Consider the following 59290-nt stretch of genomic DNA (forward strand, 5'->3'; position numbering starts at 1 on the left):
AAGTGAAAGACCCTCCACCCCGGCCCAGGGGCCTGTGTCCGGCTAACATATGGAACTGGTCAAACCCTGGACTGAAATGCTCAGTGAGGATGGCTGGCTGGCTTTGACGGTAGAGCATGTGACTCCTGATCACAGGGTCCTGCGTTCGAGCCCCATGATGGGTACAGAGTTCACTTGAAAAAAAAAAAAAATAGACAGTGGGCACGGGAGCTCTGTTAGGAGCAGAGTCCATCCTGGCGAGGAGCCTGGAGCCCTGCTCTTGGGCACGTGCAGTACCTGGGCTTGAGCCTGGCAAGGTGCAGGGCCTCCTGAGTTCGTCTTCCCCAAACCTCTACGGAGATTCCTGACCAGGGGCCGATGCCGCTCAGGTGAGAAGCTGTATAGAGATGGCGTTTGGGCCCTTGAAACAGTGGCGCTTCGCTTCCGGGACTCATCATGTTCTCAGGGCACAATCTATCGGGCAACACCCAAAAGAACTGTCCCAGGAAGCCCAGATCCCCGGCCCAGTAAGGAGGAGGAGGGAGAGGAGGCTGATGGAACCGCTGGTATTCCTGGAGGCGGGGGTCCTACCGCCACGTCATAGGCCTGTTCCTCTGGGGGGGGGGGGCGGCCCCCCATCTCAGACGGAGCTCTTCCCTTCCAGCCCCCTGGCTCCCCTGGGGATGCAGGGGCAGTAACCCCGTTGTGAGGGGGGAGGGAGGGAGCCTGGCCTCTGGGGCTAGCACGTGGAACACGGGTGGATAAGAGGAAAGTCAGGCTCAGGGGACCAGGGCTGGGAGCCGAGGTGCCTGCCCCCAGACCCCCACCTCTGGACATGGGCCCTGCTGCAACTCCTCAGCCAGCCGCTCTTCGGTCCAGGCCTCCGGCCCCACCCAGAACCCCTCCAGAACATTCTGACCTGGGCTGCCCAGCCCCAGGGAAACTCCTCTGGCCCCACATCCTCAACACAAGTCCACACGTGGCCAGAGCGTCCACCCCCCGAACCCCGGGTACACCCTCCCTCCGCGTGGGCGTCTGCAGGAGGCACCCTTGGGGCGGGCGGTCCCCGGAAGAGGCGTGACCGGAGCTCCTCGCGCCCCAAGCGGCCCTCTCTCTTTGGCTTGGGCCTCCAGGGCTCTCGGGGCCGCTCGCTGGGCTTTGGGGCCCCAAGCGGGCCCAGCTTGGCTCGGGGGCTGAGAGAGGAAGTGGCCTTGTTGTGCTAGGACATCGTCTAGATTCTTAAACTCGCCTTTCCCACCCTGCTCCTCTTGGCAGGAGAGGGCTCAGCTGGAGAGGCGGCCCCCCAGTGTCCCTGCTCGCATCAACCATCTCCGCCTCCCCAGAGCGAGGAATGTGGCTCCAGGACACTGTGGGGCTTGTTCCCAATCGCCTTCTAGCTCATTTCACTCAGGCTTTTATAGACTCGCCTTCATCCCAGGGGCTGTTGTCTGGTTCTGGCCCTGGAGGCGCAGACAGAGGTCTCCCCTCCCCCCACCCCCATTCCTCACGCTTCATTTTGTCCCAACACCATCTGAGGAGGCTGCGCCACGGGGGGCTATGGACCCCTGGTGTGGGAGGTGGTGGGGGGCAGGGTCCCCCTTCCTCCCCGTCCCTCTCGCCTCTCAGGCAGGCTCCGCGGTAGCTGGACCAACGGGACGCGGTGGCCGCCTGCCATCCATCCTGCACCCGCCCTTCTGTCCACGCCCCGCGAGCCTAGATTATTGGTGGAATTAGCACCGGGCTTCTTGTTGGCAGTTGCTAATTAAGACCATTAATAAACGCGATTATTGATGTTGCGGCAGGCTACAGCCGCCAGCGTCTACCCCCCGCACCCCTGGCAAGGCGCTGGTTGCGGGAGGCTTCTGGCCGCCTCTGTCTTGGGCCGCTCGGCTTCGCGGTCGCCCTGCCTGGCCCCAGGCCCTTCCAGGCAAGTGTCAGTGGGCACAGAGGCTGGGGGTGGGGGGGGGCGGGTAGCTTCCTGAGAAGTGGAGGGAGCCCCAGAACTGGAACCAGGGAAGCCGCTGTGTGTATCGGGGGAGGGAGCTGTGGGAGCCACGTGAGGCCTGTATCTTTCTTCTCTGGAACATTCTGGGGGGGGCGGGAATGGCTTGGGTTGGAGGCAGAAAGACTCTAGCGAGCTTGGGTGTCCACCTGACGCGTGCCTCCTCGCCCCAGCAGCCCTTAGGCCTCAGCGTCCCCGTTTGCCTTAAGCCAGGTGGTGTGGGATTTGAATTCCTCCTCCTGTGGCCGGGGGGACACAGGGACCCTTTCAGGGAGACAGTGACGCACGGTGAAAGCGGATGATGTGTTCGAGTAGAACACCTACCTCGCAATGACCGAATGCCCATAAATAAATACAGCCACCTTTCCAGGGGATTGTCCCTGACCCCTCCAGACTGCACGGGGTCTGCCTCCTCTGCAGACCCCCTGCCCCCCTTTACATCTCAGTCCCCCTCACAGCGTGCTGTAAGGAGCCATCTGCTGGCCCCAACTGGATCCTGGGCCGCCCAAGGAAAGCGCTGCGTGGTGCTTACAGCCCGATCTTCCTGCCTCACTGTCTCCCCCTGGGCCTCCAGCCTCAGGCCACCAGAGCAGGACGGACCCAGTGGGGGGCAGGGGGGCCTGCTGAACCCTCAGCCAGCACTCGGGGCAGGTGGAAGGTGGCCCACAGGCAGGGCTGGGCGCTCCTCCATGGGGGGTGGTGCCGAGAGGCAGACCAGCAAACATGACCTCAGCACCCCCTCCCCTACCACTCAGGCCCCGAGAAGGGGCCCAAGGCGGCCCAGGAGAGCTTGGGGAGGACCCTTCCCCAGACACCTGCCTCCCCCATTCTTCCCCACCGGGGGACTTCAATGTCTTGACTTTTTCCTATAGCTTTTGAAGGAAGGATCCACCAAGACTTCAGTCTGCCCCAACTCAGAAGAAAAGAGGAAAAAGAAAGTCCTGAAAACAAAACCCCTACAACAACCTTAAAGTAGGAGAGATTGGCTGCAAGGCTTTTAATCCCTTAATCCCTCTCAGATGGGCCTTGAGACGCTAATGATTTTCCTAATTATTCCCTCCCATTTTCCCATCACTCTGTAAGGGCTTTCGAGAGCAGTGAAATTCCGAGTGGGGGGGGTGTGATGAATGGCAGGCCCACCTCCCCCAAATCGAGCCCAGAGTCCAGGCGGCTGGAGAGGTGGGGGAAGGGCCAGGATCGCTCCAGCTGGGGACTCGGGCTCCCCCTGCCACTGACGCCCATGTGTGCGTGCGAGGCAGCCTGGGACAATGGGGCGGTCGAGTAGGGCTGCCCGAGAGGGCCAGGTGTGGGGCTGGGGTCCCCTCTGAGTGAATGGCCCATTATCCTGCCTAACTGATGGGAGTTGAGGGTCTCTTTATGTCCCCTAGGAAAGGCCCCTCTGGGTGATAATCACCCTGGGAGGGAGGTGGAGGTGGTGATAAGGGTCTTTAAAGGGGACGAAGCCTCTTCAGAGAACAGTGGCCATTCAGGCCTTCTGGCCCTCCTTGTCTCCAGCAGCCTGGAATCCTGTGGCCCATCCATGGGGGGTGGGGCTGAAAGGCAGACCAGCACACATGGCCAAGCTTGGGCTCAGCCCCCTCCCCTTCACTCACGGAGGCCTGCTGAACTGAGTTCCCTTCAGGGGTAACCTCCTGCAGGAGACTTCCCAGCCCCCACCTGGTCTTGGGTACCCTGGGGCCTTGTCTCACCTCCAAGTCACTGAGTCTCTCTGGGGCCAGACCCTGGCTCTGCCGTGTCGCTGTACTTTTATGAAACACACACAGGGATACTCATTCCCCTCCTACAAACTCCCTGTGGGATAAAGGATCAGCCTCATTTCACAGGCGGCAAGCCTGAGGTTCAGAGCAGTTAGGAGACTCGTGAAATGTCACACGGCCGGTTACAAAGATGAGACTGGAGGCCACCCGTCCACATACCGTAGCAGTCTGTCTGCCTGGGAGCCCGCCTCCCAAGTGACCAAGTGCTGCCTTGCCCGTCTGTCCCTCTGTCCCCGCTCAGACCGCACCCTCTGCCAAAGGAGAGGTGTGGGATTTGCTGAAAACAACTCTGGGCCTACCAAGGGAGGCAGGTGGCGGGGAGGGAGTAGGGGAGGCTGTGGCCAGGAGCCTCCAGGAGCCATGGAGGCCGGGGCTCGCTCTACTGTCCTGACCGGTGTTGTGTCTATTTACAATTTTTCACAAGAAGCCGTTGAACAAAATCTGGCTGTCCCTAAGCACCTTATGTGATACTGCAACTCACTTTTTTTTTTTAAATTTTTTTAACATTTATTTATTTTTGAGAGACAGAGTGTGAGCGGGGGTGGGGGGGATGGGGGGAGCAGAGAGAGAGGGAGACACAGACTGCGAAGCGGGCTCCAGGCTCCGAGCTGTCGGCACAGAGCCCGACGCGGGGCTCGAACTCATGAACCGTGAAGATCGTGACCTGAGCCGAAGTCAGACGCTCCACCGACTGAGCCACCCAGGCGCCCCTGCAACTCACCTTCTGACCCCTGCCCTTCCTGTCCCCTTTTCCTGTTCTATTTCTCTCCGGATCACTCGTGACCAGCTGACATCAGGTGCATTTCACTTATTCGTTTGGGTTCTTGTCGGTCTCCCAGGCTAGCCTCGAGAGGTCAGGGGTGCTGGGGTGCACACCCCGCTCAGCCAAGGCCCCGATGGTGAGCTGACCTGGGTCAGAGAAGGGGCGGCCTGTCGGCAGGGTCTCTGGCCTGCGGGGTTCTTCGGCACCTGGAGCTGCAGCCAGAGGGTCCTTCCCGACGCCCCCCAGCCCTGGGCGGAGCCCCCAAGGGTCCCATTAGGCATTCACTTCCCACTTTGTTGGGCCTTTTGTCCGGGGGCCTGGGAGTGTGAGGGGCCATTACCACAGGCCTCATTACCCCCAGCCAGAGCAGTAATGAGGAGCCCTTGCCGCAGGCTCGGGCCGTTTGCGGGGCCCTCCCATTTAATAACTGTAAGAACAGCTACCATTTATGAGCCCCCGCTTCACGCCCGTGGGGTGCCAAGCACCCCACAGACGTCATCGCAGCTGATCCCCCCGCAGCTCCGGCAAATCGTTACCGTTTGTAGCCCCATGTCCCAGGTGAGATGCGAAGACCCCACCGCCAGACCTCCTTTATACAGCGCGGCCGTGCAGGGGGAGGACGGGCAGGGAGGCACCCGTGGCCCGATGCACAGAGAGGGCAAGTGGGCACACAGCAGGTTGGCAGACCCACGCGGGCCGGGCAGCAAGAGTCCCTTGGGCACATGCCCTCAGTAGGGGAGCGACCAGGCCACCACTGGCCCCTCACAGGGGCGGCAGCGGGCCCGCGCGCGGAGATGCTGCTTCTGCTCCGGGCCGGTCTCAAAAGGCCTGGGCAGAGCGTGGGGCACAAGGGCCAGACCCAGATGGCCTGGGTGGGGAAGCAAGGGCGGGCCAAAGGAAGGAAGAGGGGGACAGGAGGAACTGAAATCCCAGTCTTTCTTCCCAAATGAGGAGTCTTGAGGTTTGCTCTTGCCCTGGCCTTTGGGGTAAAAGACGCCAAAACGTTTTTCCCCAGCCTTGAAAAACGATGCAACAGTCGGGGTGCCTGGTGGCTCAGTTGGCTAAGGGTCTGGCTCCTGAGTGTGGCTCGGATCATGATCTCGAGGTTCCGTGAGTTCGAGCCCCGCGTCGGGCTCCACACTGATGGCGAGGCGTGTGCTTGGGATCCTGTCTCTCCTCCTCTCTGCCCCTCCCCTCTTGTGCTCTCTCTCTGTCTCAAAATAAATAAACCTTTTTTTTTTAATTTTTTTTTAATGTTTATTTATTTATTTATTTTTTTTTTTTTTTAATTTTTTTTTTCAACGTTTATTTATTTTTGGGACAGAGAGAGACAGAGCATGAACGGGGGAGGGGCAGAGAGAGAGGGAGACACAGAATCGGAAACAGGCTCCAGGCTCTGAGCCATCAGCCCAGAGCCCGACGCGGGGCTCGAACTCACAGACCGCGAGATCGTGACCTGGCTGAAGTCGGACGCTTAACCGACTGCGCCACCCAGGCGCCCCTAATGTTTATTTATTTTTGAGACAGAGAGAGACAGAGCATGAATGGGGGAGGGGCAGAGAGAGAGGGAGACACAGGATCTGAAGCAGGCTCCAGGCTCTGAGCTGTCAGCACAGAGCCCGACGCGGGGCTTGAACTCACGGACCGCGAGATCATGACCTGAGCCGAAGTCAGACGCTCAACCGACTGAGCCGCCCAGGCGCCCCATAAATAAACCTTTTAAAAAGCTGCAATCATTACTATTTTAAATTAAATGTAATTGTTTCTGAATAAGTAATCTCTTCACCACACTCGGGAGCCACGGCGCACAGTAGGCAGTCCCCCTCGTGCCTCAGGGTCCACCCCCAGGTCCCTTCCAGAGACAGTTCACATCCCGGTTGCTTGGGGATCCCCCCAGAGCTGCTCTCCATCAGGGCCTTTAGTGTCTAAACCTGAAGGGCCGCCGGCCTGCAGGCCACTCATGTAATTCCTAAATGTGTGCTAGGCACCCCCTCGCCAGAGATAACCCTCCAGAGCGGGGAGCCCCCGGATGGCGGGGAGCGGAAGACTTCTCCGAGGGGCAGGACAGGAGCGGAAGGGGTGGCCCTCGCAGAAGCGGGAACAGGCTGTGCAAAGGCTTAGCTGTGTGAGGCCCGCTGCCCGTCCAGGTGTCCAGCGTGGTTTTCGTAGGAGAGAGGCTGGGCCCTCGCGGAACCGGGCGTGCTTGCACCCTCAGCCTGGGGCCTTTCCGAGTCTAGGGAGGGTTTGTCCATCTGTCCCTTCCTGGCAAGGGTGGGTGTGAAGGGAGCCGCCCCTGGTCAGCGGGACCCCCGCAGAGGCGCAGACAGGCTCTGCTGTGGTCGCGGGGCTTACCTACGTTATAGAGTATTTAGCACAGTGCTTGACAAGAGTCCGCCCTAACCATCCCCCGTGTTCACGGCGCCTCTGGTCGGGAGCTCAGCACCCTCTTTGCTCATTTCTGGCCCGAACACCCTTGTCCAGCCCGGGAAGCCCCGTCAGGCTGCTTCCTCTTGAGTCCTCAGGGAGGGCCGCAGGGGAGCCTGTGGGCGTGACCCCCCGCGAGCCGAGGTGTGTTCGAGGTGAGGCCCCACCCCCCAGGCCCCGCCCCCTCCCCGAAAAGCCCACCCCCACTCATTAGAGCCCAGGCACAGCAATTGGGCAATTAGATCGCTAGCACAGCCCCAACCCACCTGCTCGTCTGCAAACGCCTTTTAATTGTAATCCCTTAATCTCCCTCAGATGGCTAGCGGGGCGGCTCTAGGGGCGTTTGCCCCAGCAGCCCTTCCCTCCCCCTCGTCCCCCAATTAAGGGGTCCCGTAGGCAGAGAGAGCGCCTTTCCCAGGCCTCGGAGAGCAACACCACGCCCTACCTCCCTCTCTGTGACAAGTGGCCCCAGATGGCCCTAGGCCCACCTGAAGTTCCCATGGATGCGGCTGCGCCCCCTTGGGCTGCGTGCCTCCTGCTTCAGCCTCCTCTTGGTGTCTCTGTGCTCAGGGAAGATCCCCCCCACCCCCGCCTTTTCACAATGACGTCCACTTTCCTGTCAACCCACCCATGTCACCCTGTCCAGGCAGGTGGACCCTGACAGGACGCCTCCCTGCGGCAGCCCTCGAGTGACCTCCAGCTGCCCTCCAGCCTCCTGCCCGCTTGGGCTCTGGCACCCTCGGCCGCAGAGGGGCGGCCTCTCTCCCTGAGCTTCGAGCAGGGCAGAGACAGGAGGAGGGACAAGATGACCCAGCATGTGGCCCTGTCTGAAGCTGAGCCTGGACAGAAACTCTTTCCTGGGAAAGTTCTGTCACTAATTGACTTGCAAATGCCTTGTTTGTCCCCAGATTCATAATTAGTGCGAAGGATTTCTAGGGCCCGTCCTGAAGGGGCTGTTTGGGGCAGCCTGCCTGCCGCTCTGCTCTCCCCTCTCCGAGGTCGGCTGGGCTGGGGGTGGGCAGAGCTGGGCACCGGTGCCCAGCTGCCGCCCGGCGTTCCCACGGCTCTGGTGCCAGCGTGTGAAAGGGGAGACGCGGGAGGCACTGGGGCCGGGGCACCCGCCATCCTTCAGCCGGGCCCGGGGCCAAAGCCCTGAGGCTCCAGGAAACGGCAGGGCTGGGGAGCGGGCCGTGGCAGCGGGCGGGGGGCGGCTGGCACCCCCAGGAAGGAGAGCCCAGCCGGTGCCGGGGGGCTGGCATCGGCGGAACCTCCGGCGAGATGAAGGGCCGACAAGGGGCCTCTCTTCCCTGCCGCTTCCCCACAAAGGCCTTGGCTACCCCATTGGGTGGGGGTGGAGGGGCCGGGGGCCGCCGGAGGAAGAGGAGAGGCCGTTCTCAAAGACACCCCCACTCTGGGCCTCTGCACCCCCAGGAAGGGGCCCTGGGTCCAGGCCCAGCTCCGGCCTGGATCTGCTCAGTGAGGACGGCAACCCTCCCCATCTCTCTGGCCTCAGTTTCCCCCAGTGGGTTATCCCTGGCATCTTTCCTCAACCTGCTGTCCCCTTCCTGGTATCTGCCCTCAGCTACCCCCTCCAGCCCCCCACAGGCCCTCCCTGGGCCCGAGACCCAGCCAGCGCCCCTGGGCTGGGCCGGGCACAGCCCCCTAACCCTGAGCCCTGTCCCCTTCCCCCGGGGCAGAGGGAACCGTCCGAGTGCCTGCCTGCCCCCCCCCCGGAAGGAGTAGGAGGGTTCCAGGCTGTGGCTGCCCGCCACGGAGCTGGTCGGGCCAGGGCCCTGCCATTGCAAACTGTGTCCTAGACGCGTCCGTCAGCCTGTCGGGGCCTCTCTGTCTGTGAAAGGCTCACAGGAGCATCGCCAGGACCCCAGGAGACCCAGCGGACCTGGCTGGAGTGGAAGATCAGCCCAGGGTCCTTCCTTCCTGTCCTGCTCGCAGCCGTCTGCCGGGTTCTGTCATGGCTGGCCCCATCATCTCGGCCCGGCTCTCCCAGCCGTCCCTCTTGCATTCTCAGTTCTATCACCAGTTCCTTCCCCAGAACAGCCCATTTGCCTTGGGTCAGTCCTTCCCGAAGTCTAACCTACCACAGGTTGTCTCTCCCCAGCCTGGCCTCTTCCCAGGCTGCCCTGCAGCTGGGGCCCGGAGGGCCGGGGGGTGGGCTGGGCTCTATGGTAACCCTGAGAAGAGAATGCCCTTTCTCCTCATCTGCATACAGACGGTCTCATCTGCATACAGACAGGCCTCATCTGCATAGCTCGTGGGACTCTGAGAGCACATTCCGAAGTGTCCCGCCTGGACCCTCCCACCCCAGTGCTGGCATCCCTGTCGAAGGAGAGCCCCCACCCGCTCTGCCCCTGTCTGGGTCTGGGTCTTTCTGTTTCCAAAAGGCAGCCTACCCGGTCTGTCCCAGCGCCTTGCCTTCACCGGGAACCTCCTTTGCGAGCCGGGAGGCCACTGGCTGCCTCTCCCCGCACAGGGTCCCCAATACCCAGAGGAGAAGGAGGCTGTGAAGACTGGTGCTCAGGCCGGAACTGGGCACATCATGCTGACCCCAGGCCAGACTCTGTCCCTGTTCACCCCTCCTCCCCAGAGACTGACCCGGTGCGGGGTGGGGGGCTGCAGGGGGTCCTTGCAAGGCTGGACAGCATGGAGGGTCTCAAAGGGAGGGTTGGGAGCCTCAGAAGCACTAGCCAGGCCTGGGGGGCCCAAGCTCAGTCTCTTAAATAAGCCACATTTGTGATACAAATGGAAATGCCTCTTCCTGGCTGCATCCTGGGCCTGAGTCAGCCCTCGGAGACCCTGTCCTGGCAGGAGACCCTGGGGCTCTTTGGTGCCCAGGTGCAGGGAGCCTGGCATTCTTCCGACGGGCCCCCACCATGCTGAGGACCCTGGACGCAGCCCTTCTCCTCCCCGACGTCAGTTTCCTCTGTAAAATGGAGAGCTGGACTAGAGCAGTGGCTTTAATGTGTCCCTTCTTCCGAGAAACAGGGTACAGGTGCCTAGCCAGCATTCTGCATGCAATTTCAGCAGATGCCAGCCTCCTCTGAGGTTCACCTTGACCTCAGGCTAGGAGTCCTGGCCTAGGGGGCTAAAAATGCTGTGGTCAGTGTTTAAATGAAAGCGGTGGGGGAGGTTGTAGACATCTGTGCTTAGATGCATGTGGACTGTCTCCGGGAGGGCCCGGGGACCAGTGGTTGCTTCTCAGGACAGGAGGTGGGTGGCCGGGGACGGGGGTGGGAAGGAGACATACTTTCCCTTTTGTGCTGTTGAAAGTGTGCCATGCACACGATCTTAAGCCTTTTTATTTAGAAAAATTCCAGGTTTGGGGGCGCCTGCCTGGCTCAGCCGGTTAAGCATTCAACTCTTGATTCTGGCTCAGATCACGATCTTACGGTTTGTGAATTCGGGCCCCACGTAGGACTCCGCTCACAGCACGGAGCCCGCTTGGGATTCTCTCTCTGTCCCTCCCTCCCAAAAAAATAAATAAATAAGCTTTTTTTAAAAAAAAATCCAGGTTTCAAACTACAATTTGGGGAACTGCTGGGAGCATCTGCCCAGCACTCTGAGCTGGGACTGACCAGAGCCTTGATGGCATTACCAGGAGCCCTGGGACAGCTGAGAGAGGTGGAAGGAGCTGAGGAGGTCTTCACTCCCCCCCCCCCCCCGCCCACAGCGGGGAGTTCTGTCTTAGTGAGGCTCCCCTCCCCCTTCTGCTGCAACAGGGGCTCCCCCAGCAAGGGTCTCTCCGAGGGAGCCCTCCCCTCCCAACCCTGCCCAGGTACATCACCACCACCCGGACTGGTTCAACATTCAGGAGTCTTTATTAGATCTGAGACGGGACCGCCATCTCAGAGGACTCTCAGCTCGGACGCCACAGGAACTGGGATGGACCAGGGTGGACAGCGGTGGCCACGGGAGCAAGGGTGGGACGAAGTCCTCTCCCGGGTAGCTCCGAGTGTAACGGGCAGCCCAGGCTGGAGCTGGGGTCTTGCCACTTCGATCAATCCAGGAGGGCTTCTCAGAGGGAACCCATGCCAGCTGGGTGCAATAAGTCCTTCTTTTCGGTCTGAAAAGAAAAAAATGGCAAGAGTGAAAAAGGTTCTCTTTGGATGGAGACCTTGGCAGGAAGCAGAGGACAGAGTTCCAGCGAGAGTGTCCAGCGGCCCTCGGGGCTCCCCTCCACCAGAAAGGCAGGGGGCTGGGGAGGGCTGAGATTGGGCATGTCTTCCAGGAGCTCTGCCCAAGGCCATGGCAGGGTGAGGGACTCAGGTCCCCAGCAGGGGAGAGGTAAAGGCCCAAGGGACTCGGCACCAGGTGGGGAACATGCTTCCGTTGGCCAAGGACAAACCTGGGAAGGTTTGGGTGACTTCTGCAGCAACCGTGGCCTCTTCTCCAGCCCCGTCTTCACCCCCAAAGACGGCCGCCGTAGCATCCTGCGGCTGCCCACCCGCCGCGGGCTCCCTGCCCACGGGCTCCGCCCCGCAGTCACTCGGTGTGTTAGGAGGTGTTCTACTGGAGCCACGGGGAGGGGCGCAGCCTGTGCGGGGGACCCACCAGGCCCCATCTGAAGCCCAACTTACCAGCCCCGCGACGCGGGGTGACCCACACATCCTTCGTGGGGCCCTGACTGCAGCTTTGCCAAGTGGGGGACAGAAGCACTCCAGGCCCGGCAGCAGATTGACAGAGAAGACGGCTGCGGGAGGGCTCGCGTGAGCAAGTGGGTGTGGAGCCGAGGTCAGCCCCTTCCTTCCTGGGGTGGGGGAGACCGAGGAGCCTCAGCACCTAGGAATGAACAGGACGAGCAGGGGCCACACAGAAATCTGCGTTAGGGGCACAACCGTGGCCACGGCCTCCCTCCCCTGCCCCGGCCGGAGTCAGGAGCCAGCAGCTTCGGGAGCCCCTGAGGTTCAACCCATCTGACTTCTCCAAGGGCTTTAAAATCTGAAAAGAGAATCTCTGGAAGAGGAGGGGGGTCCGAGCCCCCGCGCTGCCCAGCTCCGCTCAGACCAGAAGGCCCAGCCTTACGTCCCTGCCCGCCCTCCCTCCATTCTCGCTCCCACCCCTGCCCCTAAACACGGTCTTTACAGGCCCCCGACCTTGACTGGGGCGGTACCGTGGAGGGGTGTGGATGGGGTCTGTCTCACCCATTGTACTGGTAGCTCCCCAAAGGGAAAGACTTGTCTCCCTCGAACTTGGGCTCCTCGAGGCCTCCCACTTCCCCTGGCGCTCGTCCTGACCCGGGCTGGCTCCCAGAGGCCCTGACGGGAGCCCCACGAGCCCCACGAGCCCCAGGCTGGCTAGATTTGGGGGACAACAGAAGAGAAGGTGCGTGTGGGGGCCTGGGGAGGGGTGGTGGGTGAAGCTCAGAGCAGGCCCTCCCCCGCAGCGGGGGAGGAGGAGTCCAGACGGAGCAGGGTCTGTCGGCTCCGCCCTCCCAGCCCAGACGCGGACAGCCAGCATCTCCTAGCAACAGTACAGTAGCAGGGGGCTGGGAAGGGGGGCTGGGAAAGCGGGGCGGGGAAACAATGATATCATAAATTATCCCCAGCCCCTCCCTGCCAGCCCACCCTGCCTCAGTTGAGAATGGCCTCCTTTCTCTCCCCACCTGCCCCTCATTGGAGATTCCCTCAGCAAAGCTGGCCCCTGCTCAGTTGCCCCTTCGAGATGCCCCTCTAGGTCAAGGTGACCATTCTCTGCCTTGTGCTGGAGCTCCAGAGGGAGGGAATTCTCACCATCTCAGGATCTCTCAGGGACCCTGTTGGAACCTCCCCAGTGGCAGGAGCAGGGAGCCTGCCTTCCTAGGGGACTCCCCCCTGCTGAGGGCCTGAGAGACTAGCCCTTTCCGATGGCCTCTGGTTCTGGCTTCTCTCTTTGGGTGGGGATGGGGGCAAGGAAGAGAAATTTCAAAGCGTTTTGTGACACTGACTCCCCTTCTCTCAACAAGATTTTATTCATTCATTAATTATTAGTATCATTGTTTTATTGTAAGTAGCCTCCACACCCAATGTGGGGCTTGAACTCATGACCCTGAGATCAAGAGTCGCATGCTCTACTGACTGGGCCAGCCAGGTGCCCCTCTGAACAAAAGATTGCAGACTTGTGTCCCCAAGTCCTTAAGGGGCACTCAGACCTCACCAAGGTACCCATGTGTGTTTCCCTAGGCCATCAGTTGGAGTCCACGAAGCCCAATAAAGTGACTAAAGCAGGTGACAGTCCGTTCCTTACCTCTCAAATTAGCCATGTCAAGCCCAGGGTCAGAGAACTGGTACTTCAGCAGAACAGGTCTCAGTTAGACACTGGGAAGGACCTTGCAAGACAGAATAAGCAAGATCGTGGTGTTTCCTGGTTGGAGAGAGGAAAGGTCTGTCATAGAAACAAGAAACTGGGAACCTTTGAAATTGATCACATGGATGCTTTCTCTGCCGTATTAAATAAATAACACATGGGGAGTACTTAGCATAGAGCCTGACATGTCGTTGTCCCCCATCGTGGCCATTCTTATTGGATGGCTATCAGGAGGAAGGGATACATCGCTGGAGACCTACGTCCCATCCTCCAGGAACCCCATGGGAAAATCCAGATAGGAGATAGTGCCCTGAGTACAAGATGGCAGCCAGTTGCTATGGCAACAGAAGCAGAAGGAGTCCGGTTGGCTGTGGGGGCAGCGCTGGAAAGCCAGCTGGTGCCAGATGGACAAACCCGGCAGAAGGTAGCCCTGGCCGGGTGAGGCTCATGCCCCTGTGCCCAGGGCTCTCCCTCCATATGCCAGCCTCAGCCTGGTCCTTCCCTGCAGGCCTACAGGCTCCACTGCTATCAGTGGGGGATGATGCCCAAACCATCCTTCCTCCCAGCTCTTGCTTGTACAACAAGGAATGACCGCTTTGAGACAAAAGCCCCTGTTGCTCAAAGTCTCCCTGGCCCATAGGCTGAGGGACCTCAGTAAGTCTGAATTCAGCTCACTCCTGACAATGCTGAGGAGCATAAGATCATCGGGGACTTGAGAGAGTCCTGGGCTGGGCGACAGGGCTTGGGGGGACCCCTTTGGGCTCATTCGCTGGAGCATCACGATGTCCGGCTAGCGCTCCCTCTGGAGAACGACGAGATGCGGGCTGCGGGAAGCAAGCAGGGTTAGGACACTGTGGGGGACCCTCACCCCACCCTCACTCTTCCCGGGGCTGCTAGACGGTGTCTACACCGGCCCTAAGGGGAAGCTCTTCCTGAGGAGGATGGCCACCAAGACACCTGCCTGCTTGAGCCCACGAGAGCTCTGGGCAGCGCCCGGAGCCCAGCCCCACCTTCAGACAGGCCTTCATCACGGACTGAGAGTCCCTCCTGGCCCCCTCCTCCCCAGCGATCCGTGCCCTCATTTCCAAGCCACGGAAGCCCTTCCAGACTGTCCCCACCTCAGTGGCCCCTCTAACTCTGTGTCCCTCTAGAATTAGCACTGTCCACCTGTACATGGCCTCACCCTCATTCACACCGACCCAACTGATCCCTCGGAGTAACCGTGGAAGGAAGTTAGGGTCCAAAGACAGTAAGTGACTTGCCTAAGGTCACCTAGCTAGCAAGGGAGGGAAGCCAGGGTCTCCTGACCGGCCTGTCTGATTCAGAGTCGACAACCAAAACCTCCTTCTGTTGTCCGTCCTGTGGATGGAGCCCTGCTATCCAATCTGTGAGCAGCCTGCAGCCCGACGAGGTGCCCGCTGCCATTCTGCTGCTCCCGGGGCCCAAAGCCACACACTTATTACAAGGAACAGTGTGCGCAACAAGGCGTTGGGGGTGGGGCAGGGGTCTATCCACACGCTGGTTGACAGCAGGCGGCACTCAGGTCAGGCAACGAGAGAAACCTTCCCGGGGGAGGAAGAGACTGGGTGTGGAGTCCAAGGCAGCCTCGCGCCTCTTTTTGGGCCCTGGCTTCTTTCTACCTTCCCAACACAGCCCTCCCCGAGCGAGCGAGCAAGCGAGCGGGGAGCCCCCGTGCAGGAGCTGGGGAGCCCCCGTGCAGGAGCTGGGGAGCCCCGTGAAAGGGCGGAAGGGAGGCTAGAGGGGCCGGGGTGGAGGGAGTCACAGCAAGGAAGAAGGCGGGCAGCAGGACCCTGCTGCTGGGGGCCCTCGGGGCCTGACAGGACCGTGGAGAGGAGCCTGTCCTGGGAAGGTTGGGACAGGGCCTCACTGTGAGGCTCTGGCTAGGTGTCAGCTTCTCCATTTCCTTCCCAGATCTGGTGAAAGCCTGAGGCGACCCCTCAGCCCTCCCCTCCTCCAATCCCCTTCCACCCACCCCTTCGCCCCGGGAGCTAAGCCCCCTCACCTGACAAGGCCACTTCCGTGGCCACTCACAGAGAAGCCTTTGTGCAAAGGCTGGGCCTGGGGGAGGGGCGGGGGCCGGCCCCCCCCCCACTTCCCTCTCCCCCTCCCCCGGTGGCCACAGCAGCTCCTCAGATGCCTCTCCAGCCTTCCGCCACCTTCTCCAGGAAGGATCTCCCCGCCTGATAGCCCGCACCCCTTCCCGCGCACCCGTCTCCCAGGGACTTTCCAGGGCTGAGCCCCCTCTCTGCTCTTCGGTCCCCAGCGGCCCATCTCCTGTGCTGCCCCCGGGGCACCCGTGCTTCTCCCACGGAGCCCCCACTGGCCTACCCACTGTGTAAGCGGGGGCACGCATGTGGACGGTGGGGTGAGCCTGGGGGAGGGGCAGAGACTCTTCCTGGGGGGCTCCCAGGCCTCTGCTCCCTCATTTGCAGAACTAAGCAGGAGCCAGTGAAACGTCCGGCTGGGCACTGGGCTAAGCAGGCAGCTGGATGCGGTGTCCTTGTCCCTCCTGGGAGGGGCTGTGTGTGTGCTGCTCGCCGTCCAACCCCCCCTCCCCCATACACGGCATCTCTGAGGCTGTCAGCTAAGTCCAGCCCCCCTGCTGGGGCACATGAGGCTCTCTCGGTAACCAACTTCAGCCTCCGTGCCCCATCTCCTCCCAGCCCAGAGTCCCTGTGACAACAGCCCCGTCCCCTAGCCCGGCCTGCTCTTTCCTCCCTCCCCTCAGAGATCAGCTGGCCCCGCACCACCGCCCACTCCCTCACACCTTGGACTTGACCACCTCCTGCTCACCTGTCACCACTTCCATCCGACTGCCCCTTGGCCCCTCCAGGAGGCCCTCCCTGCCTGCCCGGCCCCATGCTCCCCGGAGCCCGGCTCAGGTCTTCAGGACAACGGTCCTCCCGGTGTCCCGTGGTGCCTGTCCGCCCTCCCTGCCAGACTGCTGGTTCCGCAGAGCAGCCCCGAACCCCACCTCCGCCTTCACCCAGAGGCACTCGGCACACGCCTGTTGGCGGAACAAGCCACGGAGGCAGGGGCCAAGCGAAAGGCAGGTGTGGGTGCGAGAGGCGCTGCCCGGGAGGAAGGGATGGTGCTCACGTGGCTGATGTGGAGGGGGAGGGACCCGAGGGCCTAGCAGTTTGGTGACACGGCAGGTGGAGGGGGGAGGCGGGAGCCCATGCTGAGCCAGCGAGCACCGGGACCCCGTACCGCGTCTGGGGAGTGGCCACCTTGCGGTTCGGGAGGGAGGCTGGCTTCTTCGCCACCAGGGAAGCCAAAAGCACAGGAGTGCTCCCAGCCCTCCTTGCTGCTCGGGCCTGGGTGGAACCCGAGCAGGGGCACCTCTCCAGCCTCTGCCCCAGGAGCTAAGGGCAGGAGCACACACAGAGCAGCGAGGGGACAGATCTGGAGTTCAGAGAAGCCAGAACCTGCGAAGCGGGCAGGTGTCTAGAAGTCTAGAGCCCACGATGGCTGACGCGAGAAACGTAGCAGGACCGTGGAGCCCTGGGGAGCACTCACAAATGAAGACCTGGGAGACTGAAGGAGCAGAAGTCAGGACGCATGAGCGAGGATGGAACAGGAGGGCCAAAGGCCACAGGAGGAGGCGGGACCGGGGCCAGCGGGGACTGCTCTGCAGAGGTCTCCTGGCCTGAGGTGGGGGTGGGCGGTGGGCCCTTGGCGGGGCCGTGGGTGGTCTCCAGGGTGTAGCTTCACAGGGGCCGTGGCGAGGGAAGCCAGACCGCCAGGCTGAGCAGGAAAAACCTGGAGTCCACCTCGAGGACACGACAGCCCTTCAAGGCCCCAGAGAGACCCTCGAACTGGCAGGCGGTCCTGCCTGCCCACACCTTCCCCTCCCCCCAGTTCTCACCCCACCCCCCCCCCCCAGTCTTTGCGCATCACCCGGTCCATAAGGTCCATAAGATCCTCCGTCAAGTCCTCTGACCACCGGGTGCTCATGGGGTCTGTGAGTGAACGGGAGGCCGCCCCATCAGCCCTGCTCCTGTGCCAGCCTCGCTCTCCTCTGGGGCTGCCACGCCTCATCCCTCCCGTCCGCTCTCCCCAGTTCGACTAGCAAGGAGACTCAGCCATGTTCCCGGCCAGCCAGCAAGTCCTTCCCGGGTTCCCGGGGCCTCGGCTCCCGCCACGTCCATCCACCTGCCAGAGGCCGCCATCTTAGGGGTGCCAGCTGCCTAACATGGCGGCCTCACTCGCCCTCCGCTTCCGTTCCCACAGCATTGCCTCCTACCCCTGCCTCTCTCTCTCTCTCTCTCTCTGAAGCCCGAGCCCAACAAGGTGGGGGGCCAGGCTGGGGAGCCAAGGCCGGAGGAAGCAAGACAAAAAAGGACAGAAAAGCCGGCCCCTTGGCATCTCTCTTTGGCATCTGAGTCCAGCTCAGGGAGGGACGGCAGAAGGGAAGAAAGAAAGTAGTGTGAGTTTTTATTTCTGTCCTCTTCCTGCCACCTCCCCCCCCACACACACTTTGATGAAAACAAAATCTCTCCCCTTTTCTCTCTTCTCCAACCCCCTCCCCTTTTTTTCTGGCTCCTACCATGAGCCTCCTGGAATGCAAATGAGTTGTATTATGCAAATGTATGCAAATCAGGCTTAACGAGCGGAAGGAGGGGGCAGAATGCCTAATGAGTAATGGCGGAGGGTGGCAGGAATGACCCCCCTCCTCTTCTCCCGTTCCCACAGCCTGGAGGCTGGCTGGGGGGTAGCAGGGTGTCCCTCGCTTCTGGGAAAGAGCAGAAGGTCAAGGCCCCATCACCTTAGAAGGCTGAGGATGGCCTCGGCTGTAGGTGAGGGACAGGAGAGCTTGAGGGTGGAGAGGGTTAAGTACAGGGGACTCCGGCTCCCTCGCACAACCTTCCCAGAGTCTCTGGATGCACCAGCCTCCCTGCCTGTGCGGCTCCAGTGCTGAAAGGAGGCTGATGCTCATGCATGCCAAGGCTTGTGATTCAGAAAGGAGGATTCCCAAGGGAAGATTCCCAACCAGACCCAGGTTCTTCCTGGGGGTGGGGGTGAAAGCTGTCTCTCTTTGTGCTTTGGAAGGTGGGGGCTGGGGCGGTTGCCACGGCAACATAGCATGGAACACCCACCTCCCCAACATCCAGCCCCAGAGGACCTAAGAGTTGGGGGGGGGGCATAATAGACTGACACCCCCTGATGCCCCCACCACCTGGCACTGCCAGCCGGAGATGGCGGCATCACATCCTAGCGAGAATAGCCCCTTTGTTTCTGGGCTCCCGGTGTCGGAGGAGCAGGCCTGGGCACACAGAAGGGCCTTTCCCAGGCCCCGTTCCAGTTTGCGTGGCTCTTGCTGGCCTCTGGAGACTCCTTGTGGCCATCCGCTGGCCTCTGTGCCCTGGCAGATGGCTGCCCCTTTCCCCGTGGGCTTGCCAGCCACTGCTAGGTATGCCTTCCCCTGTGCTTCTCTCTGAGGCCTCCCCTGCAAACCTCTGACAGAGAGAGCAGTTGGGCCCACCTCTTCCCGGCCTGTGTGGACACCTCACACGCCCAGACACGTGCTCTGTCCCTTTCCGTGCAAGGACAACCTGTGACCCTCCCGACCAGCATTAGGCCTGCGCACGCACGCGAGTCAGGCAGGGAGGTTCCTACAGGACACATCAGACACAGTGGGCAGGGCCGGGCTGGACTTGAGGAGGCTGCCTCTTGGCATTTCCACCACCCAGCTGAGTGACCTTGGGCATGACTCTTCCACTCTCTTGGGATCTGTAAAACGAGGGATGTAGGGCGGAGGCTCATCCTGGCTCTGCCTGACCTTACATGAGTTTAGGGTACACACTTCCCGCATCCACCTCTCATCCTTCCCACCGCTGCAACAGCACCCCACCCCCACACCGTTCAGTTCCCACTCCCCGAAGAGGACAGACCCAACTTCCTGGAGATGGAATGCCAACTGCCCTCAGCTTTTCCCTCTTCCTGAGACCCCGCAGCTGCCTGCAAACAGTCCCCACAGATTACAAAATCTAGAGACCGGGAGAAGACCCCCTCGGAAGCCTCCCAAAGGGGGCCTGCAGGCCGGCTACTCACCGCCCGGGAGCTGTCCGTGGTGCTGGACGCGGCTCTGGCCCAGGAGTGGAGGAAAGCGGGCGGGAGGGTGACGAGCACCCACCCGCCCCAGGTGAGAAGCTAAAAGGGAGAGAAGAAGCGGAAACATTGGGAAACAGTAAGCCAGGGCACAGACACCCCCGAGGAAAGTCTCTCCTCTGGGAAGATGTCCAAATTGCCAGTGCTACTTGGGGGGAGGAGGAGCCCAAGGGTCCCTGCAACTCTGAACCTCACACCCCTTCATCCCTAACGACTTAAGGGTCATAGGTTAACTCAGTCTCCATCTGGATCCTATTTGGAAATCCACAGGGAGATACAGTCATGGTTCCTGCTCTTGGGGAAGAGCTCGGGTTGAGGCAGTTGACAGGGTACCGACCTCTAAATTCCATCCTAAATTCTAAGGTTCCTACAAGGAGTTTAGAAATAAGGTTGGGAAAGACACCTTATTGTGTAGTTGAAGATACACAATCTGCTCAGTTGTATTATAACCATCAAGAGCTCGAGAGGAAAGGCAGGGAAATAGGAAAGGGCATGTGTGTGCCTGTGTATGTGTGCACAGGTGTGTGTGTGTGTGTGTGTGTGTATGTGTGTGTGTATGTGTGTGTGTGTCCCAGGGCAGAGAGGTAAGCCTACATCAGTGGTTCTTAACCCTAGCTGCACGTTAGAAACACGGAGAGAACTTTTAAATGATACCAATGTCTAGGCCTCAGTCCCAGATACTCTGATTTCATTGGCCTGGGGCTGGACCCCAACATCAGTTTTTTTTCCTAACGCTCCCCAGGTGGTTTTAGTGCATAACCAAGTTGAGAATCACTGGCTTGGAAGAAAGCACATAAGAAAAAGTACAGGGGTTAAGCCTGATGAGCTGGAAGGAGAGGGAAAGCCAGGGCCCCTGAAGAGGAAGGGAATAAGCAGGAAGGAAAGCATCTCCTGGGACCTCCTGATGGCCCCAGGCCTGATCTGGATTGGAGACCGACTAAGGCATCGAGCTTGTCTCTTTGGTGCTGTGGAAGCTCAAACCGTCCCAATGAGATGAGGCAGGGAGACGAACTGTGTCCCCATCCCAGGCCCTTGTGCAGAGACAGGGCATGGGTGCAATGACCCTGGGGGCATGCTGCTCCCCTTCACCCAGAAGGTCCCCAGGGAGGCAGTTGTAGAAGGTAAACAGCAACAATGGTCTCTTTCAGTGTCCAGATTCCAACCCTTCAGTCCAATTAGCAGACACAGCAAACAGCAATTCAGCTGCCTTCAGCCGCTGTCATAACAAACTCAGAGCAGCCTTAATGGGGGGATTAGGGCAGGAGGAGGGGGGTGTCACTCGGAGCCTTGGGAGAGCCTGGGTGGCAATGAAGGGCTCCCCTGTTTCTCCCAGCTCTCTCCCACCTGAATATGCAGCTACTCACCTTTCCCTTCTACAACCCTGCTTCTCATTTTCTTCAAAGCTCCAAGAATCGTTTTCATACTTTTGTCTACTCTTTCCCTCCAATGATTTTTAAAACATTAACCTAAATTCATCTATCCTGCAGGGAAGTTGGCACACCTGCCCCTGGATGAGCCAGCGCCATAACCCCCCATGATCTCTGAGGTCTTGATAGCAAAGGAAGGAAGGCGGAAAGGTCAATCTGTCCCCAGAGCATTAGGGTGGGAAGGTGGGGAAGAAATAAATACCAGAATATTCCAATCCCCAAACCTTGGGAATTGCAGACTTCAAGAAGGACTTCCAGACCCAGAAGAACGCAGAGGGGCCTATGCTTCTCTGGTGGGTTACTAGCCTTGGGAATTGACTTGGGGGTTGGGGTAGGGGTGGCGGCTGGGAGGCAAGAGGAGAGAAAACACCTCTTCTTAAAGTTGCTCAGTCTGTATGCTGGTAGGCAGGTCTCTATTTGGTTGGTTAATTCTACCCACTACCTAACCGGTCCTTAAATTTAACACCTGTGTTTTTTGTCACTCTGGAAACTTAATGGAATACACTTGGAGTTACAATTTACCCATGCCACATTCTCTATCTCCATAACTCAGTTTACCAGTTGTAAGTTCTCTACCAGTAGGTGGTAAGATCCGTAAAGAACAGAAAACACAATGGCCCTTCTGCCCTTGTGGACTCTAGCCTCTTAACAGGCTTCTCGAAGGCTGTTCCTTCTCCCCACGCTTCCGACACTGCCTACCCAGGTCCCCAAGAGTCCCTCCTCAACTCCGAAGCTGGAAAAGGAGGAACTTCCTCAAGTTTAAATGTCGTGAGATCCTCAGTCAAGAACATACTGAAAAGCTACCCTGTTTGCATTCTGAGATCAACCGTATGCTTTCAAATCCTTGTTCCAAACTGTGGCCTTTAACCCTTCTGTACCCTGAGAATTACTCTCTGCGCATGGATACCATAACATATTACAAGATCTCTTACATACAATTCCTTGTCTGCTCCAGGTAACAATCCTGAGCGCACATCTCCTTCTCCCCCTTATGTGAACATCCCACTGAAGCTCAGCGATATCGTAGCTGGTGAATGACACACAAAGCACAGACCCCCATTCAGTCACACAGGCTGTTTCCATTTCTGTCCCTCCCCAGGCTTGCTGATGGTGATGATGCTTACGACTGGAGAGAGACCTTGCCATGCCTCGAATTGGGGAAAAACTGACCCAGGTGAGGGTGTGAGTGATGATGTAAAACTTGAGTCAGATACTGAGGAGAAAATTGCCTTTGAACTCTGGGACTCAGAATTCAATAGGAGGGCGCTGGAATGAGGGCAGGGGACCGAAATGGGTAAAGAAACCAGCCTAGAACTTGGTTCCCAGTAGGAATGGGTGGATGTTGCAAGATCTGAAGAATAGAACTAAAAACTCGTGGACACAGACAGAAGTGGGTTGATCGCCAGAAAGAAATTTTCTAACCAGTAACCGGTGAGGCCCTTGTGAACCCCTTTCAAGCGAGGCCCCTGCACCCCCACTCCACCAGTGCTCCTAGCGGGTTCAGCTGCCATAAAGGTTGGGGGAGGCAGGCAGCAGGACTCAGTGGTGTCACGGCGACGTCTGCATGTCGAGGAGCCTCCCGGATCCCAGAGTGTCTGTTCCTCCGGTGGACTTAAACCTAGGTGCAGCCAGGCATCCGTGATCCGACAGCCCAGCCTCCTGCCCACGGGGGTCGCACACACCCAGCCTCACAGCAGTTACTGAATTTGTCACCCTCATGAGCAGACACAGCCCCCGGCACAGCCGCCCACCCCTCTCCCGAAGCCCTGCCCACACACCCACGCGCACCACCACATGTACGAGTAAGGCGGGCAGCACGCGCTCACCCCCACGTCCCTCCCGGCCTCCGTCCCCTCTCCCCGGAGATCCTGGTTCTGCAGGGTGTAAGCCCTCCACCCGCCAGCTTCCTCAGGCCTCCCGTCCTCGTCCTCCTTCGGAGACCCTGTGGTCAGACGGGCTAATGAGGCCCCACGATAACAATATAAACCCACTGTGGTTAGAAGTTGGAAGTCTTGTGCGCATGAGTCTCAGCAGATCCAAATACGCATTTCCAACCAGCTGCAAGAAGTGTTTAAAAAAAAAAAAAGCACCTGTCTTTCTCGTGCTTCACCTTCCTCCTCTTCCTCCTTCCCCTCCTCCCCCGTCACCACCAGGCCCGAGGCTCTCTCCTTTCTCCTCTCTCCCGGGCCTTCCCTTTCCCTGCCGCGCTAATCCCCTCTCTTCTGATACATCCCCACCTTACCTTCCAGTCCTTCCCCTGGGGTTTGAAACTACGGAGCGACATTAGCAATGCACGGGGGTCTATGGTTCCTCATCTGTAAAATGGGGTTAGTGACAGCTACCTTACGGGCATCTGAGGATCCAAGAGAGGCTCGTAGACGGAGGCTGTTACCGGGAGGTGTGGTGTGGTGTTAGGGACTCCCGGTCCCTGCCTGAACCCGCTCTCTTCTCCCTAATCCTGTCTCCACTGCCCCCCTCCGAAAACACCAAATTCCAAACAGCTGAAAAAGGGAGAGGCGAGAGGCGGTTCATCTCTCCTTCCTCCAGATCTCTGAAGGGAGGAAACGGGTGCCCCAGGCTCTCTGAAGCCTGACTGTTTCCGTTCGGATTCCCCAATATTTCTCCCACATAATATGTAATTGAATCATAATCTCCTAGCTGTAAAATCGTTTCCTGGAGGAAGCTGTAAATCTACACCAGCAACTGGACAGTACAAGGTCATTTTGTCCAGTTGTCCCGCGTTCTGGAAGGCCAGGTGGTGGGGGGTGGAACGGGGAGATAAAAGCAGCAAGGCCACTTCTAGTTTTGTTTCGTTCACTTTTGTTCTACCAAGTCACTCTGGACCACTCTCCTCTCGGCTGCACCCAAACACTTTTGCTTAAAATATTTAGGTCAGGCCAGATAAATGGATCCTTTTAGGAAAGGCCCTGATTAATCTCTCTAATTCTTTGCTTTCTCTGGGCAGCATAAATACTAAGCTACAAATTCCTTTGTGTTCGAGCTCCTCCAGGCTATGTACTCTTGGAGATGATTTCTAAGAGCCAGGATGGCGTGGGAAGCTGGGGTGTCCTGAAAGACCCCAACTCAAGCCATTTGGTCAGTGAAGACAATGCTGGCACGAGAAGCTTTTCAAGACACCAGACTCAGGTCCTGGGTGGGAAGGAGTAACGAATACGGAAGCGAGGAGGCTGAGACACAGCGAGCACCCCACCGGCCCAGAACCCAGGCTGTACCTCCCGTTCAACCTCCCCTGGTCTCCACCTCGCCATTCTCAGCTCCCAGCCCAGCTGGGTAGACCTATGTGGCTTCAAGGAACCGATTTAAAGAAAGACCCTGCTCTTTCCTTTTCTCCTTGGGGGGGGGGGCGCTCCCCCAAAGCTCCCACCCCAGCAAGAGCTGTGGATAAGCCAGCGCCCCCGGGACAGGCCCGGGCCCGGAGCCTGAGGCACTGTCCCAAATAACCCTGCAACCAGATTTCAACAGATCCCTCCCTTGGAGCGGCTTCCCCCCTCCCCTCACCACCCCCCCCCCCACCCCGCACTGACCCACTCCGCAGACGGCTGGCCGGGGGTGGGGGGGGGGACGCCCCATCCTGAGTAACCACCCCGCCCCTTTCTCGCCTCCCCCCCCCCCTCCCAGAGCACCCGGCTAACGTGAGATCGCGCGGCGCCTCTGCGCCGCCCGGGGTTGGGGTGCGGTCTTGAGGCCCGCGGGCCACCGGTTCCTCCTCTCGCCCGCGCGGCCCGGGGGTCCTCGCGCCCCCAGCCCCTCGTTTAGCCCGCCCCCCGCCCGTCCGTGCGGCCAGCTTTCCCGGGGCCCTCTGCGCAGTGTATGGGGTTATTTTTACTTTCGGTTATCTAGCTTTATGAAGACTCCACACCACTCATACAGCTAGATAACCAAAGATAACAACCAACCCCGCCTCCTGGCTGCTGCCGCTGCCTCTTCCACGCAGCCTCCCGGCCGCCGCCGCCGCCGCCCCCGCCCCCGGACGCCCGCCGGTGGAGGTGGGAGAGGGCACAGGGTTGGACGAGGGGGCGGAGAGAGAAACGGAGCCCAAGACGGAAAGGGACCCGGAGTACAGGACACAGGCACCACGGACACCGAAAAGGGCGTGGGAAGGACGCGGCGCCGGCGGCGTGGAGGCCCAGGGATCGCCCCCGGACCCGAGATGCTTCGAACGCCCGGTTTCCCCAGCCGAGCCAGAAGCGCGAGTTCGGCGGGTCCTTCCGCACGAAGAGGGACTCGCGGGCTTTCGCGCCACCCGGGAAGACCGCAGGGACCGCGGCGGAGGCCTCGGCCAGCCCACGGGGTCCCCGCCGCCCTCCCTTGGAGGCTGCGGGGCGCGCCCCACAGCCCAAGCCTCTGCGTGGGAGCCGCGGGGACCCCCAGCTCGCCAAGGGCTGGAACCCCGCTGCCCGCTGAAACGAGGGGGGGGGGCGAGCAGCGAATCATGGGGGAAGCCCCGGCAGCGTCCCGGCAGGGAACAGGAAATCCCGGCAACCGGGAGGGAGGCAGGCTGGTGCGGGGTGAGCGCCCCCAGAGCCTCCCAAGCGCGCCTCGGGGAGAGAAGAAAAGGGCAGAGACCCCACCCGGGAGGGGTTCCGGGAGAGCACCCACGAGATGGGGCAGGCGGTGCAGGTGAGCGAGCCCCAGGCCCCACCGCACCCTCCCCCCCCCCCCCCGAGAAATGGCTTTGTACAAAGAGGTCCACAAAGCCCCCAAGGCTGTGAAAATGGCCGGGGGCCCGAGGCGGGAGGTGCCCCTGGGGCTTGGCGGGGATTCCGATCGAGAACGGGAATCGTCACGGAGGTCCCGGCGGGCAGCCCGGAGGAGGGTGTGGGGCTCGGCCGGCCCCTCGGGGCGGGCGCGCCGGCACGCTGGACGCTGGCGCTCGCCCACCTGCGGCCCCGAGCCGGCCAGGCCACTTACATGGAGCCCAGGGCGCCCATCGAGCTCTCCCGCGCCGTCCTCCCGGCGCGTTCCCGCCACGGAGACCCGCGGCCCGGGTCCGGGGCGCCAGGGCTCATCGGGCGCGGGGTGCAGGCTCCCGCGGGTCTCAGCCTCCGCCGAGCCGCGGCCAGCGCGGCCGGGCGGGCCTCGCCTCCCCAGCTCCCGCCTCCTCGGCGGCCGCTGCTCTGGCCCGGGCGCGCTCCGGCTCCGGACTTTTCATTCATCCTTTCACGCTCCCTCCCCAGGCCAGCCTCCGATTGGCTCCGCCACGTCTGACGTCACCACCTCGTCTCCCCGCCGGCCCCGCCCCTCCCCTGCCTTGGAAGAGCTGGAGCGCGCAATTGGGGCGCCCCTCCCCCCCAGAACGGGGTTGGGGAGGAACTACTACCTCTGTGTGCGGATTCCCAGCCTCCTGCGGCCTCACCCACCCCGAGACCCGCCTGCCATCTCCCATCCGCTGCCATTTGGGGTTTTGATCTCAATCCTCCCTCTTTCTGGAGGTCCTACATTTTCCACTTGGGCCCCAGACACGTTGCACCAGGTCTGGGGGTGGGGGTGGGGGCAGAGACGGGAAAAGAGATCGTCGAAATATCAAAAAAACCCAGATAACTGGACATTCTACCCCCACCTGCCGCCTCCGCTCAGGATATCCTTTGTGCTTGTGTTCTGATCCCTTCCAGACTGGGATCCTAACCTTTCAGGACGGGCGGAAACCTGTCTTGTTGGTTCTCAACCCCAAACAGGGAGGGAGAGATTCTGGAAGTCAGTCTGAGCGAGACAGGGCCTCCCTCTTTGCTGTGCGGGGACGGGCATCTCTCGGAACCTGCTCGCTGCACCAAGGTTCCAGGTGGAGGAGGCTGGAGGGTCCCAGCTGGCATTAACCCGGGCAGCATCCACAGATCTGACCCAGCCACGGAGGCCCTTGCCACCGCCTTCTCTCCCTTGCCCTTCCTGGTGCGCCTCCAACGCGAGCCCTGCGCCCCCACCTCCGCTCCAGCTCCGGGTGTCTGGAGAGCTGGGGTTTGAAGTTCCGGGCTTCCCTGACCCGGCTCCCCATCTGGCCCAGAGAATCAGAAAACGCAGCGTCCCAACCCGGGGCAGCTCGCGTCTCCCCGCAGGGGGAGTCCGGATTCTCCCTGCCTGGCGGAGCTCTCTGGGAGAGCTGCGGGGCCCTAGCTGAGTCGCGTTGGTCCTCGGCTCTGCGAACTCCCTTCTGGAGTTGTCACGCCCCTCAACCACGTTACTCTCGGTCCCTTTGCTAAAAACTCCTACGATTTACATACCTAGAGCCTGTGTGTGTCTGCTTGGTAAGGGCCGATCCCTATCACCTGCCGTCCTTGAACGCTATGCCAACAGAGGAGTGCTCCAGGGGACCTGGGGTCTCCCCAGCAGGCCCAGCCAGACTGTTTTATCCACTCCAGGGCCTCGCCTGTCTGCACAGTCTAGGACAAAGCCGAGCCTGAACACTATTCGCCTTGGTTAGATGCAAGCCAGTGGCCAATGGGTTTCATTTTATGCACCCCTCAAAGGTTGGAGAATGTCTGAATAACCACTACATTATTGTGAGGTGGGGGACATTTCGAAATAGGATAAAGGCCAGGGGCCTGAGTTTCCCTACCCAAGCGGCAGTATGGGGCTGAAGCAGACAGCCTGATTTCCCCAGGTCTCGGGACTGTGCTTGGCACAGCTTTTTTTTTCCCCCTCTGTCAGCCTCCAGAGGGTCTCAGGACCCTTACCTAAGGGAAAGGCTTTCTAGAAGCTTCCACAGCATCAATTCTTTACCCTCTCAGAACTGGGAGCACAGCAGCCAACAGTGGGGAAAGAAGAAAAGAGATCAAGTGCCCACTGCCTGCTTTCTTTCTGCCTGCCCCTCCCAGGTGCCCCTCGAACTCAAAATGGAGCATGGGGGGGGGCGTGCACTGGGGTGTCTGTTGCCCCAGTTCAGTTGCAGAAAAGTGGAACCTTCCCCAAACACTCACAGATAAACCTACCCTGCTGGCGTGCTGCTAGATGCACTCCTTAAACGCACCCTCCAAAACAGGCCCCAGAGAAACTATAGGCCCCTCCAGCCTTCCAGCTTCCCACCTACAGACCTCCCCCAATATTTCTAGGTACACGACCTCACACCCCCTTATAAGATACCCAATACCCTCCAGACGTTCCAGTAACCCTAAATAGGGCCTACACTTCGCACACGCACACCAGCTTCCCTTACAGATATTTCCGCATTTGCCCCCACCCTCCCCGCAAGGTCCCTTAAAAGCACCTTAGGCGAACTTTCTCGGCCTCCCAGCCCCCTCGCCCAGTGCCTGCGAGGCCGAGGCCGGGCGGCAGGTGGGAAAGAGCTGGCTCTCCCGCTAGCCAACAGGCTCTGCTCCGTTCTCTTCTGTCACCAATGCCAGCGGGGCCCCTCCCCTCCGTGGGCCCAGGCTTAGCCCCACCCCCACCCCCTTACCCCAGAGCCACCCAGCAGCGCTGTGAGCTCGGAGTGGGGATCGCATGAACCTTCCTTCTCTTTCAGCCACTGCTATAATTTTGTGGGGGTAGGGGAGGTAGACACAGAAAGGTTTCTTTGCCCCATGGAGAGCCCCCACCCCCACCCCTATTGGCCAACATCAGACTCAGCTGGGCCTTCTGAAAAACAGGTCTGGGAAGAAATGGGTGCATTTCCCAATCTCCCCCAAATAGCTAGATAAAGAGCTAGGTCCTCTGCCTCTTGCCGTGGGTTCTACAGAAGCACCTCAACCCCGACAGCGTCCACATTTAAGGAGTCCCCCACAAAAGAAAATGGAGACTAGTTTAAGTCGGAATCACCCTATCTGTCCAGATTCCGGATGGAGCAACGTTCTGTTCGGTTTTGTGTGGGCAGACTCGAACTCCCAGGGCTCCCCTCAGGGGTGGCCGCGAGTGGGGTCCCCTCGGGGCTCATTCCCAGGGGCACGGGGCTGTAAGCCTTGAGGGAAGCAGAGACACCCCCCCCACACACCTCCACTGGCACCTTAGCCGGGCTTGGTTTGCACAACCAGCGCCCGCATTCCAGCATTCCAAGAAAGGAAACTACTTGAAGGGGAGCAGAGGAGACCGCCCTCTGGGACAGAGGCGACGTCACAGCCATTCATTGGGGTCTCGGGGGGGGGGGGGGTCTGACACCGGGTGGGCGCCCAGGAGTGACAGCCTGCACCTGTGGGTGCGCCTGCCAGTCCGGGTTTGCTCTCACGCGCTGTGGGTGGAGAGGGAGGGTGTTGCCAAAATGCGTGTCCCGAGTGGGATCCGCGTGGGAGGGGAGGGGTGGGGCCACCTCGCCGCCTGTGTCGGCTCCTCTGGCCGCAGGGGACCCTTCCGCCATCTCCGACCGGAGGCAGCAGGCCTGAGGGGGGCGGCCGCTAGAGCAAGAGGGGGCCTGAGGTCCCCTGTCGCTTGGCCTGTCAGCCTCAGTGTCCCCAAAAAGGCCTCCACCCGAGCCCACAGCACTCTCCACTGCAGTCGCTGTTCTAGAGGCATGGCCTGCAGACCCCACCCCCGTCCTTCCAGGGAGATTCTGGGGGTGCTGCGGGGAGAGCCCCCCAAGTCCCTGGCGTTGATCTGAGTGTGGAAGTGTCTCAGTCAGCTTGGAGCCTGTCCCTTGCCAGTGCCTGCCCCACCCCCATGGCCACGGTCCCCCTCCCGATGCCCACCCATTGTCTGTGCCTGAAGAGCCCACGTAGAGAAAAACATGGCCTCAATTGTGCTCTCGGGATGCAGCTTTTGGGCAGATTTTTATACTTTGGGTCCAGAATACATTTTGGCGTGAAGCCACGCTCGTGAAATATTCAGGTAATTAAATAAAAAGCATATTTTTTCTTTGTCTCAGTCACCGGAGGAGTTTGCCTTGAGGACACAGATGGAAGCCGCGGTTGGAGGAGGTGGCTTCAGGTATTTATTTCTGCTTTTAAGTGCATCCTTATTATGAACATTGCCACCCATTATCCTTTTGCTATGGAATACTTGCCTTGCCTGTGGGATAGCGACTCGGAAAGCAAGAATTGGCAGGAAAAGAAATGCTGATGCTCTGGGGGACACCAATCCGTCTACCTCCATAAGGGCAGAGGAGGTTTGAGGGCTTGGGGACGCAATCTAGAGGATCCTGTCGCTGGGGCTGCCGCCCTTCCCTGCCCCCAAGACAGTGTTTTTCTCGTGGTGAGAGGCCAGCCTGAGAATTCCGCCGGCCTCTGTGAGGGCTGCCCCCTCCTGCCCCCGGTCCTCCCTTAAGCCCACAGGCGGTGCGCTCGCCCGCTCGCCTCCGAGCCCTATGGAGCCGGGGAGGTGAGGACAAGGGGACAGAGACGGCAGAGGGTCCAACACCCGCAAATGGCCTCCTTGAGGGGCAAAAGTGTGGGTGTGTAAGGGCGCCGTGCCTGCACACACACGCACAGAAGCCTGTGCACACGCACAGGCAAACGCCAGGGTATGTCCTCGGCCCTCCCAGCAGGAGCGTCGGATGCTCCCAGAGGCATACACCCTCACGTGCCTGCTTCCCGGATCCCGCTCAGCACAACCCACACCGCTCTCCTCTCTCACCTGTCACCAGGTACAGACATCTCCGCGCCTCCCCGGGGTCCCCCGGCCGCCGCCCTTAGGAGCCGCTGAGAGAAGGGGAAGGGCCCCCTGAATCCCCAGGGCCTCTCCTCCCTCTCGCGGAACTGGGCGCAGGGGGGCCCCTCATTCCCTCGCTCCCTCCCATCATCAAGACTCCACAGGTCTCACTGCCGTCAGAGTGGAGCAAAGTCAGAGCCCACAGCTGGAAGAGGCAGGGTGACCTGACGAGGTGGGGAGGACCAGAGGACACAGAGGCCATACAGGGCCAGCTCCCCCGCCTGCCCCTCCATTGAAAGCAAACAAATAAGATAAATACCCTAAAAGCCAAGGTGGTCGCCCACGATGACGGTGACACCGGACCGAGGCCGCTGCTTCCGGACGCCCAGCCCTGTCAAGGAGGAGAATGCGAAGGTTACGGTCCTGGAGTGGCTCCGGTTCTCTCCGTCCCCCCGTCTCCCTGCCACCCTCCCCCCTCCCATCTCTCCCTCCTCCACAGTCCTGCCCTCGTCCATCACCAGCCCTCCGGGCAGCACGGGGCGGCAGCTGGGAGAGAAAAGCCTAGATGTGCAGGAGGGCAGGGCCCTGGGCAGCCCGGGGACGCTCCAGCCCCAAGCCGCCTGGACCCCGTGTCCTCAGCCCCCACTCACAGCCTGCTGTGCCTCGGTCCAAAGCGAAGCAAGGGCCCTCGCTTGCTCGCCCGTCCCGGAGGAGGAGCCCCTCGCCCAGCCGGACACTACTCTCTCCTCCTCGCAGCCCCCTCTGCTCAGGACAGAAGGGAAGACCCGGGGGCAAGCCTCTGTTTTTCCGTCCAGATCCGACCGCATTACAAGCTGTAAAGCGCCCTGCCCTCAGGATACCGCGGGGGAGCTTTCTAGAGCTCCTATCCGCAGGAGCAGATCCAGGAGCTGGCCTCCCCTCTCCTCCTCTGCTCCCCACCCCCCCCCACCCCCCCACCCCCCTACCCCCCCCACCCCACCCCCCACCCCCCGGCTCACACACACAAGAGGTGAGAATACAAAGCAGCTTTTTCATTTCGATGTTGGGTGTGGAACCTACTCTCCCGGCCCAGTATTTTGCTCTCGGGCTGAATTTTTATTTAGGGGAATGACTTGGGTGACCCGGCTCCTAAAACACTAAGGGAAGTGTATTTGTGTGTGCGTGTGGGTGTGTGCGCGTGCATGTGTGTGTGTGGGTGTGTGTGTGGGGGGTAAGGTGGTGAATCCTTCTGCCTCAAACTCAATTCCACAACTTCCTCACCTTCTTTTTTTAATCAGGAAGATAATCTAGCTTAATGCAGAGGAAATCATAAAAAGGAAGGCTAGGGGTCAGGAGTGAGTCTTACCTCCAAGCCTGGTTTCTAGAAGGAGTGCTTGGAATGCCCCCCCTCGCTCCCAGCCTCAGCTCTGCCAGCCCACCCATGCATAAAGGGATGTTTCCTCTGAAATGATCCTCAAGCCAAAGAGGCGCCAACCCTCCAGCTTTGCAGACCCCCTGGAAGATGGACACAGACACAGCTGGGGGCCTCCGGCTCCTTCCGCCCTCATCAGAGAGAGTCGTGGGGTCCCTGTGTGTGCCTCTCCCTGCTGAGCCCTGCCCTGCACCCCACCCCACCCCCAAAACATACACACAGTGCCCAGGGAAACACGGTGACAAGGTCTGTGCTCGGGGGGTCATGGAGCGTGTGTATGTTCGGTGACCCACAGCCTCGGCTTCTCCCAGAAATCTGGCCTCTGGGGGACCAGAAGTGGTCTGGGGGCCTCCCGCCCCCACTGCCCCACAGTGGTCCCAGCCTGCCCCCTGGAAGCCCCGTGCAGGTGGGGACACCAGTGCCTTCTGTCTACATCCCCTGGCCCTTCTGAAAAAACAAGAGATTAAGGACGGCATCAGATGGGCAGGGGAGGGGATGGGGAGGGCTGTTACCCCTTCCTTCCCCAAAGCTCGGGGCCCCAACACCTCACTTGCCTTTCAGCTCCCCTCAGCCCCTTTCCCACCTGCCAGCTCTTGGGAAAAGCGGGGACGAAGGGGGAATTGAATTAATCTAAATCCTACAAAATGCTCTTGGATTTTTTTCCTAATTCTGGTCTCCCCCTGTGTGGGAACGTGGCTCCTTTTCCCCCTCGTGCCCCCAGCCCCTCAGACTTTGTCCTTTCCTAAGAGCCGAGGTCTGTAGGGCGGAGAGGCCCAGAGCCAGGAAAGGAAAGGTCAGGAGTCCAGATACAGAACCATTTTCTCTTCCCTCCCATCCGCACTCCGCTCCCCTCCCGCCCCTCCTCTGGTACCAGCATTAAGATGTTGGCCGTCTGCTGGAGAGAGGGAGGGGCAGATTAATGGGATCAGTAGCACCGTGACCCTAAAGCTCCCCTGAATCCCATTGACAAACTTGGTGAGCTGTCTCGCGGTCGCCCGGGGCGAGCGGAAGGAGGGCCCCCCCCCCAACCCCAGGCTCTGGAGGCGGGGCAGGGCCGCTGCCTCGGCTCGCTGCCCTGGGCGCCCCGGACCCAAGAGGGGAGACCCCGCTCTGCCAACCACCCCTGCACGCGCCCGCCCCACCCCTTCTGGTCCCCCCCTTAAATCTTTTATCAGCCTCTCCTTTCTCTGATGATCGCGCCCGCCTCCATCAGCCATTGGGCCAGGTGGGGCGCCCCGACTGATTTCAGGGGATCCCATCCCACCCCAGCCCGCATGGCCGAGGCAGCAAGGACCCTCTCCCATGGCCACTCACCCGGCTTCTGGGAGGAGGAGAGGCGGCTCGGTGGCCCCTGCCGCCCGCCCGACTGCCTCTCTCGCGGCTCCCAGCCTCCCGTGGCGCGGGGGTGCGGCCCGGTGACGGTGACGTAGCATCGGTCCGTCCATTCAGGAATTCCGCTCGCCTCGCTCTTTCTTTCTCCCGCTGCTCTCCCTGGAAGGCAGCAAAGAGGGGGTGCTGCCCCTGTCTGGAGACACCACGGCCACCGAAATGACAGCCCGCCCGGAGGGCGCCCCCTCCTCTCCGGCTCCCATGCCTGTGTGGGAAGGGGTCTTTGTCACTCGCCTGTCCCCACCTCCTCCCGCCGCCTTTTCTAACCTGAGGCAGGAAGAAGGGGCGAGGGAAGCTATTGTTCCTCCCGGCCACCCTCATCCCCAGAGGAAGAGAGAGACAGGCTGGGACAGGAGCGCGCGGTCCCCAGTCTCCCGCCAGGTCGAACTGACCTCCGGACTCGGGAGCGTCCCGGGTTGGGGGGTGAGGAGTGACGGCAGAAGGACACTTTGCCGTTTCAGGGTGTCCCCCGACCCCCGTCTCTGTCAGCTGGACGAATCACAAGTCCACATCTTAGTTGTGAAGGACAAAGTGACACTTGGGGGCTGAGGGAGGGGGAGCAGGGTGGGGGGCGGCGAAGGCCAGCGCTCGGAAGTCTAGACGGGAGACGGGAGGGGTGGGACCACAGATTCAAAGTGGGAGATAAATTATCTTGTTCTCAGAGGAGGGAGAGCCACTCGAGGGCTGGTTTCCAGGGCCGGGGTCCCGATATCTGCTGGACGCGGAGGGGGGGCGCCCAGGATGGCACAATGGCCGCGTCTTCTCTGTCACCCCCACCCCGCCCCTCCCTCCCCGCCCTCCCACTCTCCCGGCCCGGCCTGGGAACTCAGTCTGAGCTCGACGTGACAGACAGCAGGCCTGCATGCTAATGAAGTTTGTCTCAAGTTCATTGTCAAAACCCCCCCTTCCCCAAGGCCCCCTCCCCTCCTCTCTCATACACAAATCTCCCTCCAACTTTTGTCCCACAGACCTGGAGGCCACTCGAGTCCCTGCCCGCTCCCCTCTCTCACCCTCCCCCACTGCTTTCAGTGTCCCCCCTGCCCACTGCCTCCCTGGGCCGGGGCGGGGGCCTCTCTCCTGCCCGGTGCCTTCCCAGCCACCTTCCGGCCTGCGTCCCTGGGCTCTGAAGGCGGGATGCCGAGGGCTCAGGTCAGAGTCCGCAGGCCCGGAGCTTCCTTCCGCACCCCGAGCAGGGAGCAGGGAGACCGAGCGGGCGGGTGGGGGAAGGCCAGACTGCCCCCCACTCCAGCCTCAGCCCCCCCTCCCCCCATTCCTCCCATTATGATTATTTTGCTCTCCCCTTGATTACATCTGCTTCACTAGCTCAGAAATAAAGATCCTTTGAGACTAATTTTGCGCCCCCAGCTCCCCACCCCTTCCCTCCTCCTTCCCTCCAGGCCTGGGCTCCCTTCAGCTCCTTTCTCACCGGCTGGAAGACATTGAGTTCCTTGTCTAGGGGGCTGGGGGGCCGGCGGGAGGGTGCCAGTGGGGCGGAGGGGGTCTCTCCAACTCAGGGACGTGTCCAGCAACCCAAACCTGTCCTCCCTTTGTTCCCGCAAATCTCTTCACACTATCCCCACGCTCTGGAGTCTGCCTTTCTCCCAGTAAGCGGGGGGGGGGGGGGGGGGGGGGGGGGGGGGGAGGACCCTGAACTCACTCCACCCCTCAATTCCAGGAAAAGGAGGGAGGGGGAGAAAAGGGAGAAAAAGATCGAATCCCCCCCCTCATTAGCCAGAAAGGAAGCGAAAGGGGATAATTATAATTAAAAGCAGACAGCTGTGGATCGCGCCTTTTATGTCCCCCACGCCTCCTCCCACCTCTGCCGTCCCCCAAACATCTGCACGGCTCCGTGAGCACCGTCCCCCTGACGTGCTGGGGGGACGGGGGTGGGGGGTGGGGTGGGGGGGCTGAGGTGCGGGGGCAGCTTTGGGGAACGGCACCCAGTAGCCGGCACTTTCCTAAACGTCTCACCAGACCCAAGGGCAGGGAGGTGTCTTCTTCCTGCGCCCCAACCTGCACCCCAAAGTACGGCCCCCCCAGGAGGTGAGGGCATCCGGGTAATAAGAACGAATTCAACAACTGGGTGTGGGGGGGGAGATCTTCGATTTTCCTAAAACTGGTCACACCTGATTCATAATAACATCAGTGCAGGCAAATCACATGTGATCTAGAATATTTTCTCATCCGGGCCGGTCTCCCCTCCTCCGAACACAGGAGGGGCCGGGAGCCAGGACCTCCGAGGGCTGTGTTGTAACAAAGAGAGGCTTGTGGATTTAGGGTACACATACTTTATAATTTGGGGTGGCGTTGCTGGGCCTAACTCTGCTACCCATGTATTTATAGAACTTGATCCTAGGCCAGAACAGCAGGGTAATTATAGCATTATTAGCATATATGCAAATCAAGTAACCTATATACGCTGAATGGAAGCAAATTATTATTTATTTCTCTCCCCCCTCTCCTTCCAGCTCTGGCATCAGAGCCGCACGCCAGCAATTATCTGACACTGGGAGAGGGGCCGCAGGCCTGGAGGAGGGGGCTGAGGGAGGGGGGCATTTTGCTCAGCTTTCTTCTGGGAAGAGTAGGGAGGGGCTGGGAAGAAGTCTTTGAATTAACAAAGGTAGGGTGGGGTGAGGGTGGAGAGGCAGAGACCTGGGACCGAGGGGGGCGGACGAAGCCAGGGAAGCTGTGAAGAGTGATTGAGGTGGAGAGATGGGCGCAGGGCTCAAGGGAGTGGGGGAGCAGGGACACACTCGGGAGGGCACACGGAGGGGGCGTCCTGACTGGGGGAGAAAACGAGGGCCTGCCTATCTGGGGGGGGGGGCATGGGCTCATCCGAGACATTCTGGTCGTAGGCCTGGGGCTGGGCGCTCTCCCAGCTGCTGCCAAAGCCCACCCCGTTCCCAGGCCCTGTGCCCGCCCTGTTTGCCCCACCTAGTAAATAGTCAAGGGCACTAAGCACAGGGTGTTGGCACCTGCTTCGGTCCAGCTGCTGGGTGAGCGCCCACGGGGAGGATAGAGTCCCACTGGAGCCCCTCCCCTCCCCCAGGGTGTCCGGCCTCCGTGGGGCTCCCCACCTAGATGTCCCCTGCTGCCTCGGGTTCTAAAGAGCCACATCACTGTCTCCCTTCCCCAGCTCCGGCCCTGTCTCACTCAGGCCTCCTGTACACCGCCTCTCGGGCTGGGAAGCGGGACCCGAGGGGTTTCTCCTTTTTCTACAATCGTTCCCAGGACTCGCCCCACTGACTCGGGGTCCCCCTCCCTCTGCCTGGCCGGGCAGGAGCCACGGACTTCATAGCCTCACCGACGTCCTTTCCTCCGTTCCCCTCGGAAGAGGCCTTCCACCGCCGAGTGGATCAAGGGGGCTTCTCCATTCGAGTGGCCACAAAGGCCTTTTCACGTCCCCAGAGATACCCGCAGCCCCAGCAATTCCAAATGTCTCCCTCTAGGTACTGCTAAAGTGGCCATCTAGCTCCCCCCGTCTCAGCAGAACCTTTGCCCACCTGAGGCCGACTTCAGAGAAGGCCATCCTGGGGAGATGACCTAAGCTGTGGTAGAATGAAGAAGGGGAAGGATCTTTGAAAGAAGCGGACAGAGACAGACACCCAAAGAGACAGTAGCCAGAAGCCTGCAGGGAAACAAAATGTCGAGGCTGCACTTAGATTTTCACACAAACACGAAAATGTGTGATCACATAAAGTCTATAGAGACCAGCACGATGGACGGACTTTATGGCCAATGACCTCCACGTCTACGAAATGCATTTGTCTCTGTGTGTCCTCCTGGGTCTGTTTGCTCCTCTGGCGTATAATACACAACAGTGAAGGAGCCGAAGAGGGACTGAAAGAAAGACACACACACACACACACACACACACACACACACACACCCAGCAGAGAGAGGAGCCCAGAGAGGCAGAGACCAACACCTCCAAGAAAGGCACCAAGCAGCCAGTCAAAGGCAGGGCAGACCAGGAGGCTGACAGCCAGCCGGCCCCAGGGGCCCAGCGTGCCTTTCTCTGTCCCACGTTAGCGACCTGGGACGTGGCCCTGACATCTGCCTGTTTCTCCTCCAGGCTCAGTCCAGAAACTGGCGAACTTCAGCAGGCGTATCCCCCTGCCCGGATCTGGAGTCTTTGGACGGTGGCTGGACCCCCTCCCAGGGCTGTCCCGTGGAGACCCGGCCTCCAGCCACCCAGCATTCCAGACAGGGACTCACTAGCATTTCCCTTTTGAGCTATGCACTTGCCCACGTCTGTGGCTCTCACATACAATGACTGACCTCCAAACCTATGGAGTTGTGTGTGTGCACGTGAACATCTCTTATCTCCTCTTCTCTCCTGCAAAATGCATGTCCCTGGCAATCCAGTTGGACATCTGTAACCTTGCCTGCCCCTTGCCTGGCATGGTTCTCAGGGGCCATGGGTGGAGCAGGTCTGGAGAGGGCACCCACAGCTTTGTGTTTTCGCCCAGCAGGGTCTGTGTGTCCCAACACCTGCCTGGGGTCAGGTTCCGCCATTGGCATTGGCCACATATCTGGCCACCACTCGTGTGCGGCTATACCCCAGGGACCCTTCCAGACCCAGGACTTCTGGGACCCGGGCCGGCTGGTCTTTTACCCCAGAGTTCATCCCCAAGGCTGCCAAAATATCCCTTTCTGTTGATTTGATAATATATCTGATACGTGTGTTTTCCCCACAAACCAGCCTTTCCCCACGCAGCTCCCACGGCACCAGTCACCCCAGACCTCGCCACAGAGGTCCGGCTAGCGTGCCCGCTTGGTCACAACACCCATGGGCTGGAGAAAGATTTTCTGTTGACATCTCCCCAGGTGTCTACTTGGTAACTATATCTGTACTTTTATTCCTAGAACCGCACACGTCTTTTCTGCTCCTTTTCACGGAAATCATGGTCCCTCTGTGGGCACCTGACCAAACGGCAGCACCGTGATCCGCGAGGCGGGAATACGAACCAACGGGCACACGGGTCCCATGCCCGCCACTCTAACACAGTGCCTTTTCCGGATGCCGTGCTGGCCCCTGTCTGCTTCACAGAAGGTTCTCCAGGTCCGATGCTCACCTCTGGGGCTGGGGCTCCCGGATTTGGGCCGGAACCCTGGGCCAAACAGTATTCCCCACCTTTGGAGCCCCTACCACCTCAGTCGAGGCAGAGGTAATGAACTCTGGGCGGCTGTGTATGCGGCGCGGTGCCTGCCGCGGAGACCGGCAGGTTCCCTCTGCACCCCGAGGCTTCGGGGGGGGGGGGGGGTCACACTGTGATGGTTTGTTAGCGCTGAAACCCCCCTGGGCTGCGCAGGGTGTGCGCGCAGGTTTACGTGCGTCTGAGTCCTGTCTCCACAGCGCGCAGTGATGTGTGTGCTGTGTCCATTACGTCCCGGCTCTGCTTCTGCCAGGGCGGCGTGTTTGCGTGGCTTGAGGCTGCGTGTCTGACATTTGTCGGTCTCGGTGTTGGCGGGTGTGTCTGGGGGTCCCTGAGGCCCAGTGTGAACCGTGCGCCTGTCCCTCTGTCTGCCTGGGGCCAGGCCCCGCGCCCCCTGCCCTCCGACTCGAGTCGTGCTTTCCAGGTGGCTGGCTGCCCGCTTCCCACAAAGTCCCCGCTGGGGGCGGGGGTCCTTCTAGGCTCTGCCAGCTCCGGGGACGCGACGGCCCAGGCGACCAGGAAACAGAGAAAGAAAAAGAAAACAGGGAAAGGGAAACAGAGGAGGAGGAGGAGGAGGAGAACAGAAACTATGTGACATGAGGTAAAACGTTAAAACCAAAGGGATGAAATGACCCTAAATGAAATAAAAGGGAAACATAACAAGGATATTAAAAACGTTAAATTAAGTGATAAAGGCAAGGTAACAAAATGGAAAAGAAAAGGCTCCGAGGCGCCCGAGGGGAGGGGCGGAGACGGAGCGATGTGGCGTTGGAGTTGGGGGTCCGTGGGAATGTGGGGGACGGATCCTGGCGGGGGGGGGGGGCGTGCTGCAGGATCCAGGGGGCGCGGGAACTGCCGCGGGAAGCGGGGGAGGGGGCCACGGGATGGGAGGGCGCGGGGTCGGAAGACTGCAGGAAAGGGGGGGGCTTGGGAAGTCTGGGGGGACTGCAGGATCCGGGGGGGCCCAGGCTTTCAGGGGTGCGGGGAGCGGGGGTCGGGTGCTGCGGGAAGCAGGCAACACTGGAACTGAGGGGCTGCAGGATGGGGGGGGGGGGTGCCCGCGGGATCCTGGGCCGCGGGGAGGGGGCGGCGCAGGATGGGGGGGCGAGGGAAGCAGGAGGCGCGGGATCCAAGGGGCTGCAGGAACCAGAGCCGCGGGGTCTTCGGAGCCGGGAAGCGGGGGCCGCGGGGTCGCCTCTGGCCGCCCGCTCCCCCGACCCGGGTCAGGCGAAAAGCGGGCTCGAGGCTGTGCGGGTCCGCACCCCCCTCCCCCCCATCGCCGCCGCGGAGCCCGTCCCGGGGGAATAAAGCCGAGAACTACCTCCCCCCCGCCGCCCCCCCCTCCCCCCCCCCCCCCGCCACCGCCGTCCCCCCGGTCCTCCCTCGAGTCTGAGTTTTTGGCCGCCAGGCCTTTGCAGACGCCGTCTCGGGATTCGCGGCGCCAGGCTTTGGCTCGCGAAGCCAGAACCGTGGAGAGCGTAGGGACCCGGGTCCGCGGCCGCCGCACTCCCCGCTCGTCCCCGCTCGTCCCGGCCTCGGGGTCCGGAGAAACTGGGGCAACGGGGGGAGCCTGGGGAGCCCCGGGAGCCCGGGACGAGGAAGCTGAGACACACAGAGGCTGGGGGCAAGAGGGGCCAAGACCGAGGGGACAGGAGGGGAAGAGATACGGAGGAATACCGGAGGACACAGGGACCGGACAAGGCGCTGGAAGGGAGGGGGGAGGCTCACGGAGTTTGGCCGGAGGCCTTGCTACCCTCCCTTCCTCCCGCGCGCCGGGTGTCCCTTCTCGTCCCTTCCGAAGCTGCGTAGTTCCTAGACCCAGGTTTCCAGGGGCTGAGGGAGCCCGGCTCCAGAGAGTTAGGGCCGTGTAGACCTCGCGGACCTTGTCTGTGGTTCTCCCGGGCAGGGAAAGGGGATGGAGAGCCGCGCTCCCCGGGGAGCTCTAACATTCCAGGGCACAGAGCAGATAGCCAAGAGGGGGACCCAGCCCGCCCAAGCCCTCCAGTTCCAGGTGGGATCCTGGGATCACTGCCACCTGAGAGCAAGTCCGGCCGCCTTGGGGGTGGGGGGAGCATTTCACTCTCAGAACACCTGAATAAATGCCCCCCGCCAGCCTCCTCCACCCCCGTGTCTGTGGCCACCACCGGCCTTGTGGCCTTGGCCTCGTCGTTTCCTCCACCCCTTCCGTCCTCCATAAAAGAAGCGTCCTTCCAGTGCGAAGGTGACCAGAGCCGGGAGGGAACCAGACCGACCCGGATTTGGTGGCTCAATCTCACCCCAAAACGTTCTGGACTCGGTCAGTAAGTGTCTCGGGCATTAATCCGGGGCAGGATGCACACAGACTTGAGAGGACACCACGAGCTATGGGAGTGAGGCTGAAGAGTGGGTACTTCCGCGAGAACCCAGGAGAACGGGGAGCAGGACGGCTGCCCAGGAGGGTCCCCGCCCCGAGGTGAACGTCCAGGCGGGCTGTTCCCGGCAGAGGGTTGATGTGAAGGCCCGAGGGCCCGTGGAGGGTGCGGGTGCTGGGAAGGACACAGTCTGCAATGGTCGCCCCACCACTTCACTGGCTGTGTGAGTCTAAGCCAGTTACCTACCCTCTCTGAGCCTCTCTTCTGAACAGGGAAAATGGACGAGAGGAAACTTACTTCCTGGGGCCGTGAACTCAGTAAATTAACGTGCCCAGTGTGTGCCTGTGCGCCCGCTTGGCCATCCACAGAAATTCACGAGATTGTAGCTTTCTTCCCATTCAGGGTTGTCCGGTCAACCTTGTGAGTTTTTCACTGGGGGGGGGGGGGTGCGGTGGGAAAGGTGGTTGGGGGGGGGCTGTAGCTCGATGGCCCTCCACTCTGCCTTCCTGTGTCAGCCAGTCTGCAAATCCCCGTCCACTCAAGCTATCTCAAAAAAAAAAAAAAAAAAAAATACATACATTAGGGGCTCCCGCCTGGCTCAGTGGACAGAACGGGTGACTCTTGATCTACTCTTGATCTCAGGGTCCTGAGTTCGAGCTCCAGGTGGGGCATAGAGATTATTAAAAAATAAATTTAAAAAAAAAGTAAAGTAAAAAAAAGAATATTTAAAAAATACATACATTACAAAGTGTCCCTCTTTCAAAAAATGCTAAAATAAACTATATCTTAATACATTGAAATAGCCTGAAACCAAATATTGTACAAGCGTAATTCTTCCTGGAACCCCCACCAGTCACCTGCTACACCCCTTACAGCTAAAGTTAATACACTCAGAAACGTTGAATTTCTATTCTGATCCAGGTAACTCCTGCTGCCTTTCTGTCTGTCCCCCTCCAGCTTCCCTTATCTGTGTATTTAGTTTTAAAGAATCGTGGAGATTCTACGTGCGGAAAACTGCGTATTTTGGTTGTTTCTGCTTTGGCTTTTAATCCCCCCAAATTAAATGTATACATGTGATACGATTACGACCAGACACCTGTTCAAGGATGGCTGTAACTAGGCGAGGTCTCGGACCAGACTCCCCAAAAACAGATCGCGCGGCGGTTCACACACACATTTCACGTGTTGGCCAACACCCACGGGTCTGCTAGTGAAGCGAAGGCCGCCGGGACCCACGGAGCGGGGCCCGTCTCGCCAGCCGCCGGCCCTCTCCCGACCTGCCTCCCAAGTTTTCCGATGCCCTCCTCATTCCGTGGTGAGGAGATCCACATGACCTTCTGAACGTCCAAGTTTCTCTATAAACTACAGGGTACGACTTAGATGCACACCGCAGAGAGCTCCCGGACCAGCGGCGCCGCACCTGACGCTGCGCGGTCCCCCAGGCGCCCCGCCCAGGGCCTCCAGACCGAGGGGCTCCTGCTCCTGGAGGCGCCGGGGCTCTGGGGGACGGAGGTGAGTGAAGAGGGCGGACGGCTGGGCGGAGTGGTTCATTAGCACCTCATCCTCCCTTCCACATTCCTTCCCCGCCCCCGTCCCTCCTGGGGGAGGGGGGAGGGTCTGCCCCTCCCCCTCTCCCTGGCCCAGCCTCTGCCCCGCTTCCCCCGGCGTGGCGTGGAGGGGGTCCTCTGGGCTATTCCCGTCCGGTCGGGAGCGGGGTGGGGGGGGGGGACAGACTGGGATGTACAGTTCGAGGGATACAAATTGGAGTCTAAGAAGAATGTTCTGCCCCTCCAAGGCGGGAGACCCAATATCATTCTCTCCACAAAGAAGAGTCCCCGGACACCCTGGGAAGGGAAAGGGCTGGGGGCAGGCGCGGTAGTGCGGACACCTCAACACTCTCAAAAGAGGGGGGAGGGCGACGGGGAAGGAGGAGGCTCGGAGAGCCCTGGGAGGAGAGGGGCCGGGGTGGCGCGCAGCTAACGAGCCCCTTCCCAAATTCTCTGGGCGGGACTGGGCTGCTCCCAGAGGGGGGTCTTTTCTAACAAGGTGCCCCTGGGCCCTGCCCCTCCCTCCCCAGGAGCCCAAGCCGCCAAAGGTTCGTGGAATATAATGGATCATTTTCCAATTTACCAGGGTCTTAGAGATTACGCCGCTAATCCCATCAAAGACCATCTGCTTACATTGTCCCTCCTGAGCCAAAATAAATAGATCCTTTACTCCCTCCACTTCAACCCCTCTGGGGTATTGTAGCGGGAGAAAGTTCGACAAGGCCCAGCCCGTTCCCCCCTCCCTCCTGCTGTGGGCTGGACAGAAAAGGAGAAAACAAACTTGGCTTGTCTGAGGTGTGAAAGGTCACTTATGCTCCTGAGCCGTATTCTTCTCGGGAGCCCGCGGCGCTGGGAATCGGGGAGAGGGGCGGCCGGCCCCGTGGAGGTGTGGGGCTGGCTGCCCGGGGGGCACCCCCAGCCCCGGACCGCCCGGCCCTGGCCTGGCCTCTTTGAGTCTCTCCCACCTGGGTCCCTGGGGAGATCTAGCTTCCCAGCCGACCCGGCACATGAAAATGCACACGAGCACCAACTTGTTTCCATCTAAGTCATTTGTTTCGTAGACATTTATTCTCTTCTTTGTGATTGCTCTGTCGACGACAGGGGCCTCATACTTGGGGGGAGAGGGGCTTCAGGGGAGCCTGGAGGGGGTTTCATGGTTGGAACCCCGGGGGTGGGGGTGGGGGACAGGTACAACCCAGGCCCCAGGAGTCACACGGGAAGGGAAGTACATGAGGCCTGAAACGGGGCGGGGGGAGCTCCTTGAAAAGGTGGCTTGTGAACAAGGACTTCTAGGTGAGAGGGGTATTCGGGGGGTATTCCACAGGTGCCTATGTGCCCACTTCTTCCCCACCCTGGCCCTCAACCAACCTTTTAGCTGTTTTCTAACCCACTCAAGAAACTAAAGGGGCTATTACTTGAAAAAAATTTTTTTCTTTTTTATTCTCTCCTTTTTGGGGCCCAGTCTCCTTTTTGGGGCTCAGTCAGTAGAGCCTACGGCTCTTGATCTCAGGGTTGCGAGTTCAAGCCCCATGATGGGTGTAGAGCTTACCTGAAAAAAATAAAAAGAGCTGAGGTGACTCCCAGCAGTCTGTCCCAACCACCGCAAGACAGCCTGCAGAGGCAGGGTTCCCCAGCTCCGCCCAACAGCTGCCTGTCTGGGGCGACTGCCCCAGACACACTTGGTCCCCCAAAAGGCACATGTTTTGCTTCTGAAAAGCAGCAGGTGGCAGAAACAAGTCATGGGAGTCGGGAGGACCTCAGCCTGAACCAGCCCCAGCGCGGCGGCTTCTCACTGGCAGGGTGACCCCCGGGGGGGGGGGGTGGACCCTCCACCCCCTACCTGTAAAAGGTCATGGCCGCCTCGCAGGGCCGCTGTGGACATTCAGTGAGGTATCACACAGTGTGCTAGCCCCAGGACCGCAGGAGGCTTTGAAAGCATTTGCTCGAGAAGTTCCACAGGGATGGGCAAAGTATTTGCACGTGTTGGGACGGAATATCAATTCCCAAGTTATACGATTTGCCCCGTTTGGCAGGTGTGTGCTGAGGACCTGTAGGCACAAAGCTCTGAGGGCCACCAAGAGCACTGAGGCACGTGCCCCGATCAAAGAGGGCAGACGAGGACACAAACTGCTGGTTTACGTTGCGGGACATGACGTGTGCGCAGAAAATAAGACCGCAATTCTCTGGAGAGAGAAAGAGAGCACCACGTATGGGGTAGTGTGGGATCGGGAAAGCTTTCCTCAGGGAAGCGTGGAGGGCTGGTCCTTGAAGGATGCTAGGCCCCGGAGGTGCAACATGTGGGGAAGACATCGCCTGGCGATGATGTGTACCAGTAAGCCCTGGACATCCGGGTAAACACGAGCTCGTTATGAGCCCGCAACATCACGGACCTGGGAAGCCGAAGCCATCCTGGGCTCTGTTAGGGGGGGAATCACGTCCGGATCAAGAAAGATGAAAAACCCGTCACGTACTTTGGAGCAGGCTCACCTCAAGTGAGCTGCTGGCATACAAGCCGCGAGAAGAGGGTCAGCCAAAGCCTGGAGGGTCGGCCGAGTGAGCGGTGCGACCTTGGGAGTCGTTCTCCTGCTCGGTGGAGTGCGGGGGTGGGGTGGGGGGTGGGGGGATGCTCACCTGTTTCTGCACAGCAAGCCAGGGGCAGGTCAGATGATATGTACGCATCTGCAGAAGCGGGAGACACCCCACGCGATTCCTGAAAAAGAGGATCTAACTCCTCAAAAGAGAAGCTTCACGAAGAAACTGCTGGAGACGGGCTGTGGTCCCTCGCTGCTCGCCCTGGGGGTCCCCGCCGAAGGGGGGCAACTTAGTTAAGGGTGCAGGAAGGATCAGAGATGCCAGTGAGCAAGCCAATTAGGTTTGGCATGAGGAAGACTGCCCAAATAGCTGGAAAAGACCAAATCTAGAGAAAGTTTGGTCAAGAATGGCCACCCGTGAATGATGTGGAAGGAATTTCTGTCCGGGGCAAGTGACTGGATTAGCCAGTTTCTAACATTCTTCCCAACGCGGCCAATACTCTGCAGGTGTCAGCTGACGTTGAAAACCACAAGCTTCCTTGGAGGTTTCGTGAAGGCAGGGATCATGCCCATTGGGTTCTTTTCTCTCTCGAGCGCCCAGAAGAGCGACAGGCATTTAGCAGGTGTTTGATAAAATTTGTTGAATGGATGCATGAGTGGACGGGTGAGTTCGACAGTGCATGTGGAAGTTCTTATAAACTGAGTTCTTGTAAAGTTAGAATTAGCAATGACCATCATTGACATTTGCTGAATGGCGTCTCAGGTGCTTTCTGTGCATTACTGTAGAGACAGTAAGTGTTACAGGGGTTCAGTCATAGGAAGAGCATGGGAAGAAGCAGGGGGTCATAGCCCGTAGGCAGAGGAGACAGGATGAGAGGCGGGGCTGGGTCTGCGTGTCCGTGGCTGGCTGCTAAAACAGGAGGTTGAACTGGGCAAGCAGGGGAGGGGAAATGATCCAGAAAGGGAGATTTTGTCTCACAATTACAAACACAAGCAGAGTGAGGCCGCGGCGGAGGCGGCATCTTCTGCTGGGGCCATATTCGAGACACAGGACACCTGCATGGTGGTGGCTCGGCGGCCAACCCGGGGCTTTGTGCCACGCTGAGCTTTTCAGGGCTTCCTGGCTGAGGGGGGGCGTGTCCTCAGTGGTCCCTGGGTTCGGGCGGAGCCTTCTATCCTGTAGCAAAGAACCCAAACTCGATGGAAGGGTAGGATGGAGAGCTTCTGTGAGCTACATGCCTGATTTCTGCTTTGCTTTTGCTCTGCGGAGAAAGGTTAGGGGCTCTCCGTCTATGAGGAAACTGGAGGAGAGGGGTCTGAGGTGTCCCGAGGGCAGGAATAGATGAGGTAGGACCATTCCTACATTAAAAAGAAAAGAAAAGAAAAGATTCCTGCAACAGTTCTTTTCCCAGCCAGTTGGGTCGGGGAATCCTATCCCAATCCCCCTGACCCTGATCCAGATTCCCCATATCTCGTTCCAAACTCCCTCTCTTTTTGGTATCCTTTTGAAAGTTGGAAACTCTAATCCTCGGGGGCCCTTTGAAAACAACCCCAGACGACAAACACCTGGCTCCCCGCCGGGCCTCTCCTCCCCGCCCGCCTCGGTGTCCTCGCCACTGAGGGTGTCCTCATTCGCAAGAACACCTGTGGAGAAGGGGTCGCGGTGCCTAAAGTGGGGAGCTCCGGCTCCCGCGGCCGGAAGGCACTCGCCCCTGGTTTGCTGCCCTGTGCTGCCACCTAGTGTCCCCAAGCCTTCCAATCCCTCCCCCGGGGGAGGGGCATTTCATTCACTAGCTCAGATTCGTGCATACGTTCCCTTTAATTCACTTAGTGTTTTAGCAAAACTACGAGGAGCCTTCCCTCTGGCTCTGGACCTGGCCACCGCCTCCCCTGCTCCTTTCCGCACCTGTCCTTTCCCGAGGCTCCCGCTCTGCCCCTTTCTCCAGATGTTCTGGGTCACGTCCATTCCAGCCCCCTCGCTGCGCCTCCTGCTCATCCCTTTCTGTTAGCAGAGGTGGGAGGGAGGCGGGAACCCTTCACGGATGGTGAGCTCCCAGCCGGAGGCCCAGGGTGCCCGGGAGGGGGGAATGACACCATCTGAGATCAGACGAAGGTATAACCTTGGGGCACTTGGTAGCTGGTAAATAGCGTCAGGCCAGTTCTTATTAGGCTCACGGGGCGGGGCTTAGCGCCCCTGATTCACAGGTGACAAAAGGCGAGCTGTTAGCCAACCGGTGGCCAAGCTGGGGCGGCAGTCTTGGGCCCCCTGGCTCCCATCCAGGGTCCGCTCGTCTAGAGCAGGCCGTCTGGAAGAAGAGCATGGAAACGGAGACGCAGAGGGCCCCGTGCTTGCTGGGCGGGGAGGGACGGGGACCGTGGTGGCCTCGCCAGACAGCAGCACGCAGTCACACAGCTCTGTCCTGCGGGCGCGCCTGTGGCACAAGGGCTCCTCCCAGTGGCCATGCTGGGCAGTGTCCTCCTCACCCAAGGGTGAGGACAGGATGGGAAGGAGAGGGTCGGAGGGGCTGGGCTGGGCGGCAGGGTGGCACATCCAGGGCTCGCGCTCTCAGCCGGGCGGAGCACACGCGCACGACGGGCCCCCAGAGGGCGAAAAGCTGGCACGGGAGTGGGGGCCTTGCAGGCGAGAACCGTGTCCGGAACCAAAATTATTTAGGCTCTTTGCTTGTAGCGGTTTATTTAAAATTGTGCTTTAGAATGAAGTCTGCCAGGGACAGTGGAAGAGGGCTTTGCTGGTTTCAGGCAAAAGGGACGCACGCTTGCGTGGAGTGGGTCGGCATGTACTGGGTGGGCGCACAGGGAACACTCCCAGGGACGGGGGGGCGGGGGCTGGAGAGCGGCCGCCGCTGGCACAGGGGAGCAGGAAGAGATTATGTGGGCAAACGCCACACCGTGGCTCCAGCACGAGCCAGGCTCATTGAACACCACCACCGTCTACTAGAGACCTCACAACCGGGACGGGAATAGTCAGGCAGCCTCGCGTGGTTGTGGGAGAGCCTGATTCCATGCCTATGGAAAGCACCTGGCACGCTGCAGGGATGTGCCACAGGGCAGCTCTCGGATGGCGGGGGAGCAGTGGGCAGGGCCTGGTGGCTAACCTGTGGGATCCGCGCAGTCACATCCAGGTGGAGCGGCCTAGCAGGTGACTATAAAACCCGGGGTCTGGCATCCCGGAGAGCCTGTGAGTCATCGGTGCAAAGGAGAACCCTGGTACCCCAGAAAGAGGCGAGAAAACCCAAGGGAGAAGGAGAGCGAGGGAGGGGAGACGGGGTGAGGGCCTGCAGACCTCTGGAGGGCACGCAGCCTCACAGGCACTGTCCCGAGAGGGGAGAGCGGGGACAGGGGAGACAGCCTCCCAGGGCATCGAGGGCATGGCCTGTGTCACCAGCTGACTGAAGGGGGGGGGCGACTTGGCCTTCCAACCAGCTTTGAGGTCACTGGGGACCCTGAAGACTGCGGTTTCAGCAGAGAAGAAGGGGCTGGAACCGAGAGAGGCAAATGAGGACGAACACTCTTCCTAATTACTCTCGGGACCTTGGGAGAAGTTTGATGGCAAAGGAAGGCGGAGACAAAGTGGCAGTTTGAGAGGGTAACGGGGTGACGGAACTGTCTTCCCCTGTACAGGACAGACTTGAGTAGGTTTGCTTGCTGGGAAATGGAAGGCAGAAACACTGTTCCTGGGAGCCGATGCTGATGGGAGACGAAGCTTCCAGAGATGGGGGGAGGACAGCTGTGCCCCTGGGGGATCAGCCCCAACGGCGCAGGGAGAAAACCACCACCTCCGGAGGCAGGAAGTTAGGAAAAGAGGGAGATTAGGGAAGATACTGAAGGGTGGCCGGAAAGCTAGCTCTGTGCACAAGAGCAGCAGAAGTGGGGCCAGAGCCTAAGACCGAGGCCTGTCCCCATGGGAAATCTGGCGTCACCTTCCCCTCCGCCTCCCAAGTGACGTGTGTCCCAAGTGACATGTGAGTTGGGGAGCTACCCAGAAGGACGCGGGTTGGGGGTGGTTGGGGAGAGGGATGGGGGCTGGGCTCGGAGGCTCAGATGGAATTTATTTTTATTTTTATTTTTTTTAATTTTTTTTTTCAATGTTTATTTCTTTTTGGGACAGAGAGAGACAGAGCATGAACGGGGGAGGGGCAGAGAGAGAGGGAGACACAGAATCGGAAACAGGCTCCAGGCTCTGAGCCATCAACCCAGAGCCCGACGCGGGGCTCGAACTCACGGACCGCGAGATCGTGACCTGGCTGAAGTCGGACGCTTAACCGACTGCGCCACCCAGGCGCCCCAGATGGAATTTATTAAATCAGCAAAAATGAAATATAACACCCGATCCTAGCAAAGGTACAGGCAATGAGTGGACCGTATACTGCTGGTACGATTTTTCCGGAAGGCCAACTTGGCAATAGGTATTAAAAGCTTTTCAAATGTCCCACTCCTCGGTCCTCCTCTCAGTTCTGAGTGGTAAATCTAAGGAAATAAAAAGCGTATGTACAGACACGTTCAGTGCTGTGCACAACAGAAAGAAGGAAACGGTTTTCAACAAGGCGGCAGACCAGAGTAGGCGCGTGCGAGGGAACACCAGGCGGCAGCTAAGAATGTAAAAAGGCATTTATCGACATGCGCTAGTGATCGTGACGGTAGTAAGTGAAAAAGAAAACCCAGCACACGAAACATAAATATGTTCCTGTTCTTTTAAGTATCTACTATACACATATACACTTGCGGGGGGAGGGGGGAGGGAGGTGAAACCCAGATCTGGCTTGACAACTGCAAAATGACTGCGGCCATTAGCTAGGATATGGCACTGGGGCGCCTGGGCGGCTCAGTCGGACGAGCGGCCGACTTCGGCTCAGGTCATGGTCTCACGGCTTGTGAGTTTCAGCCCCGCGTCGGGCTCTGCACTAACGGCTCGGAGCCTGGATCCTGCTTCCGATTCTGTGTCTCCCTCTCTCTCTCTGCCCCTCCCCTGCTCGTGTTCTGTGGCTCCTGTCTCAAAAATAAACATCAAAAAACATTGTTTAAATAAAATAAAACATTAGGATAAAGAATTAAGGAGAAATGACCAGTTCTAGTCATAAAGATACTGGGCGCATAGACGGGAGGCTCAGGAGAGAGATCTAGGTCACAGACGCAGATTGGAGTCCCTAGCATTGAGGTGGCTGCTTAAACCTCAGGTGTGGGGACGACACTTCCCTGACGAGGAGAGGGGGGCAGCCAAGGCCAGAGCCCCCCGGAACCAGTGCAGAGGGAGCGGAAGGGACACAGCCAGTGCAGAGTGATGTCGCTAAGGCGGCCAACAATCCCGGATCTGCTCTGCCTCCCTGTGACTGGAGACGGGGCGTCGCTCCCGTATCACGGATGAAACGCACACCGGGGCTCTCCTGCGTCACCGCTGCCCCCACGAGAGTCCGGATAGAATGACAACTCATGCCTTTAACCGTTCTGCCTACTTCAGAGACTCCTCGCTTCCTCGTCAAGGCGGCCCAGTCCTTTCAACTGGCTGACTTCTCGATTCTTCCCGACGCCCCTGGCAGCCGGCTCTCAGGTAGTCCTTCCCCAGCATTTCCAGTATCTCCCGTGCCACTGGCTTGCCCGCTTTACCTGCAGACATGCCAGGATTTCCTCAACCTCAGGGACTCTGACGGGCACGCGTGTCTCCAATACCTCCTGCTTGATGTCGCTTCCCGTGGTGCCAAACTTGTCCGAGGCGCCACCTCTGGGCACCGTCTGTCATCACGTCACCACCCTTTTCTTCACAGACTACAGCAGCGTACCTTCCAGCTGCCTCTGCCGGAACTGTCCTCTCAAAAGCTAGTGGCAATCTCCTTTTCTTACAACCCAGTGGGCTTCGTGTGGCCGACACAGACTTTGATCTGTCTGCAAATCCCATGGTGCCGACTGTCCTTTCTCGAGGACACTTTCCCGTTTGGTTCCATAAACACCGATGCGACATTTCTCAGGTAATAGATTAAAGCAAAGGACACCACTTGGGTCTCTGAGTGTGAGTTTAGCCTAGTTGGAGCAGTCTCATGAATTCAGCAACAGAGACCTCTGCCCTGGTCAGAAAACCTTCAGTGGAATCACGGAGGCAGACCTTAAACTACAGCGAGCTGAGCAGCAAAGCCGGCTCACAACAGGAAGACAGGGAGAATGCAGTGGATTCTGCTAGGAAATCTGTGGAAGGGAAAAAGAAAGAACTTTCTAGAAAGGCCCTGGAAGGGACCGTAGGAGAACGAAGCAGCGTCTTCAGGATGTGGAAAGACGCTGGCATGTTTCGAGACTGAAGGAGACACAAGCATAAAGGGAGACGCTGAAAACAGAAGGCAGGGAGGGGATAAATGAGCAAAGTCCTGGGAGTATCGGGAAGGGTTGGCCTATCGGAGAACCGGCGTGAACAGAAACGGGAAACTTCCAGCAACATCGTGCTGGGGCATGCGCGGATTGAGGGCACCATGCCAGCGAGGGTAGAGGCCAGCAGGCCAAGAGGCGTGGAGGGCTTTTTTGTTCGTTTGTTGTTGTTTTTTAACCTGCACGGAGTTTTAAAAATAATCTGAATTGGTTGTCAGTACTTAAAAATCACAGGATTTCAAATAAAACGCTGGGAGTCCAGCTTCATCTCAAAAACTGGAAGAGACCGCGGACTTCCTTGGGTGGGCATGGCCTCCCTCACACGGCGGGGCCACGTCCCACATTCACATCCTCCGCCTGGCTCCTCTGGGCGTCTCAGTTTGACACTCTGCCATTCGTATTCTTCCTGCTTCCCAGCCTGGTCATTCTGTGCCACTCTGGTTTGGGACAACTGGGTGCTGTCTCTGTCCTCAACCTTCTCCACGCTTTCCCTTTGAGGACCCGCCCAACCGCGGCTTCTGTGAGATTGCCGGCCACTCAGTATCACAACGGAACACTGGAGCTGGAAAGGAATTCAGCAATCAGCTAGTTCAGTCTTCTCAATCAGTAGAACATGGTTGGATAACAGAAGTCCAGAACTCAAAAGAATTTTAAAGGTCAACTAGTCGCATTTACAAATAAGGAAACCTAGGTCTTGGGGAAATGAATGTTCTTTCTAGTTCACACAATTCTGTGCGGGGCAACACACATCTACCGAGCTCCGGCTCTGTGCCAGGCACGGCGGGGGGCGGGGGGGGGGGACAGAAACTCGGGTAAGACAGCACTTCCAGCACAAATGTGGCAGTCCCAGAATGAAGGACGTAACATCATGGGACAACGGAGGCAAGCACAGTTCCAGGGGCGGGTATCTGCATATTTAACTACAGGAGTCGATTTAACTAGATGTGGACAAGGGGTTCAGGCACATTCTTCTTTTCGGTTCTTGTTGCGCGTATGCGTTCTGTACCAAACACTCAGATGAAGTGACGTGTCCCGGGTGACAGGCCTAGGAATCGGGTCTCCTAACTCAAACTGAGGTGCTGTTTCCCTGGCGTGTCGGCGTGTCGTCAGCCCTTACCCGTCCTGAGCGCTATCCTGCATCGCAAACCACCTGCTAGGCACGAATCTACGTTCCTCTACGCCCTTGTGAAGTCAGCGGCACAGCATCCGGGAGCCACAGACAACACACAACAACACACACAACAACAACACACCTCATACCCATTCCGGCAACGAGTCCTATGAACTTTCCCTTCAAAACGTCTCTTTTGTCCCGGCCCTTCTCTGGGGACTGCTGCCCCACTGCAGGCGAGAACCTTATTATCGTAACATGGTCTTGTCTTCAGCCTCGGATATACAGACTCACGTAAACAGTCACAGAGGGGGCTTCTCTCCGAAGTTTGCCCAAAGTGGCCTCTCTCGTCCTCCTGGTCCCCACGGTGGTCAGCCAGCCGCTGAGCAGGGCACCTGCCTTCGGGGCAGCTCCTGTCACTCCTGGACACCCACACGGTCAGAAAGTTCCGTCACTCACCCGCTGAACGAGTGCTTGCCGACCACGTTCTCTGTTCCAGGCACAGTGCTCGGCACCCTGGAGATTTAACTGCCCAGGGCTCCCCGCTGACCTTCTGCACGCTCACCTTTCCTGTCTTTGTGCCACCGGCCTCATGAATTTTTGGTCTCCTTTCTTCATCTTGCACATGGAGACAATACCTTGAAGGGCTGGCGTGAGACTCAACTGACAACATGTGCAGAAATGCTCTGGAAATCGAGTGCAATACAGGTAAGACCTTCTCCTTCTCCAACCGCGTCTTTTGTTTTGTTTTGGGAGGCGAGGTGATTCCACTTATTTCTAAATCATATTCTATACAAATGAGTAACCGTCCTGTGCGTTATGTATAAACCATAAGGAAATACCCTTCCATGTACCATTTAACCCGATAACTAGAACGTTACCACTAGCACCCGCCTGGTTTTCCGCATCCCACCCCAACCCCTCTCCAACATAACTACTGATGAACATTGTGTTTATCATTCCTCGGCCTTTTTAAAATTTTCCCACACACACATAGACACTATACTGCTTCATTGTGCGTATTTTGCAGTTTATGAACATGGCTCCGAATGTCTGTCGTGCTCCGGGGCTTCTCTGTCGGTCTGTCCAGTGCAGCAACGCCCCACGGGGCGGGGGCAGTCCTCTCAAGGGCCGGGGTCTCGGCCTCCAGGATTGAGGGTCTTGGCCTGCGCGGGTGGGGGTCGCGGCCTCCTGGGTGTGCGCGGTCAGGGGCTGTGGTCCCCAGAGATCGGGGGGCCCTCGGCTGCCAGGAGGGGGCCCCCGCCGGCGGCCGGGCGCGCGGGGCCAGCGGGGCGTCGTCCACCGACGGCCTCGCGCGAGATCGCGGCCCGCGCGCACGCGTGGGGCCGAGGTCCCTCCCTGCGGGGCGCGCCCCCGGAGACCCCGGCCGGCCACGTTGCGTACGCTCGCGTCTCGCAGGGAGAGGGTGGTGTCGGGCTCACGCATGCGCACCCGCTTCCCCAGGTCCTGGCCAGACGCAGCCACAGCGGTGCGCCCGCGGCTTTTTTTCCCATCTAGGGCTAAAGCTTCTGTGGACGCATGCGTCGTGCCTGGGCTGCGGTTGGCTGATGGCCCCGTCCTTCACTGGAATAGCCAACGGGGGCGTGGGGGGATTCTCAGGATCCACTACCCCGCCCCACGGTGGGCGCGCTGGGCGTGGCCTCGGGTCTTTGTCCGCTCCCGCGCTGGGGGGAGCGCGATTGACCTGCTGCTTAACCATTAACGTTTGCTTTATTTGCCGCGTCGCGGCGGAGAGGGGCAGTGGGCGACTGACGGGCCGACGTAAAGGGTCCTGGGCTCAGTGACGACGGGCAGTTGCCAGTCGGCCATTTATTGAGCGCTTGCTGTATGCCTGGCGCTCTCCGGTGTTCCTTTGCAACCTCCCCCCCCCCCCCCCCCGCCCCTTTCGCCCTGCACGGAGTCGTCCTCCGGGCCGGCGGGAGGCCGGGGTCGCCAGGGGGCGGGGCCTCCGGCTCCTGAGCGGCACGTGGCGGGGACGCAGCCGGGGCGGGGGCGGGGGCGGCCCGGTAGTCCTGCGGGACCGGAGAGCGGCGGCTGCGGGAAAGCGAGCCCACATCGCGGGAGGGCAAATGCAGCCGAGTCCCAGCGGCCGTAAACTCTGGCCCCCAGGTTCCTCCGCGCTACACCTCCCAGCCGGGACCTGCCAGACGCGCAGGGGACAGACCCGGGAGCCGCCGGTTGCTTGGCGCCCTCGGGTTTGCCAGCTGTGGAGGAAGGCAGTGACACGGGGTGATGGAAGTCTGCAAACAAATAAGCCGTCTGTACCGACTCCAGCAGGAGCCACCTTGGAGCCTGGGGTGGGGTCGCCCGTGTCCTCTTCACATCCGCTCGCTGTTCCTGAAACACGTTTCCACAATCACAAGGCTGGAAAAGTTACTCAGCCCATGGGACTGCGGAATGAGTCAGAAGAACATGAGCTACAGCGAACTGGCCTGGCCGCCTCCTCGGCTGGACGACCAGATACCACCCTTTGCTTCCCGTCTCCCCAGGGCCGCCTCTTTGGGGACAGGAGCCCAGTGGGTGCTCGTTCTCCAGTGGACCCAGGAAACTGGAAGCCACACCCCTCTTCCACCCTGTTGGATCAGGAGCTGGAAAGTAGAGGAGAAGCTGCAGAAAGTCGCCACACCCTGGGGGGAAAAAAAAGCGTCGCCACGTTTGTAGGGCTCCGCAGTTTACAAAGCCCAGTGTCCCGTTTAGTCCGACGGAACACGCTGTGTGCCAGGCACTGAGCCAGATACGAAAAAGGGGAGCGCTTTCAGTCCAGATGTAGAGAAAAAAGTAGGAAACTAGGGCCTGCACTTCGGGGTAGGATGAGCTGGGCGCTATAAAGGAGGCCTCCCAAGACCCCTGGCACGAACCAGTGGGGCAAGACAGGGAAACCAGGACAAGTTTTTCTCGGAAAGGAGCCTTGAATGGCAGGAAAAGTTTCAAAGGTAAAAACAGGTGTAGAGCAGGTTGGGTGCACAGACCTCTTCTTACCCTAGGAAGTCATCCATCCAGTTTCTTGTCTTTGACAAGTAGCAGTAACCAAAGTAGTGACTCACACTTACTGAGCCCATATTATGGATCAAGAATGGTTTTTGTTCCTCTGGAATATTCTTCAGGTGCCTGAGAAGTGTCTTCTTCCCTCATCAAAAGAAAACCAAGAGGGGCGCCTGGGTGGCTCAGTGGGTTAAGCGTCCGACTTCAGCTCAGGTCATGCATGATCTCACAGTTCGTGGGTTCGAGCTCCGCATCGGGCTCTGTGCTGACAGCTCAGAGCCTGGAGCCTGCTTCGGATTCTGTGTCTCCCTGTCTCTCTGTTTCTCCCCTGCTCTCACTCTGTCTCTTTCTCAAAAATAAAGATTAAAAAAAAATTAAAAAACAAAAAACCAAGAACCTCTGAGGGTGCACTGGGTGTCCCTATGAAGGAGCAGTGGGGCCTTTGGAACCAGATCTTCCCGAGGTTCCCCCGCTCCCCTACCACCCCTGACGTACCCCCGCAGCCACCCCTGGGGAGCAGAGCACCTGTACCCACCCACCCCCCTTTGATGCCTCAAAGAATTCATCAGTGAGTTTTCCCTTGTTTGAGATTAGCACAAGGCTAGTGAGTCAAGCAAGGCTTTGGTAAAGGCAGGAGACCACAGATAGGAAATACATGTCTGGTTAATCGCACCTACACAACACTGCTACCCTTCGGTGGCTCAGGGCCTCGACGTGACTCTTCTCGCCAGGCCCCCCAGCCTTCCTTCACGGTCCTCGGAGCTCCCGTGTCCTGAGGTTGATGTCTTCATGGGTGACCAACACCACGAATGGCTTCCCTCTTCAGAAAAACCTCCCTGCCCACGTGGTGATCTCACCCTCCAGGCCTGAACAGCATGACCATCTATCAACAGTGTGCAATGGCTTCCACGCGTACCCGGGACTCGGTTCATCTGAAACAAAACTTCCCTTCTCCAGACGCACCTGGGGCTGCAGCCCGACCACCCCGTCAGAATTCCAAGGCTCAGGGGGCGCCTGGGTGGCACAGTCGGTGAAGCGTCCGACTTCAGCCAGGTCACGATCTCGCGGTCCGTGAGTTCGAGCCCCGCGTCGGGCTCTGGGCTGATGGCTCAGAGCCTGGAGCCTGTTTCCGATTCTGTGTCTCCCTCTCTCTGCCCCTCCCCCGTTCATGCTCTGTCTCTCTCTCTGTCCCAAAAATAAATTAAAAAAAAACGTTTAAAAAAAAAAAAAGAATTCCAAGGCTCAGTTTGGGAGCCACTGGCGCCCCTCCGTTTCCTTCCTCCTGTACCTTCACCAGGCGGTTTCCAAGCCCTGTTATTCTCCCTTTTTAATATTTACTAAGGGGCACCTGGCCGGCCCAGTGGAATGTGTGACTCTTGATCTCTGGGTTGCGAGTTCAAGTGCCACTCTGAGTGTAGAGATTTCTTAAAAATAAAATCTTGAAAACTAGTATTTACTAAATTGACCCTCTCTCACTTGTAAAGGACCCCATCTGGGCCTCAGTTCTGCTGTCAGGAGGAGTTATACAGGCTGGGGCTTTCTGAAATGCAAATCTGACCAAGTCCCTCTTTTACTTAAAACCCTTTGAGGGGGGCGCCCGGGTGGCTCGGTCGGTTGAGCATCCGACTTCGGCTCGTTTCACGATCTCACGGCTCGTGAGTTCGAGACCCGCGTCGGGCTCTGTGCTGACAGCTCAGAGCCTGGAGCCTGCTTCCCATTCTGTGTCTCCCTCTCTCTCTGCTCCTCCCCTGCTCATGCTCCGTCTCTCTGTGTCTCAAAAATAAATAAAACATTAAAAAAAAATTAAACAAAAAAAACTCTTTGATGGCCTGACCGGGGCACCTGGGTGGCTCAGTTGGTTAAGCATCTGGGCTGACTTCGGCTCAGGTCATGATCTCACGGTTCGTGGGTTCGAGCCCCACGTCGGGCTCTGTTGACAGCTGGGAGCCTGGAGTCCACTTTGGATTCTGCGTCTCCCTCTCTCCCTGCCCCTCCCCCACCCTGCCCCTGCTTGTGCTCTTTCTTTCTCAAAAATAAACATTAAAAAAAAAACCTTCGATGATCACACATCTCCAGAATAAAGTGCAAACTTTGGCAATCACAGCCCTTCACAGTGAGGCTTCAGCTTTATATGCTGTTCCCTCGACCTGCCCCACGCTCTTCTGGAGCGCACCGCTCTCCTTCCCCACCCCACATGCTCTCCCTGCCAGCAGGAATGCCTTCCTTGTACATGTTTGCCCAGGAACTCCGGATGCCTTCAGACCCAGCCCAGACACCTCCAAGGAGACTCTCCTGATCTCTAACTGGCTTGGATTTGGGTGTGCCTCAAGTCTGATCCCACAGCCCACTCACACCCTTCCTATGTGACATTTAGTACAGACTGCTGAGTCAGGTGTTAAGTGTTGCGTCACTTGGCCCTTGTCCCCACTGAGCTGTGAGTTGCCTGGAGTCAGGATCTCGATGCGTCTGGTCCGTCTCTCCATCTCCGGGGCCTAACAAACGGGCTCACACAGAGTAGGCGCTCAATACACGCTTGTCGCATTTCAGACGGAGAGATGGCGGGAGCAAAGATACGAACGATCTGTCAGGGCCCGGAGCGGGCCTCCTGGTCGGCCTGGACTCCAAGGAGTGTGCAGCTGGGACACACGGGGACTAAGCCTGAACAAGAGTTTGGGCTGGCCCTTTGAGGAGGCTGGGAGCCAAGCGGTGGGGTTTGGACTTGGCCCAAAGCCCCCTGCGATGTTAGAGGACCAGAACTGCACAACGGAGGTGGGTGGGGGTGGCCGGGGAAGGGGAGGCAGGGGTTCGAGAAAATAGGCAGCTATGAAATAGGCATCTTCCAGCTGATGAAACAGCAGCGTGGAGAGGGGGACCGCTCAAGGCCGCACGACCGCGAGGCGGTGGGACCAGCAGGCAAGCCAGCTGCGGACTGCAAGTTCAGAGACCTTTGTGCCCCGCCACAGGGGGTACCGCGGTCCGTGGGGCTTCGGGGCTGTGCAGGTGTGAGTGGATGCCCCATCAGTCAGGATAGGGGAGGTCATGGTGCAGACACAGTACTAACATCTCTGTGGCCCGACACGCTTATTTCCTAGTCACACAAAGTCCCTGTCCTACTGGACAGCACCGGAGACCCCTTAGCGACCCAGGCCACTCTGATGGCTCCCGCCGCTCCCCCAACAGGGACAGAGCGCTTGGAGCACAAGTGCCAGTGCGATTTCGAGAGCGACGCATGTCTTGGCCAGAACCAGTCCGATGACCGCGCCTGACTTACGGTGACTGGGAAATGCAGTCTTCTACACGTCCAGGAAGGAGAGCAGGGCAGGAGATGCCTGTGGGCTGTAGTGATGCAGGCCACATGGTCTGAGGAACAGAGGTGCCAGGGACAAAGGACAGGGGTTTTGCTCGGGGATCCGGGTGATACTTCAGGGCACCTCGCGGGCGCAGGTGGGTGTCCCCTGGAGCAGTGTCTGCGGAAGCTCGGACACGGTGAGGACAGGGGAGACAGGGGCCGCTCGCAAAGGCTGTTGATGGGAGGCCCGGGTTCTCGGTCGTGTGGGCCTCTCCCCGGGGCTGCGGTCGTGCCCACAGCGTGGCATCTGACTTCCCCAGGGGCAAAGGACGAGACGGAGAGAGAGACGGAAGTCACGGCTTGGCCTCGGCAGTCTCAGGCCTTCCCCTCTGCGGCGGTTCGCGGTCACGCATGCCCACCACGAGTCGGGGCGACGGACGGCTGCGCGAGGGCACGAGGGCCAGGTTGGGGCAGCTGGCGGCCAAGGGGAAGGGGAGTCACATCTGGAGGACGGCGGGCCCTTCCTGCTTGGCTCCTCCTCTCTGTCTGCCGCAGCGGGGGGGACCCAGTGAGGTGCGGCCCGCGGTGGCCCCGGGGAGGCAGGGCCGGGACAGATGAAGAACCCGGGGCCCAGAGCGTGAACCATGCGACGAGGACTCCCTCCACCTCCGTCTTCGCACCCAGCGTGGGCCTCTGCGGACACTCAGCAGGTGTGGGGCGGGAATAGGGGTCCCCTGCCCCTGCTGGAGGGCACCAGCTTGGGGGGCCCGTGGGGACGCCTCAGGACCGCAGGGAGAGGC

The 59290-nt window shown here is 59.5% G+C and overlaps 1 protein-coding gene and 2 long non-coding RNA genes across 23 annotated transcripts; 1 reads left to right on the top strand and 2 right to left on the bottom strand.

Annotated features, from left to right (window-relative positions):
- Window positions 1–10763: 10763 nt before the first annotated feature.
- On the bottom strand, window positions 10764–33827 carry LOC123585877. 21 transcript variants are annotated; one of them, XR_006706460.1, is made up of 11 exons: window positions 33523–33827; window positions 33056–33266; window positions 30650–30721; window positions 22632–22747; window positions 19322–19420; window positions 18862–19000; window positions 14430–17014; window positions 13922–14070; window positions 13187–13303; window positions 11542–11743; window positions 10764–11027 (listed from the first exon to the last, which is right to left on the bottom strand). XR_006706460.1 is itself a non-coding variant. In XM_045454483.1 (10 exons), exons 1-7 carry the CDS (start codon window positions 33449–33451, stop codon window positions 14024–14026), a joined length of 816 nt encoding a protein of 271 aa, XP_045310439.1. In that variant the 5' UTR covers window positions 33452–33507; the 3' UTR covers window positions 10764–11027; window positions 11542–11743; window positions 13187–13303; window positions 13922–14023. The 21 variants fall into 21 exon arrangements, 3 of the variants coding, with proteins under 3 accessions (XP_045310439.1, XP_045310440.1, XP_045310438.1); XR_006706453.1 differs by lacking the exon at window positions 22632–22747 and having other exon boundaries at window positions 33523–33826; XR_006706454.1 differs by lacking the exon at window positions 22632–22747 and having other exon boundaries at window positions 33056–33335; window positions 33523–33826.
- A 5825-nt stretch (window positions 33828–39652) lies between these two features.
- On the top strand, window positions 39653–42865 carry LOC123585878. The gene is made up of 2 exons (XR_006706469.1): window positions 39653–40585; window positions 42009–42865. It is a non-coding gene; the product is annotated as an uncharacterized LOC123585878 (long non-coding RNA).
- A 6464-nt stretch (window positions 42866–49329) lies between these two features.
- Window positions 49330–54128, bottom strand: LOC123585879. Its single transcript, XR_006706470.1, has 2 exons — window positions 53192–54128; window positions 49330–52884 (listed from the first exon to the last, which is right to left on the bottom strand). It is a non-coding gene; the product is annotated as an uncharacterized LOC123585879 (long non-coding RNA).
- Between the last annotated feature and the right edge of the window lie 5162 nt (window positions 54129–59290).

This window comes from Leopardus geoffroyi, chromosome C3 (assembly GCF_018350155.1).
Source record: "Leopardus geoffroyi isolate Oge1 chromosome C3, O.geoffroyi_Oge1_pat1.0, whole genome shotgun sequence".
NCBI classification, from domain to species: Eukaryota; Metazoa; Chordata; class Mammalia; order Carnivora; family Felidae; genus Leopardus; species Leopardus geoffroyi.

Bases quoted from the DNA above. Each gene is read 5' to 3' on its own strand.
- LOC123585877 (XM_045454482.1), bottom strand. From the start codon at position 33,451: ATGAGGGTGGCCGGGAGGAACAATAGCTTCCCTCGCCCCTTCTTCCTG. The intron at 19,001-19,321 runs GTGAGTAGCCGG...CTCGTTTTACAG, and splicing joins CCACGGACAGCTCCCGGGCG to ATCCCAAGAGAGTGGAAGAG. The intron at 17,015-18,861 runs GTGCGTGCGCAG...TTTCCTGCTCAG, and splicing joins AACCTCCCTGCCTGACTCGC to CCTGGCGGTCTGGCTTCCCT.